General features: G+C 37.0%; 8 protein-coding genes and 1 long non-coding RNA gene across 9 annotated transcripts in view; 5 read left to right on the top strand and 4 right to left on the bottom strand.

The window, feature by feature from the left end:
• Positions 1-2359, top strand: part of LOC134794367 (kelch-like protein 5) — an 8701-nt gene extending 6342 nt beyond the window's left edge. The window contains exons 9-11 of the mRNA XM_063766167.1: positions 1-97; positions 885-1074; positions 2127-2359. The exon at positions 1-97 is cut by the window's left edge and continues 111 nt beyond it. Coding sequence (XP_063622237.1) covers positions 1-97; positions 885-1074; positions 2127-2266 — 427 coding nt within the window. The 3' untranslated portion in view covers positions 2267-2359. The remainder of the gene's footprint in view (positions 98-884; positions 1075-2126) is intronic.
• Positions 2360-10115: 7756 nt separating this feature from the next.
• LOC134794366 (T-complex protein 1 subunit theta) lies at positions 10116-21905 on the top strand. The gene is made up of 7 exons (XM_063766166.1): positions 10116-10301; positions 10729-10966; positions 13647-13966; positions 14196-14570; positions 15139-15365; positions 20723-20918; positions 21205-21905. The coding sequence occupies exons 1-7, from the start codon at positions 10242-10244 to the stop codon at positions 21424-21426; spliced, it is 1638 nt and encodes a 545-aa protein (XP_063622236.1). The 5' UTR covers positions 10116-10241; the 3' UTR covers positions 21427-21905.
• Positions 21906-30268: 8363 nt separating this feature from the next.
• Positions 30269-31239, top strand: LOC134794602 (c-Myc-binding protein). Its single transcript, XM_063766408.1, has 2 exons — positions 30269-30590; positions 30810-31239. Exons 1-2 carry the CDS (start codon positions 30576-30578, stop codon positions 31056-31058), a joined length of 264 nt encoding a protein of 87 aa, XP_063622478.1. The 5' UTR covers positions 30269-30575; the 3' UTR covers positions 31059-31239.
• A 611-nt stretch (positions 31240-31850) lies between these two features.
• LOC134794365 (ATP synthase subunit O, mitochondrial) lies at positions 31851-33411 on the bottom strand. The gene is made up of 4 exons (XM_063766165.1): positions 33262-33411; positions 32930-33184; positions 32351-32542; positions 31851-32075 (listed from the first exon to the last, which is right to left on the bottom strand). The coding sequence occupies exons 1-4, from the start codon at positions 33286-33288 to the stop codon at positions 31920-31922; spliced, it is 630 nt and encodes a 209-aa protein (XP_063622235.1). The 5' UTR covers positions 33289-33411; the 3' UTR covers positions 31851-31919.
• A 248-nt stretch (positions 33412-33659) lies between these two features.
• LOC134794364 (8-oxo-dGDP phosphatase NUDT18) lies at positions 33660-35632 on the top strand. The gene has a single exon (XM_063766164.1). It carries the CDS (start codon positions 33896-33898, stop codon positions 34889-34891), a length of 996 nt encoding a protein of 331 aa, XP_063622234.1. The 5' UTR covers positions 33660-33895; the 3' UTR covers positions 34892-35632.
• A 1335-nt stretch (positions 35633-36967) lies between these two features.
• LOC134794363 (peroxisomal N(1)-acetyl-spermine/spermidine oxidase) lies at positions 36968-44794 on the bottom strand. The gene is made up of 3 exons (XM_063766162.1): positions 43366-44794; positions 42924-43044; positions 36968-42222 (listed from the first exon to the last, which is right to left on the bottom strand). Exons 1-3 carry the CDS (start codon positions 44718-44720, stop codon positions 42031-42033), a joined length of 1668 nt encoding a protein of 555 aa, XP_063622232.1. The 5' UTR covers positions 44721-44794; the 3' UTR covers positions 36968-42030.
• Positions 44795-45190: 396 nt separating this feature from the next.
• On the top strand, positions 45191-59975 carry LOC134794386 (protein CREBRF homolog). The gene is made up of 6 exons (XM_063766191.1): positions 45191-46409; positions 48442-48625; positions 56581-56782; positions 57147-57397; positions 58975-59094; positions 59692-59975. The coding sequence occupies exons 1-6, from the start codon at positions 45678-45680 to the stop codon at positions 59784-59786; spliced, it is 1584 nt and encodes a 527-aa protein (XP_063622261.1). The 5' UTR covers positions 45191-45677; the 3' UTR covers positions 59787-59975.
• On the bottom strand, positions 51469-51964 carry LOC134794403 (uncharacterized). Its single transcript, XR_010144666.1, has 2 exons — positions 51632-51964; positions 51469-51537 (listed from the first exon to the last, which is right to left on the bottom strand). It is a non-coding gene; the product is annotated as an uncharacterized LOC134794403 (long non-coding RNA).
• A 6219-nt stretch (positions 59976-66194) lies between the features above and the next one.
• Positions 66195-67444, bottom strand: LOC134794601 (uncharacterized). Its single transcript, XM_063766407.1, has 3 exons — positions 67286-67444; positions 66795-67210; positions 66195-66394 (listed from the first exon to the last, which is right to left on the bottom strand). Exons 1-3 carry the CDS (start codon positions 67366-67368, stop codon positions 66222-66224), a joined length of 672 nt encoding a protein of 223 aa, XP_063622477.1. The 5' UTR covers positions 67369-67444; the 3' UTR covers positions 66195-66221.
• Positions 67445-71613: the final 4169 nt, after the last annotated feature.

Genomic DNA, 71613 nt, shown 5'->3' with positions numbered 1-71613 from the left:
CGGCGGCGCCTGCCTGCGCTCCGTGGAGTGCTACGACCCGGCCACCAACCACTGGACCAACTGCGCGCCCATGACGCGCCGGCGAGGGGGAGTCAGCGTGAGTTATCTTATCTTAGGGCCAGTTGCACCAACCACAATTGACAGACTGATCAACGTCAGCCGGCGCGTCCCGGCGCTTTACTATGAAACTTTCCATACATACAAATTTAGCGAACTCTTTAACGATACGAACAGTTTGGTGCAACCGACTCTTACTCTTACTGTAACTGGATTTATCTGACTCTTTAGTCCCGAGGCGGGAGGCTGGCCGCGACTGGGCTTTGTGCGCACTAAACTTACATTATGCGCCGCCGCGTTTACTACTGCAAGTGTCAGGCCAATTCCAACAATTAAATGTGATACTGATCTAACATGGATCTGATATCATTCCAATATTTATGAGATGGTTTCAATCTCTTTTAGAGGACCTGCTGAATTGCGCATTATCAGGCGTGGCTCGTCACTCCGCGATTTCGTCGCGTTGCTACAAGTATATGCGGCCACACCAATTTTGGTGTCTAGCAGTAGTAGTTGCCGTGCAGCGGTATGGAACGGACGCCTGCTCGCGCTTGCGCCACCTTGCGGTCATATCTGTCGTAATAGACGCGGATTGTTAGAGAGTGAACCTTCTGTACCTGGTACTATTATTTATTCTGTTGCATTATGTCAACCTTCAACCTTCTCACTTTTGAAACTGACAGCTAGATCAGTGTCAGATCAATATCATAATGGAACGAGATTTAATAACCAAATCTCGAATTTGCCTGTGTATACATGTCCTACGTCTTTAATAATATATCGCATTTCATAGCGCCGAATATAAAACAAAACTTATTATTATGCAGGTGTGCGCAGCGGGCGGATATCTTTACGCACTCGGTGGTCACGAAGCTCCGGCTAACGCTGCGGGCGGCCGACTAGCCTGCGTGGAGCGCTACGATCCTACCACTGACACATGGATACTCCTAGCGCGCCTGAGCTACGGCCGCGACGCCATCGGCTCCTGCCTGCTCGGGGACCGCATCGTTGCCGTGGGTGAGTTCTGAGTTCTATACAACGCTAGACCCTGCCAGTCGTAGCACTAGTAACCCTGCCACTCGTAGCCGATGCTCTAACGCTGCGAGCGGTCGACTAGCCTGCGTGGAGCGCTACGATCCTACCACTGACACATGGATACTCCTAGCGCGCCTGAGCTACGGCCGCGACGCCAACGGCTCCTGCCTGCTCGGGGACCGCATCGTTGCCGTGGGTGAGTTCTGAGTTCTATACAACGCTAGACCCTGCCAGTCGTAGCACTAGTAACCCTGCCACTCGTAGCCGATGCTCTAACGCTGCGAGCGGCCGACTAGCCTGCGTCGAGCGCTACGATCCTACCACTGACACATGGATACTCCTAGCGCGCCTGAGCTACGGCCGCGACGCCATCGGCTCCTGCCTGCTCGGGGACCGCATCGTTGCCGTGGGTGAGTTCTGTACAACGCTAGACCCTGCCAGTCGTAGCGCTTGTAAGCCTGCCACTCGTAGCCGATGCTCTAACGCTGCGAGCGGCCGACTAGCCTGCGTCGAGCGCTACGATCCTACCACTGACACATGGATACTCCTAGCGCGCCTGAGCTACGGCCGCGACGCCATCGGCTCCTGCCTGCTCGGGGAACGCATCGTTGCCGTGGGTGAGTTCTATACAACGCTAGACCCTGCCAGTCGTAGCACTTGTAAGCCTGCCACTCGTAGCCGATGCTCTAATTAATGCTGCGGGCGGCTAATGCCTGCTTTTAGCTTTAAATAGGTACTTAAAATATCGCAGTGTGCGCCGTCGGCAGGGCGTTCATCCTCATACCCTGTAATCTTAATGATCGCGCACTGTGCCGTTTAAGGGGAATTTTCCTCCCGCGGACGGTTCGGCTGTGAAATGAGATCCGAGGTTTTCTCAAAAAATCAGTGTACAGGTTTTTCAAGGATCGGCAACGTCCATGTACCTCACATCCCTGGAGTACTAGGCGTCCATAGGCTACAGTGATCGGTTCCCATCAGGCAGGCCGTATGCTTTTTTGCCACCGACGTGGTATTAATGAATTGTTTGTCACCAGGTGGTTACGACGGCGTGCAGTACCTCTGCGTGGTGGAGGTATACGACCCGGAGGCGGACTGCTGGCGCAAGCTCGCGCCGCTCAGCACCGGCCGCGCCGGCGCCGCCGTGGTGGCCGTGCCGCCGCCCCGGCTCTTCTGATCATCGTCCGTCGTCATCACTATTAGCATGCGGCCCGTAAGCGAGTTAGAGTGAGACGCAGTACGATCATGCCTTTGGTGTAACGTTATACCGTAGCACTCGTAGCATTCGTGAGCATAAAACTACAGCGTAACATTTGTAACGCCGAAAGATTAGCATCGCCTCTCGGCGCATACGTCGCATAGCGCCGCAAAAATATTGGAACGGCGTTAATAATAGCGTAAGCGCCAACCGCCATAAGGTACCTTTACCCGTGGTACCCGTAATATATGTATGCATTTGCTCATTGAAAATCCTCTATTACTGTAAAGAGGTTCGATATCATGTACAATATCGAGCCTCTTAAGGTAATAAACGCATCACTTTGGTGTTCGTGCCCGAATTAGTTCACGTATGATCATTAAACATGTCTCTGTTAGTTAAAGTTAGTTATGTCTGTTTCTGACATAAACTGCTTGTAACTAAAATACGTTTTGTAACTAAAATTTCGAATATGATCTAGTCATTCTATTTCATATTGCCTTATAAATTAGGCAACACGTAGCTGCAATTTAAAAACTGTTTAAAAAAACTATATGTACTATTAATGTAGCATAGGTATCGAATTTATTGATGATTTATTTTAGTTTAATTACCTAGAATTTAAGTTTTATTTTTCGTCCGCGTATGGCGACTATGTTTTTTTTTTATTATAAAGGTATAATTTTTTTTTTCTCAAATTGCACAGGGATATTTGCATTTCTATCCGTTCTAAGCTCATGAAGGAATACCGTAGAGTTTCGTATCTTTGCCTGCGCTACCTATTTTCGCCTAGTTTGACATAAGTTGCCATTAACAAAATGTTTCTAATGTAAGCCTTACATAAAACTGCTAAATACAAAGTATTTTTTACGGGTGTCAACATTCTTCGAACAATCTGCGGCTAACTTCACGCAGTTGACTTTTAGTGAGGTTTTTTCGTGACACCGACCACACGTTTTTTTTAACCAGTGTTTTAACTTCAGTTTTAAACGGTGATTTGGACCCGGTAATTATAAACTTTTTACATGATTATATCCTATAACTATTTCTTTTTCATATGAAACTATTATTTAATGGCTAGCTTACGTTTAGAAGTCACAATTGGATAAAACATTGGTGAGGGTACTTTGCGTCCATCTTGTTGCCAAATTTCGCCTACCCCTAGGGTTGACAAATTTTTTGTACCACATTCATTGGTGGATGACATTACTTGTTTCCAAATTTAAATATTATCTTATGTTTGGTTATTTTAGTTTACGCTTTATGCAAATGTTTATTTCTACTCTTACCGATGTTGAGTAGGTACCAAATAGGTATTTTTATGTCTCACTTTGTGTAAATAAGGTTGATTTGCTGGCACTTACTTACACTTACGATAATAACAACAATTTTGCAACAATTATACAATTTTGTTAAAAATAATATTTTTTTTTAACTTATAAACCATTACTCCCCTTTATTTGGCATGTTGGTTAATTTTTGGCAGCCCTAGCTTCATTATAGAAAATGTATGAAAACAACTTCAGACTGTTACCAAACTTCGCCTACTACCCCGTTTTTTAAAAATATGCCTAGTCTGGTGTAGTTAAGGTTCATAGTATATTAGCACATTCCAAGGAGATATGACTTAACATGTGTAAGTCACAGAAAAGTAAGTATTAGCGGCAAGGCATGCCATAGGCGAAGATTGGGAAAAATACCCAAACATCGCCTATTGCCTTTGGGGCCATTTATGACCAACTTAACCAATGAAATTCTAAGTTTTAGTGGTGTATACTGATAGTTGGGAGTACTAAAAAACATTTCTTCGTCTTAACGGATTAAAATGCTTTCAAATTTGAGAGATTTTTTGGGAAAAGTGTCAAAATCCAGGCGAAGATACGAAACTCTACGTACACAATTCCGAAAATATCTAAACGTTCCTCCCTTATTGGATTTGATCTCAGTGTCAAGGTATGTTATTAATTTTATTATTTAAGAAAACTGCTTAGCTTTAGCAGTAGTAGAATGACTTTAGTTTAAAATGAAACTTACTTTTCCTTATTTTAGATTATTTTTGTATCTTTATTCTATGATTAAGCTTGAGAAGGGTTAAATTTAAAAGTGTTATAAATGATTAACAAATGCAACGAATAAGGTAAATTTTCATGACAGTTTTTCTAAATTATCTTCTATCGAAGGCACACAGTGGTTTTAAGAATTATATGAAGTAATTTGACATGTATTTGATGACATTTTACCAGCACGTTATTATGATTAAAATCGATAGTGTAGTAACCAACGTTTATTTTATGGTTCAACTGTACCTTTGTTTTTAAAAAAATGTCTAAATACTCCAAATAAAATAAATGTTGGGTATTCTGGATTCCACTTTAAGCATTTAAAAATTGTATTACACTGTGATGATGTTTTCTAAGTACTTTGTATGTTCATAGTTTATTCATTTTGAGTATCATCATCATCAAAAATACTAGAACAGTGAATAAAGTACAAACTATTTAGAGAAACGATTAGACTTCAACCTTTCTGCCTAAAGCGAGTTCTCATATTAATATTACCTTACATACTATCATAGTGCTATTTTTTGTATGTTAAAGGCATAATATTACGACAGTATGATTAAGGAATGAAAAAAGGTTTTGTGGGTAAGCATTAGTTAATGGTCCCCTAAAACACCTATAAATTGAGGCTTAAACACTTGCCTTTAAAGAGCTTAACAAAGTACGATTCTTCCATTTCCATCAATATGTATGCTTCATAGAAAACAATGAGAATGAATGAGTCGAAACGAAGCAGATATAGTACGTGTATATCGCGGAGTACGGATTAACGATCATACACAAAACCATCCTCAATTGTTCTTGATTTAATGTAAATCGTTTTTCAGATTAATCAATTTACCACGACAGCCCTCAGAGCAGCCACAGTTATATTATAATGAAATGAAAGTTATAATTGCTCTCTCATTCCATCAGACTGCTGCATCCTTAGGTTTGGCTCAAGATATGTTGAGTGCAATGTTGCTTTTATATATCGCATAACAAAGATAGTAGCATTCCGATCATTTTAAAAATTGCAACGACAAGTTGGTGGAAAAATTGTAACATTTAGAGTCTTTTTATCATCATTGATAATTTGATGGCTCAATATTTTATTTTTATTACTTTATTAAATCAGTATTATTGTAATTATTTTAGATTTGGTTAAAAGCTTTTTGTGGCGAATTTAGGTAAGTTTTTTATTTGATAGGGGACCTTTCCTGTGATGTTAGAGATAGTAAAGCTAGAAAAAGGTTTAGTGATAAATTATAGGTAATTCTTACGACATATTTAGATTTGTTCTGGTGCATTAAAATATTTAGGGTAGGTAGATACCTAACTTGTAACCGTATTTTTATATAACATCTGCAGAAAATGTTTGTATGAATTAATCAAATTAACTACTTACGTAGTAGGCTGTCAAAGACGAATAAATGATAAACACTAATTTATTCTAAAAGAACGCAATATTGAATGGAGATTGCAGCCCATATCATTTAGTCGTCTCTGATATTAATTTTTGTGTCTTAGTTTGAAACCAAGAAAGGTGTTCCGTCTTAAATTAATTTTATAACAATTTTATCCTGATAAGTATATTTACAATGTCGGTACGAGATATATTTCTCAAACCAGAAAGACGTGCCAAAAAGCTCTCGTTCGACAAATTTCTTAGATGAAGTTAATGCTTTCCGTGATTTGTGCCGTTCTGTAGATAAGGTAAAGGTGATTGACGCTTGTGTCCAAAATATTTGTGTTCTTGCATATTTAGTTAATAATGACGTCAGTTTTTAAGGTCCACTTTCCCACAGAACGACGCCATTATTTGATTGTATCATGTGCTTAAAATATATTCAAAGATACTGTAGGGCTAATATGGTCGGCTCTTTATCATTTGTCACCGAGCCTGTCACGTTCTAACAAATATGTAAGTGCGAAAGTGACGCATGGCATGACAGGTGATAAAAATGCGACCGTGATATCGCTAATGTGCCAAACCGAGGGAAACTTTCTAAAATTGCGAAATTTTCCACATTGGAATGTTCCAGAACTATCTCACATTTTTGAATGGACATTGATAATTTCCGAAACATAAAATGGAAAATTCTTATATTTCTGTGAAATTACCAAGAAGCTTTTCTAACTTTATGGAAACTTTCCGCAACTTGCACATCTGTACCCACAGGTATACCTGGTATACAGGGTGATCAATCCAAATGGGTCAGTATGGAGAAGTCAGAAACTATAAGAGATAGCGAAATCTGTTCTTAGGAACCATGGCGTCGATTTTAGATTTAATAATAATGGCATTCATTTTTTTTAAATCTATCATACATAACCGGGATTCGAACCTGGTCAATATTCTTTATGTAATCGCGTGTAGTATTTGTTTGTATGGCAACTTTTAAACGATGCGTGATAGGTGGGGGGTGCTCGACCAAATATCATAGAGGGCGCCGAGACAAAACAAACTACATTAAAAAAAATCAAAATGGCCGACTTTTTTTTTAATTTTTTCAAGTTGGTCCGAGCGCGGTGAGATTTGGCATGCGGCGAGCCTGGGGGCCCAAAATTACCATGTCAAAAAAATTTTTGGAAAAATCCAAAATGGCGGCGGACACGGGCAAAGTCAAATGTCCAAGTAGGTTAAGCGAGCCCGAAGGGCGAGCTTCAGGCCGGGAGGCCGAAGGCCGACTCCGTCGGAGGGCCGAAGTCCCGGAGCCTCCACCCCGACTCCCAAAACGCGACTCCCAATAGGAAAAGTGTTGGGTCGTGTTTAAGCTCCAACTTCCCCCTCTCGTGTGACGCTTCGGGCCTTCGGCCCTACGCGGAGCTCGGCCTTCGGCCTTCGCAAGCCTCGATGCTTCGCCGTTGGGCATTCGGCCCGCCGGCTTCGCTCATCAAGACAGTTGACTTGGTAGAACGCTTGGAAGAACCGCATTCACGCAGCTCGGCCTTCGGCCTCGCGTTTTGGGAGTCGGGGCTCCGGGCCTTCGGCCTTCCGCCGGGGTCGGCCTTCGGTCTCCCGGCCTGAAACTCGCCCTTCGGGCTCGCTTAACCTAATTTGACTTTGCCCGTGTCCGCCGCCATTTTGGATTTTTTCCAAAAAATTTTTTGACATGGTAATCTTGGGCCGCCAGGTTCGCCGCATGCCAAATCTCAGCGCGCTCGGACCAACTTGAAAAAATAAATAAAAAAGTCGGCCATTTTGATTTTTTTTTTAATGTAGTTTGTTTTGTCTCGGGGCCCTTTATGATATTTGGTCGAGCACCCCCCACCTATCACGCATCGTTTAAAAGTTGCCATACAAACAAACAACAAGAATATTGACCAGGTTCGAATCCCGGTTATGTATGATAGATTTAAAAAAAAATTGAATGCCATTATTATTAAATCTAAAATCGAAGCCATGGTTCCTAAGAACAGATTTCGCTATCTCTCATAGTTTCTGACTTCTCCATACTGACCCATTTGGATTGATCACCCTGTATATAACAATACACTCTTACTACAGACGCTACGTAATTTTCCAGAGAACGGTATTGACAAAACTTAGTCGGTCGCACAATTAGAAGTATCTAGTGTACAGTCAACTGTAAAAATATGGGTGTAGCCAACTTATTCAAAAATATGTCCCATAGTTCTTAATTCGCTGACATAAGAGCTATGGCACATATTTTTGAGATGATTTGTGCACCCATATTTTTACAGTTGACTGTACCTACATAATCACATATGTACCTACCATCGCCCACACTGTTAACTGTATATCGGTGGACCTTATGCCTTTTGTAATAAGGTCTACCGATGTTGCTGTTTGTACCCTAAACATAAAAATACGATTTTTCTACTAGTCGACTGTAATTCATGAATTAAGATTTCTTATACCAAACTGCAATTGGGTATTTTTAATGTATGGGCTCCCAACTCAACTATAATATTCATATCGATACAGTTTAGTCAACTATAATGAAATTGACCAATCACAGCTCGCCGCGATCAAGAGGACGAAACAAAACCATAGCTCAAATTCATTAGTTTAGGTTGTATAGTAGAAACAATTGGTTCATAAGTCAGAAACGCGCATGTGACACCCTTAATATAGCAACATCCATAGACTACGAAAACCACTTAGTGTTGCTTGTTAGTCTCCATAGGCTACGGTGGCCAAAATCAAGAAAACAACTGTCTAAAAATTGAATTTAGCGCGGAGCGAGTACCAGGGCCTCGTGAGTTACGAGAAGGTGTCGTTGACCAGCCTGCCGTAGGGCGCGGGGCGCGGCGGCCGGGTCGCGTACCAGTATGAAGGTATCGCGGCTGTTCGCGAATTTAGCTGTATACTTTTGGTTTGGTTTATTTGTATGATTCTACTAGTTTAAAGTAAAATTATTTTGTTGACTAGTAGAAAAAGTATTGTATACAATAGTGATATAATCAATCTTTTCAATCTCGTACCTTACTTAGGCAACTCAGCAAGCTTCGTTGCCTAAACACGGTACTCGACTGAAAAACTCTCTATTATATCACTATTGTATAAAATACTATTAAACATGATTTCATTGTTTAATAACTGTCTGTTTTTACTTTGGATGGAAAATCATCTTTATTATAACTACTATTTGGTACTAATTCGTACTTAATTACTTATTCACAGACTTATTTTTAGTGATATCATAATCGACTGTTAGATTATAACCTGAATGTACGGTATATTTTTATGAATAAATAGTTTGGTATGTCAAATGCGCCTTATCAATAATAATTATAATACCTATACCTCCTTTTAATTCTCCACCATTTCTAAACTAAGAACCCCTACATCCGTTGCAAGTTGCTCGTACCTATCTACAAAACGATTATTGCCCTGAGGTACAGCCAGCAGCAAAAGTTATTAAGTAAAGGAAGTGTTAAAAGTATTAAGACTTCCTAGGGGCTATTCTATTGCATAACTTTCTAATGAATGGAATTGGAAAGAGACTTCCGCTAATATGAATTAATTACAAGTTGTTATGCAATCGGCCCCTAGTCCTTATGTAGTAATTTTGCCTACAAATACTCATGATAATAAAGACTTCACATTGGAATTGCATTGCATTATCTGCCTCTCTATCGCTCTTCAATATTCGAGCGACAGAGAGGCAAATAAAGGTTTTCGATGTTGACGGTAGGATGTCTGGTGTCCCAGGAGCAGGAATCTAGGCAAAAGGGCTCTATAGGTGGACGTGTCGGAAGCCGGTGATGCTCGAAGACAGGTGGATTTAAAACACAACAGAGTAAGATGGAAGTATATTAGAACGAGACAAAAGTTACCAAATTAGTTGCCATAGAAGAAAAATAAGGCAAGAGTCTACGAGAAGCCCTCTAATTATACCCTGGCAATCCAGCTTTCTTAGTACAAGAAAGCGACATATTTGAAAAATGTAGGTGCCGTGCCCACGGATAACATAAACTATAGTTTGTCAAAGAACTGTCTCATTTCAATCATAGACAGAGAGAATCATACTAGTTTTGTCTTACACTAGTACTAGCACCCAAAAGAAAAGGATGAGTAGGTATAGTTTTCCTGGTTCTTACTGACTGACAACTTGGTTTGACCAACTATATTAATTTTGTTTAATATGGGAGGATCAATCTCTCAACAAATTTTGAATTTTGCGTTTTTTTCTATTGACAAAGTTAGCTTGCCATACTAATATTTTTATAGTTTTGTTCATTGAGTTGGCGTTATTGCGTTTATCCAGTACATTGATATGGCCGATTGGTAGCATGCATGTAGATATGATGTAGATTTTATCTTATCTGTGGTTAATGTCGGTGTCGGTCGTGTGATTCATTTTGTTCACTATCTTTTTGTTCGTAACTGAATTGAAATATAGTTGTTGGGTTTTAAGTTGAAGTTGTTTCAATAATCCAAAAAGATGGCTTTACATGTTCCAAGAGCCCCGGGTGTACCCTCAATGATGAAAGATGGAGCACGGGTAAATTATAACCTTACTTCTCTCATGTCATGTGTATCGGAAATTATGGTTTTATTTTTCCTTTTATTTCTTTATGTACATAATATACTGCCCTAATTCATATGTTTAATGCTTTACTGAGTTGCAAATTGTCGAGAACACTACTTGAATTGATTAACTTATTATTATTTTGCAAAATAATTGGATTCTACTGGGTTCGTCGTTACTATGATCAGTATTAATACCTATTTCTTTTTAATTTTAACTGAGAAATGCATTCTTTAAGCATTTACCATGGGAATATGTAGTATGTATGGTTTATAATAACAATGCTTAATTCAATAACATAATTTTTATTTATGTAAACTTGCGGATCAGACGAGCATGTTTAAAGATATATCGACATTAATTTGTAAGTACCGTTCACCATGCTACTTGCGATTTTCAGATGTTTTCTGGTTTAGAAGAAGCTGTATACCGAAACATAACTGCTTGTAAGCAATTTGCACAAAGTGTGCGCTCTGCCTATGGTCCAAATGGCATGAACAAAATGATCATCAACCACATTGACAAGCAGTTCGTGACGAGTGATGCTGGCACCATTATCAGAGAACTGGATGTCGAGCACCCTGCAGCCAAGCTTATGGTCCTGGGCAGTCAGATGCAAGATGCTGAAGTTGGAGATGGTACTTTCTTTTTTAGTGATTTTAAATTACTGATTATTTATTTATTTATTTAATTTATTTAATACAATTATGTTTACACGGCATTACAGTAAAAATACAAATGCGCCGAGAAACGTTTACAAAATATTTCATTACAAGAAAAATATCTATAACACAAGATAGGTACAAGATTGATATGTAACTATACATATTGAGACTACTTTGAAAAAAGCTGGTAGCTGTGGCTAAATGTGGTATCTCGTATCTATGTATGGGATGCATACATAGTTACTGCCGTTTAACATTGAGTAGCAGTGAGAGATACAAGATTTTTTCAACGTAGTGCTGATATCCACTCACTTGCTTTTGGTAACTGTAGCTACCAGCTGTCACCCTTATTTTATTATAATAATAGAGGTCACTGAAAAATATCAAGCATGTGAGTGGATATAGTCTATACAACAATGTTACACAACTCAACCTAGCCCCACAGTAAGCTCAATAAAGCTTATTTTATAGGTATCTTTAAGATGTGACTGGGAAAGCGCTAAGATGAGGAGTATATCTTAACATTAACATAAGTGTCCATGCTCCTCACATTAAGACAGTGTCACTTCAAATTAGGCTTAGGGGTCATCCATTAATTACGTCACACGAATTTCAAGGTTTTTTTACCCCTCCCCCCCTCCTTGCCACACTTGGTCACATTTGGCAAACCCCTGGTGTGACGTCACATTTTTTCAACGAAATCGGCAAATCGAATTAAGTATTATTAATTTTTTGACAAAATATTAGTAAAGGCCATAGTAAGTTGGCCCTTAAACCAATTTGATTCGGGTTTTTTTTGTGAGTACCCCTTATGGTGAAGGATATTTTTGCTGAGTATCAACATCCTACTAGTGACAGTTTTTGACTTATGATTTTTTTTCTTTAATGTATTGTTTATCGGAATGTATTCAAGCGATTTGCTTAATTTTTTTTAATAGTGTTCTTTATTTAGGTATGCATCTATACTCAAAAACGAATACCAGTTGTCATATAAAAAAAAAGGAAAAAAAAGGTTTAAAAAAATAAAACATTTTTTTGTCGTGGTGAAGTAGTGACACCTCTAATTAGGGTTCCGTACCCAAAGGGTAAAACGGGACCCTATTACTAAGACTTCGCTGTCCGTCCGTCCGTCCGTCCGTCCGTCTGTCACCAGGCTGTATCTCACGAACCGTGATAGCTAGACAGTTGAAATTTTCACAGATGATGTATTTCTGTTGCCGCTATAACAACAAATACTAAAAATAGAATAAAATAAAGATTTAAATGGGGCTCCCATACAACAAACGTGATTTTTGACCAAAGTTAAGCAACGTCGGGAGTGGTCAGTACTTGGATGGGTGACCGTTTTTTTTTTGCTTTTTTTTTTGCATTATGGTACGGAACCCTTCGTGCGCGAGTCCGACTCGCACTTGCCCGGTTTTTTTTTCTAGTTGTAGGCCAGACATTGGCCTACTACTTGCCTAAATATCAAAATTTTCCAAACGGTACTTCCTGTCAAAAATTAGCAATGTGTGTGGTAAGTTCTGTACTCAGTCCGTGTTTTTCAATGTAGTATACAAACTCTTTGATTATGTTTCTTATCAGGTTGTCGTATTTAAGAGTAAAATACTAATGACAACTTAATGTTTGTATACTTACTACATTGAAAAACACCGATTGAGTATAGAACTTGACCACACACATTCAAACATTGCTAATTTTTGACAGGAAGTACCATTTGGAAAATTTTGATATTTAAGCAAGTAGTAGGCCAATGTCTGGCCTACGACTAGAAAAAAAAATTAGAGGTGTCACTACTTCACCACGACATAAAAAAATGTTTTATTTTATTTAACTTTTTTTCTCTTTTTCTTTATATGACAACTGGTATTCGTTTTTTGAGTATAGATGCATACCTAAGTAAAGAACACTATTTAGAAAAATTAAGCAAATCGCTTGAATACATCCCGATAAACAATACATTAAAGAAAAAAAATTTAAAAATCATAAGTCAAAAACTGTCACTAGTAGGATGTTGATACTCAGCAAAAATATCCTTCACCATAAGAGGTACAGTCACCTGCATTAATATGTTACTCAACGAAGGCCGCATAAATATCTGACACGATCTTATTTGTAGAGCCATAAAAGCGTGTCACATATTTTTGCGGCCTTCGAAGAGTAACATATTATTGCAGGTGACTGTACCCTCAAAAAATAACCCGAATCAAATTGGTTTAAGGGCCAACTTACTATGGAAAACCGACTATGGCCTTTATAACCCAAAACTGATTATGAAAAAAAATTAAACAAATAAAAACGATTATCGTTCCAAAAACTTGTTTTTGAACTGTACAGGAAATAAAATGATTATAATAAAATTTTGGTTACTGATGAAGTTAAAGTGACGTCACAATGTTTGTGACTCCCCTCTCCACCTTGTCACAACATGTCACATTTTCTTGCCCCCCCCCCCCTAAACGTGTGATGTAATTAATGGATGACCCATTAAATGCATGGACATATTTTTTTTTCTAATAGAATGGGCACTATAGCCCTATGTGGGCAAACACATACAATAAAAGGAGGTCTGTGGGATATAATTATAGGCTGGTGATTTTTCTTTTACTCAATGAAGTAAATGATTTTTTTTAACACCACCTCTGGTTTTTAGGTACCAACTTTGTCATTGTAATATCTGGAGCTCTCCTGGAAGCAGCAGAAGAACTTCTCCGTCTTGGTGTGACCACCAGCGAGATTGCTGAAGGCTATGAAACTGCCCTTGAAAAGTGCCTTGAAATCTTACCTGATCTTGTCTGCCATGAGATCAAGGATATCAAAAACACAGAGGAAGTTATTAAGATTGTGAGGCCAGCTATCATGGCAAAACAATATGGCAACGAAGATTTCATTGCTGGACTTGTTGCTAAGGCATGCATTGCCATCCTGCCAGAGAAAACTACATTCAATGTGGACAATGTCAGAATTTGCAAGGTAACACTTTTTTAAGCCTACTTTGGTGTCCCACTAAACTGTGTGGTGTTTTTATTTTTAATATAGGAAAATTTTGTACAAGGGTTAATCATCATTTGCTAGTGATATCCTAATGATCTCTTTTGTCAGGTTTGAATTCATCACCATCATCATCAAGTTTTAAGGGATTTTACTAGGATCTCTTGGCTTAACAAAAGAAAACAGCTATCAAAATACTTTACAATTCCAGATTCTTGGAGCTGGTCTCCTGCAGTCTGATGTACTCTCGGGAATGGTTTTCAAGCGCGAAGTCGAAGGAGATGTCACATCTGCCAAGAAAGCTAAGATAGCCATATACTCATGCCCCATTGACATTACCCAAACAGAGACCAAAGGAACAGTCCTCATCAAAAGCGCTGATGAACTTCTCAACTTTAGCAGAGGCGAGGAATCTCTTTTGGAGAAACAAATCAAAGATATTGCCGACACTGGTGTAAAGGTTATTGTAGCGGGCGCGAAGTTTGGTGACATGGCACTGCACTTGTTGAACAAATATGGAATAATGGCTGTACGTCTTCCATCAAAATTCGACCTCAGACGTGTTGCTAAAACTGTTAATGCTACTGTAAGTATCGTCGTGTTATGAAATTAAAATTATTAAGGAATTACTAAAAAAATAAGAAAACTCGAAGATGCGGTCCTCCTCAGTATAAGTACAAATAGTATAGTTACAGTTTATACTGTTAATCATGCCATTATTTATATTGGTGGTAGTGTTATAACACTGATAAATTAAATTGTTATTCAGAATGAGACCATGTAAAAATGTTTACAGGCAATTTAATTAATAACATTAAATACAGCATTAAGATCTAAATTATGAATAACATCCCTTAAGCCATACTGCCCTACTAAGCCAAATAGCGCTATTTCAAAAGAACATTCATTGCTATCCTATACTTTAGTTTCTATAGATAATAATTAAATTTTCAAAATAAATTTTGTTATTGAGATAATACTATTTGGTTTAGGATAGGAGGGCAGCATAAGGAAATCTAATTTGTGAATTAATTCATAATTATTCCAACTACCCAAAAATAACGTATGCAGCCTGAATAAAAAGATAAATCAGGAAATGTAAATGGTAAAAATGTCTTTTTCAAAAATTTTATTCATGTTTATTATTTTTTCAGGTACTACCCAGACTGACCACCCCCACATCCCAAGAACTCGGCTACTGCGACATAGTTGCCGTAGACGAAGTGGGTGACACCCGCGTTGTCATATTCCGCATGGAGAGCACAGAGTCTCGCATCTCCACTGTCCTCATCAGAGGCTCCACCGACAACTACATGGACGATATTGAGCGAGCTATCGATGATGGCGTCAACACATTCAAGAACAGTGCTAGAGATGGGCGGTATGTACAGTCAGCTTCAGAGTTATGTGACCCCCCCAAGAATAAGGCATTTCTACGGTTCCTGGTTCAAATCTCATAAAGACCATACTTTTTTTTTTATTAACTGAATTGCATAATTTAAACAAACATTTAAAAATTTTGTATGACAACTATACAAAAAAAAGATGACGATAAAGGTAAGTATTAGAAAGAAATTTAAAAAATCCTTCCTGCCAGTCATACCTAGAACAATAATTTCGTCAGAAAAGCAAACGGCCGTGTGGCTTAACGGTTAGCAGCATTGACTATGAATCGTAAGGTTAGTAGTTCGAACCTTGGCCTGGGGATTTTAATGTTTATTTTTTATTTGATGTTTTATTTTTTTTATGCATAATTATGTTATATTATAACAGTGTTAGTGTTATATTATAACATAATTAAAAAAATATATGTCTTATTATATGTAAATAAAAAATCTATAGATGATGATCATTTTTTATTAATTTATAAAAATATTGTTTACAAAATCAATAGTGCGGGTATCACGCGGGTATAGATCGCTACATCCACGAAGACGCGCAGATTTGTCAAATTTAACCGTTAATAACATGATAATAGGAACCAAGGCGCATGTCTTCGTCAATGGCATGATCTACAATAGTAAATTGGTTTCCTGTGAATTAGAATTTTGAGATAGTTTTATTTTATTAATATGATCTGGCCAGCCAGCAGATGATTACATCACAAAAAACAAGCTTGAAATAACAGTGTAAAAGTGTTATTGTTACACTGTATATCTTATACAATACATATGTAGATAAGCCAACATCTGAAGGGGTTTTAAAGCAATTTGAATTATGTAAAATTAAGAAGTAAATACCTTCAGCTTTTTAATCTTCAAAGTAACAATGTCTCAGCATTTTTTTTGGTGTGTTAAATAAGTAACGTGGTGGTTTACCAAAGTAATTTTGTTTATAATGTATTGATTGTCAGTTGGCACGTTGGTCGTTTACTTTCTAAAGGTGCGACCACACACATTTTTGATCGCATGCAAAAGTATGGAAAAGACATGACGCGAACGGCACGCGTATATTGATTTTCATACATCTGAATTTCCAGACCGTCACCGTTTTTAGGGTTCCGTATTTAAGCAATGTGTGGTTGCACCTTAAATACCAATGTCATGTTTTCTTACACCTATGTAAATATGTGTTGAGTCTTGCAAAAAACGCATAATAATTATTATATATAAACAAATCCGATAACTTCAGTACAGTATAAAAAAAATACTTTCAGTTACAATCTTGTTGACAACAGGAAAACTTGTAGACGTAAATTAGAATCAATTTTAGATTGGACCATATTATATGACAATATACCACAACGTTACTTTTCTTTCTGATTGAAATAATCTAAACGAACTTTGACGTTACAGCGAGAAACCACATGTTATCAAAGATAACAATATTCATCTCCTGTAACCGTCGGCACTTTAAAACAATTATAATACAAGGGCTTTCTCCACTAAATGGGCCGGATTCGATACAGTTCCCTGTTTAGTTAATTTTAAATTGCCGATAAATTAAAATATGTATTTTATAAAAAAAATACTGTTTGCAACCGTAGTTGCTAAATTATATTACTGTCTAAAATGTGACGATACGATTGTGCTTATGTTATTTTAAATTACAGGGAACTGTTTTTGAAACCGTGGGTCTCTTTTTTTGTTTAGAAGACTATTATCGAGGCCTGTTAGTTAGGGAAAAAATAATGAGTTAATATTTGAACAATCTGACTCATCCATAAAGTTAACTGTAGGTATTTAAAAAAAAATGTGATTACTTTCTAATAAGTTTAGTTATTTTAATTTATTTGAATACTTACATAGAGTTACCACGTCATTAAAGTCGAAATATGTCGACCTATTTTCGACCTTATATAATTTCAACATGTCTTATTAATTTGCTTTAACTTATTTACACAATTATTTCGCCAATAGTGGAGAAAGACCCAGAACACAAATGGAAACACAGTAGGTATATTTTTTTCATTAATCAATAGCGAAGAGGGTATCCATCACTTTCTTCGACTTGTTTGAGTCGGCTTTTCATGCTCGCCACCATGTTTGAACAAGTGTTCGAGTTCCTCAACAATTCCCAGGTCCTGTGAACTTCGTCGTCTAGGTTTTTTTTGGATCTGACCTGGGTAGGGTCCCAGTTAAGCACCATTTGACCCCACAAGTTCTCAATTGGGTTCAGGTCAGGACTTTTAGAAGGCCAATCGAAGACTGTAATGTCCGCCTGAGAAGACAACCAGTCTTGAACTATACGCGAACGATGCACGGCACTATTGTCTTGCACTAAATAAATTTGGCCCTCAGGGTAGGCGACGCGAACTGATGGCATCATTACGTCACGCAATACCTCAAGGTATCGCTCACCGTTCATTCGTCCTCCTACTTCTCCTCTTACCTCTACAAGCTCACCAGGGCCCATGGAAGACATCCATCCGTAATACGCTGAAAATAATTTTTGTGATAAATATCATTTACTTATAAATATCTATTCTCATACCCATAACATAAAAAAGTATATATTTTACCTAACGTTATCCTTCCGCTTGTTCTAAGGTCTAGCACATTTTTGGGGTTAAATCTCTCCCCGCTTCTCCGCCACAATATTTTTCGGCCATCTTTGTCGGACTTAAAACATTTTTCGTCCGTAAAAATTACGATTTCATTCTCCCAATCGAAATTTTCGTATTTTTGTGCGAACCCTACACGTTCGTTTCGATGAGCTTCTGTTAACTTTATCTTTTTGGCTGGTTTAAAATGGTGTATGTTAGCAGCATGAAGGTGTCTTCTAACCGTGCTAAGTGACACTTCAAAAGTTTCCGCAGTGGAGCGAGTGCTGGTAAACGGAGCATCAGTATGAATTTGCACTATATTACGATGCCGCTCAGATTGTTCAGTGTAAGCCGAAGGACGAGGGCCTGGTTTCTCACATTCCACGTCTCCCTGTTTTTGGTAACGTCTTACCCACCTACGAACCGTGTCTCTCTGCAAATAAAAATACGTATAAAACAATCTATAGTATGTTTCTAATGCTGTGTAAGAGGAGAACGTTTCATTATAAAAAATATATGAGAGAAATATTTAGTGTATATATTTTATACCGTTTTGATTGAAATTTGTTGAGTCTATCTTGCATATATTGTAACTATACAATTTTACAAGTTTGTTGTTTACATGTTTAAAATAACTGCATTTAAAACCGTCCTAAATATGCAATAAAACATCACATGGACCCCTTTTAAATTTTATAGGTATTAATATTATCTTATGTAACAGAAATATACACTGCGAAGATTTTAACTATAATGTTGCGGTTCATAAGATACAGAAGATGGGACAATTCTTTAAAATAAAGTTAAAACACAATTAAATAGTAAACCGAATTTTTAGCTACGACTAACTTACTTTCACAAAAATACTCCCGATGTGTTTTATTTGTTTGGGATTTCTCTAAACAGCCCCAATTCAAAAAACTCTTTTTATTATATACCCACACACAATATATCTGTTGGTTTATCTTATTAGGTAATACAATATGCTACATTCAAACAGAAAAAAAATCATTAGTCACAATAGTTACTTACCGTAATATTCAACTTTCGTGCTATTTCCTTGATACTTTTGTTATCTTCCCAGAGATTTACGATTTTGGCTTTAAGAAAAACTGTTAATCGCACCATATTGTTGTTCGAAATTAGAATCGGGCGTGGGCTATTAAATTAATTGATTAAGAATTCAAAGACAAAGGTCACTAAATGTAATTGCTTTGACACACGGTAGGAATCACTTAGATCGTAAATTATTACTTGCCCTCAAATTGTATTTTTCTACACGAAATCACAAAACTGAATTACTCCAGATCTTCAACCTTAAATATAATTACTTAAAGTCGTTGTTAGTCGCCTTCGAAAATAATATGAGGGCAGGAAAATATTGATAAACCAAGACAATACTACAGTGAAACCTGGTTAAGTGGGACCTGGATAAGTGAGAAACCTCTATAGCTGGGACTCATGGTGCGGTCCCGACACTTTAGCACTGAATTACCTCTGTTAGTGAGATAAAACGAACCTCTATAACTGAGATTAGTTGTTGTGATTTTATAGTCACATTTACCTCTATAATTGAGACAGAGAGTGTATTTTACCTCTTTTACTGAGACTGTATTTATAAGATTACATTTTCCTAATTGTTTTATTTTAATTTTATACGAATTACCTCTGTATCTGAGATAACGTCAATCTATGACCTCTCTAACTTGGACTTTATTGATCTATTTCCGTATTCTTACTAAATCTTAGTCTATCCACAAATTCCGCATTTGCTTAATTGTGTCTAAACGACTTCAAGTTTCATTTAGTTACTTTATGTAGTTAAAACTATCGAAACGAAAGCTAAAATCTTGATAAGTAACAAGAATAAACAAATTTTCATTTAATATATTTCTAAGACGCAATTAAGTCCGTATAAAATTTAATTGAAAAAATCTATTCATTCAAAATAAATTCAAAGAAATATTTAAAAAGACTTAAGAATATTTAGTGACAAGGATTATTTTACCTAAACATTTAAAGATAATTACAAAATACCGTATTAACCACCTCTATAACTGAGATATATCCTTTATTCTCACCTCTATTAATGGGACCCTCTGTAAATGAGTCAGAAATTTATTTGTACCTGGCTAACTGAGAGCCTGGGTAAGTGGAATACCTCTTTAAGTGAGACAAATCTGCTCGTCCCTTGAAGTCTCACTTATCCAGGTTTCACTGTATATTGTAACACAAGCTTGCTAAACAGGGACGCATATATAATAATAGTTGGAATCATTTGCGTCTACGGCGCCGCCTGCTACTGGTTCAAATTTTCACATCCTTAAGCAAGCGCTCCCGTAGCCCAGTGGAATGAGGGCCGGTCTAAAGTATGGCATAGTAAGGCCAGACATATCGCTGAGGTCCAAGGATCGATTCCCACTAGCGGACGTTGAAAGCATCGGAGAAATACAATTTTTGTAAGAATTGATTGGAATACTGAGTCTCGGCCTGCCGAGCGGCGAGTTAAAGTTTTCGATTCAGGGGGGTCACATATCTCTGCAGCTGACTGTACATTATGCACTTCCCTCCTCAGAACGATTTGGGTATCTTTAATATGCGATAGGGAAAGAGCTAAGATGAGGAGGATATCTTTACATTAATACATTAAAAAAAATTATGACAGGATAACCATTTGACCGTCGCGGACGGTTAGTATAAAACGAAGAGGCGTCGGGAGCCTCGAAAGGTTAATAATTGGGTTCGGCTTACAGGTTCGTGCCCGGCGCCGGAGCGACGGAGATCGCGCTGGCGGCGCGGCTGCTGCAGCACGCGGACACGCTGCCCGGGCTGGCGCAGTACGCCGTGCGCAAGTTCGCGCTCGCGCTCGAGGCCGTGCCGCGCGCGCTCGCCGAGAACACGGGCGCCAACGCCACCGAGGTCATCAACAACATATACAAAGCTCACAAGGTATTAACGGGCTCCTACCCGGACTTAGTACTTAATGTAGTAATCGGAATAAACGCCTAACCTGATCTTTTTTTTCATACCTAATTTTTACCTTACTATAAGAACTTACCGGTTGGTCTTGCCTAAATGTGAAATGTATAAAGACTTCAAATCAAATTCTTCTGTCTCCGTTGAGGTGTGCAACCGAGTAATGGTACAGTTGAGAATTCCAACTGTTTGTAGAAATTAGTTTTGTTAAATTCATGTTATTTTTGATAGATTCATTCGATGTTTTTATAACTCGCAGGAAGGGAACAAGAACGCCGGATACGACATCGAATCGGAAAATAACGGCGTATGTGACGCCAAAGAAAAGGGCATCTTCGACGCCTTCGTACTCAAGCGATGGGGCCTCAAGTACGCCGTGGAGGCGGCCACCACCATCCTCAAGGTGGACCAGATCATCATGGCCAAGCGCGCCGGCGGACCCAAGGCGAGGCAACCGCAAGGCAGTGACGACGAATCTTAATACTTACGCTACTCTATGGCGTGTTTACATTAGGCTCCTAGTCAGCAGCGTGGTGGTTACAACCGGTTACACACATACACAAACACTAATGCATACATTTATACATATGTGAACCAAGCAGTGATTATCGTCAGCCGCAAACTAAGAGCGTAATGTGAACTTGTCTTTATACTAAAACAAGTATTTTACTTTAGCAATACAACTTGCAGTTTATTTTCTTAACTTTACATTAACAATAATTCTCTAAGTTACATATTAGCTTTGAATGTGGTAATTTAATAATTATATTATGCACTAAAGATGATAATGGTGCACCTGAGTTTCATGACCTATGCAACTGAAATGTTTTTCTATCAAGTTATGATACTGAACTAAAATTTAATGATTTCCAGAGCTTAAAACTTTAAAACTATGTATTGGTCTCTATGTCACAAAAATGCGTTTGTGGCACTACAAAAAATACAATTTTACACAAGTGTTGCCGTTGTTTTATTACGAGAATTTTCCTGCCGTCTCTTTCATTTGACATGTCGAGGTATGTAAGGTGTGTCTAGTTTTTTATCCTTATAGAATTTCGATTTTGGCGGTAGTAGGCCAGACAACGTTGGGGGCATAAGCATAGTGTAATTTATCGACCACATACGTGCCAGTATAATTTCAACCTTAGAAATCCACTTTATGGTTCAAATATTAGATTGGGCTTTCGGAAAATGTGACCTTTCTTCCGCGTAAAGCCCGCTCACACTCGTGCTTCGCGCCGCGATACGCGCTCTAGTCCACACCAGTAGGGGGCTTAAAAACTAGTGTCCAACCAAAACATGTCTTTTCGCCGAAACCGAAACTTTTGTATATCTTTTGTAGACTTGTTCAAATCGTTGAAAAAAAAATGTCAGTAAACCGCTTTTATCTTAGAGCATTTAGTAACTGGAGACGCCATGGTTGTCATTTTCTGTACAAAACAGTCTGCCGATTTTTGCGGGGGAGGGTTACGTCAAATGTATGGCTATTTGCACATAATTTGTACGTAACGTAGTCCATACAAAAGATTTCGTTAGAGGCATAGATATATAATACTATAAAGATCAAGACCCCAACGTTATCTGTTCACTTTGACGGCGCAGCAACTAGTATCACTTCTCTCTCCTCGCTCTTTTAAAAATGCCATTTGTCAAAAAAGGACAACCATACTGTTGACAAGGTGGACTTCAAATCAAGTGTTGCCTTTCTTGATGCGCCCAGGCTGTGTATGTGTGCGTAAAAGCGTATATGTGTGCTATTTTAGGGATGTGAAAAGTCGATTTTAATTAATGATTAAACGAACTTACCTGTAAGTGAAGTTCAATCATAATTATACGAAGGGTTTCGTCCGAAGATATTAGTAATTTAAGATTATAGAACACATTGTAGTTACGCGAAAGTGTAACCACTCATCACTTGTTTAGGGGAAAAAAGGTAGCCAATACTGGCATCCCCTTTTTTTTTTTTTTTTTTGTAACGGTTCCGCCGGCCTACCCAGGTCGCCCCTCTTCATTTAGTTTAGAGCTCAAATTATGATATTTCCTAGGGGCCTGGGCGGGCGGCATTGCATTACTAATATCTTCGGACGAAACCCTTCGTATAATTATGATTGAACTTCACTTACAGGTAAGTTCGTTTAATCATTAATTATACTCGTGTTTCGTCCTCGATATTAGTAATTTAAGATTATAGAACACATTGTAGATGTTGAGAGCATGGAAGGAAATATCAGAATTGATAAACTTTAAGTTCATTCATACTGATTTATTACAATTATATATGTCAATAATAACATATTATCTTTTGATTTGTGTCCCTTACACTTAAATATACTGATTTATCAATATTAAATCATACAACTGAAATACTTCAATAGGTGCTTCATTAATTATGACAAACATAAGGATCTAGCAAATGCCGTATTTTCATTGTTAACGTCCACAATAGTTCTGTTATAGAACCTGGCAAAAGTAGTGGAATTGCCACTCCATCCTGCAGCTTTTCTAATAGCGTCCAAACTTACACCCGCTTTGTAAGCAAAAGATGTAGAAGCATGTCTTGTACTATGCGATGAAAAGATGGAGATGTCAATTCCGCTATTTTTCAGAGTTGTCTTAATCCAACGACTAAGTGTTGGAGACTTAACGCAATTATGAGGCTTATTAAGTCCTATAAAAAGCAAGTCGGATTTACGCAAATCTTTAGTTCTGTTGATATAAGCAATCAATGTTCGAGCAGGACATATTTGAGGGCGCTCTTCGAAATAAGGTAAGTAAAAAGTTGGCTGGTTGACACCCACTCTAGATGTTTTTATAATCTCAGATATTTTAATTATGATTTGGTCAGAAAGATGTACTATATTACTGATACAAATTTTTGACAGTGTCTGCACTCTGTGCGCTGTCACAAGAGCAAGTAAAGTTACACATTTCATTGAAAGTTGATTGAATGGTAAACTTTCATTTGGATAAAATGATTCTAAATAATTAAGAACCTTAGATGCATCCCATGTTACGTTATACCGTGGCATAGGCGGTCTAAGCTTTTAGTACGATCTAAGCGTTTAATACGATCATCATCTGTTATTTGTCCTAATATAAGCGACAGAGCGGATCTGTGGCTGTTGATTGTGCCGTATTTTCCGCCTGAATTAAATATTTCTGTTAAGAATTCTATAATCATTGGCACTGAAGGACCGTATACATCAATTTGGTTCTTTAGACAAAAATCAAACCAGCGTTTAAAACAAACATCGTATTGCTTAATTGAGCTGTCCGATAACGATGCCAGCATGATATTCACCGCAGACTGTGGGACGCACCGCTGCAATAGCGACGTGCTGACAAAACCCCGGCAACCAGGGTAACGCTCGCCCGGATGTTCCGGACTTCCGGTTGCTGGAATCAGATATTACTGCGTATTTAGAATTTATCTTTAATAATTTTGACACTAAAAGGCGCTTAAATAAGGGGTACCATGGTTGTGTAGGCCAATCGGGGACTACCATGATACCCTCTGCCTTTTCAGTAACGATTTTTCTCAGAGCTTTTAGTATTACAGACACTGGCGGGAATGCGTAAAAGAAAAATTCATCCCATTCTATGGTAAACGCGTCATATGCATATGCATCTGGGTCTCTGTTCCAAGAAACGTACCTGTCACATTTTTTATTAATGCGACTTGCAAAGAGATCAATACTGGGATACCCAAAATTTTTAATCAATATTTGGTAGCCCGCAAGGGAAAGTTCCCATTCCACATCCGGGTGAAAACGTCTAGATTCTTGGTCCGCAATAACGTTTTCTGATGATTTTATGTAAGACGCCACGACCATAATTTTACGAGCCTCACACCACTGCCACAGATCTTTAGTCACTTTTGTGAGATGGGGGTATTGGATACCTCCCATTCGATTTATATAAGATATAGCTGTAGTGTTGTCGCCTCGTAAAAGTATTTGGCATCTGGAGCGATCTTTGGCAAATATTTTTAGGGCGAAAAATGCAGCCAGCAGTTCCAGTTGATTAATATGCAAGGTGCTTTCCTCTTGGGACCACCGGCCGCTCGCCGTCTGGTCACCGCACGCTGCGCCCCACCCCGTCGTAGAAGCGTCAGAAAAGATTTCGATAGAAAATAGGTCATCTCGGATACGGTGGCTTGAATCGCGAATAGCATTAATCCACCAATCAAAATCTGAATGGAGAGAATCGGGTATAGACATGTACCTATCAAAATCTTCATGACCTCTCAAATTTAAGTATTTAACACGTTCCATTTGTTTCGTGTACAGCCAGCCGCATTCCACGGCTGGACAAGTAGATATTAATAGACCAATCAATTGCGCAAATCTTCTAATTTTGCAATGCTTTATGAGCTTAAAGGATTCTAACTCATATCTTATTCGATTTCTCTTTTCGACAGGCAATCTTACTTGCCATTTCTGGGAATCTATTATATAACCGAGGTATTTACAAGAAGTAGTTGGAATGCGATTACTCTTTTGTTCATTTATAATAAATCCCAGGGACTTTAACAGTGATTCTGTGGTTTGTAAGTTATTTATACATTCCCAATAAGATTCACCTATTAGGTAAAGGTCGTCAAGATAAATCGATGATATGAGCCCGCATGAGCGTAACAATTTTATCACAGGTTTCATCAATTTGGTAAATATGTACGGCGCACTGCATAGCCCGAATGGGAGTACATTAAATTGGTATAATTTTGAATCTAAAATGAACCTTAGATATTTTCTAGAGTCGGGATGAATTTTGATCAAAAAATATGCATCCTTTAAATCCAGTGTGGACATGAAACAGCCTTTAGAAACTAACTTTAAAGCTGTGCGTAAATCTTCAAGTTTAAAATGATCAGTTGAAATGAATTTATTTAACTCTTTTAAATTAAGAATGAATCTCATGCTCCCATTAGGTTTGGGAATTAACCCCTGGAGCGCCCCAGAATTACCGTAGTATGGAACTCCTATACTAGTTACCAGCACACGTGTCTGTTTAGGGCGCTCCACGGGTTAAGAAAACCCTCGATACAAATTGATCAGAGGTAGGCTCACATTCTGAAATTGCTCCTATGGATAAAAGATCATTGATCGATTCGGTAAATTTACACCTTTCAGAATATGAGCCGCTCGAAACAGCTGGACTGTTGGTCTGATATACTGGCTGGTTAAATTGTATTTTATATCCATTTATCCAGGATAATACAGTTTGATCACCTGTAATCAGTGACCACTGCTTATGAAAATCAGCAAGTCTGCCAGCATAACGTACCGGGTCTAGCGCCGTCGATTGTGCTTGGCCCGATGCGACGATCTGTGCGACGAGCTCCCGTGGCCGTAGCGTAGATTGCTCGATGCTGCAGACTGATGTTTCTGTGTCGGACCCTTCGGCTGATTGCGAGCTGAGGGTCCCGTCTGCCAGTTTAAATTTTTTGGAAACTTTGATGGTATATGCTTCGATTTCTGTTGATCCACCTTAATATCTGTACCTGATTTCGATACAGCTTTCGCTGTTTTTAAGGTCTCTGGCAAATCTTCACCAAACAGGTATCTATCTATCTTTGTATTCGCTAATTGATCTCTAAAATCCTTTTTTAGTGAATACAGCGTGAAGTTCCTGCGAGTTGACGATTCACCGTATTGTATATCGCATAGTAAGCGTGCAACATCCATCAGCTGTTTAGAAATATTGTTGCTCTTATCCTTTGACTTTAATTGTGACGTCAGCAAGCGGCCTACGCCTGTAATTGCTGCCGCGATCTGCTTTTGCCTCAGCTCAATAGCTTTATCCCTTTTTACGACAGCTTCAGTTGATGCTGCTTTTATCTCAGCATTTAGCTGCGGAGCGGCAATCTTCATGCAATTGGAAAGTACTAAATATTTATCTAGTAGCTCTTGTCTTGATTGTTTTTCTAAGCCAGATGTGGCTATGTGTTCAAATCTGCTAGCCACTTCTTTGTTAATATCTTCGCCATATTCTTGACTCAGCGATGGATCGGTTCCCAATGTTTCCAATATCTCGGCCTGACAGATATCATCATCTTCAATTTCAATGGGTTCCACAGTCATATTTGCAGGTGGCAGATTGGCATACACAGGCATCGCATGTGATGGACCCGCGATCGGCTCGATTGTGTGTGATGGGTTAGCGATTGGCTCGGTTTCATGTGATGGACCGGCAATCGGCTCGACTTCGCTGCAGCGGCCGGCAACCTGCGCTGGGGGTGGCGGCGGGTGCGCGTCGTCGCAAGCCCGCGCGGTTGCATCTCAGTCTGGAAACATGATATTCGACCCATGACTAATCAAGTAGCAAATGGATGCATTACAACTTGTGCGCACTAACAAAAGCGAAGCATGTGGCGAAACAGTCCCACAGACTGATCTGAGTACATGCCTCTTTACAATGCGGCGAAATGGTCCTATAGACCCCCTGGATGCATTATTTTTGGGCGGCAAAATAGCTTAAACCCTGTGGCGAAACAGTCCCTAAGACTGATCTGGTTACAAGGGTTTTTGTTTTAATGCGGCGGAATAGTCCTATAGACTACCCTGAATGCAATGTAATGCGACGAAATAGTCCTATAGACTACTCTGATTGCATTATATTTGATAAAATTACCAAGTTTATTTTTGTAAAAATAAGTGGGTAGTTTTAAGTACTAACCATTTTGGTAATCCGAATTTATCGACGCGGCCTCCGACGACGATGAACTTGACGACGAACATGTGGAGCACAACGAGGACGAGGAAGAACGTCGGTTACGTTTAAGATCTTTTTTGAGTTTCTTTAGGCGTTTCGCCAACAACTCCAGTTCCTCCTCGTTCCCCAAGTAGCATTGCAAGCTGTATATAAGCTGTATCAAAGTTTATTTGTATACTATAAGCTGTACAGTTAGGCTGTACAAAGGCTGTATAAGCGCTTATACAGCCCTTATAAGTAAAAAAAGGGCCCAAATTATACAGCCTTTGGCGTTATTAGAGCTGTAGAGTAGCTATATAAGCAATACATAAGCTGCATAATAGCTGCATTACAGCTATATTTCGGTGTAACAGGAAACCTTAACACTACAGATAATCTCTTATAAGTACGATATAAGAATATAAGTTTTAAATGAGTTATAAGAAAGAATTACAAGAGAATAATAATCATTTAAGAAACTATAATGTCTTAATCTTGTTCATTCATAATATAGTAATGGCGACAATAAAGTACTTAAGTATAGTGGATGGTAAAAGTAAAAGTAAATATTATACAGGACTTGGATGGAATATTACATTATTGGTAAGTGCGGATTATTATTTATTGTGAACCTGTGTATCTTTTCTGGCAAAATATTTACGCGCCTGCAAAATAACAAAGAGAAACTATAAGGAAAATATCAAAAATCGGTAAAGTTACTGTTTGTTTTTAAGGTTAGAGTATCAAAAATATTTATAAATATTAATTCTAAGGCTAAACAATTTATTTTAGCTGGTAATCATAACACGACGTTAGTCTGCTAAATATTTGCAAGTATTTCTTTAATTATATTTACAAATACGTTTTTTGTTTTATTGTAAAATGGCGACAATTTTTAAACAGCCTACAGGATAGTTGGAGAGCATTATAATCTTAGTAGCTGTGCTGTGTAATAAATGGAGTGTCTTTTACAGCTTTTGTAATTAAAACAGCTTTATAATAGAATATTTGTATTCGTTTGGCTGTATTTCGGTTCCCCGTATATAAGTTATAATTCTCTTTAGAAATCCGTATAACAAATAAAAAACCTGTACTGTAACTGTCATATATTCCTTTAGTTTTATAATACACTTATTTTCAGAAATCATTACACTACTATACTTATACGAGTGTAAAATTACGCCAAAAGATTGTTATAAGCGACTCTATCAGTAATACAGAAAAAGCTGTACTATAGCTGCCATTTATTAATTTGGTTTTATAATACCCTTACAGACAGAAGTTATACAACTACTATTCTTATAGGAGAGTAAGATTACGCCATAAGAAATAGCTTTAAAACGGGGTTGACAGATACATTTGTACAGCTACAAGTGCCAAGTGATACTACAATACAGCCTGTATACAGCTTTTACGATAAAATTAGCTTGTAGTGTTTCACAACACTTAATGTTTTAAAACGGAGTTGACAGATACTTTTGTACAGCTAAAAGTGCCAAGTGTTACTACAATACAGCCTGTATACAGCTTTTACGATAGAATTAGCTTGTAGTCTCTCAAAACACTTTTAGTTTTATAGTAGATTTTTTATATTCTGATAAAGCACCCCATGCTTCCGCAGAAACCTTTATAATGATTTTATACAGCTTGAGCTGTATAATGTCTGTAAAGTACCTTTTATACAGCTTAAATCTTTTCTGACACTCTTATACGTCCCTTAAATCACTCTAAGTTCTCAGTTGGCTGCTATATTGATGTTGCCGACACTTCCATGCTACTTGGGTCTTTCTCTTCGGCATGTCGAAACACGAACTCTTGATACAAGTGGAGTGGTTCAGCACTAAAAAGCGAATGAAGAGGGGCGACCTGGGTAGGCCGGCGGAACCGTTACAAAAAAAAAAAAAAAAAAGGGGATGCCAGTATTGGCTACCTTTTTTCCCCTAAACAAGTGATGAGTGGTTACACTTTCGCGTAACTACAATGTGTTCTATAATCTTAAATTACTAATATCGAGGACGAAACACGAGTATAATCATGTTATATATCGAAAAGCACACATATACGTTTTTACGCACACATGCACAACCTGGTGCTACCTAAAGTAGCTAACACACTACCGCACCGCACCAAGGTCATTGTGGGACGCACCCATAAGTAAGAGGGAGAAAGAGATATCGCTTTCGCGTTATGGGTGCGTCCCACAATGACCTTGGTGCGGTGCGATAGTGTGTAAGCTACTTTAAAAGGGGACACCTTGATTTGAAGTCCATCTTGTCAACAGTATGGTTGTCCTTTTTTGACAAACGGCATTTTTTAAAGAGCAAGGAGAGAGAAATTATACTAGTTGCTGCGCCGTCGAAGAGAACAGACAGCGTTGGGGCCTTGGTTAGAGGGGTAGGCTCTTAAAGGCGCCTCCGGTTATTAAATGCTCTAAGTTCGCACCACCATTTTTTTTGCCGCCCTTTTCTACTGATAAAGTGGCTGTGTCAGAGTATAACTTGGCGTAGTCGGATAAAAAATAAAGATTCTTTTCTACTAAGCTCGTGTAAATCAGGCATTAAGCTATAGCATCGCCGTCTAGATTAGATTTTCTAAGATGTTTCACTAGCCAAAACTTAAATAAATTGCTATTTGAATTATATGTAATAAAATACAGTGTTTTAGAAAAAACGATTTGCAACAATTTTATTATTGGACACATTCTTGATACAGTTATTCATTTGTTTTTTTCGCCGCTATTTCTAAACCGGAAGTAATATTGACATAGACAACATACGTCACTTTACTTCGCCTTTGAAAAATATTGACTATTTTGTTGTTATGTTGTGCGAGATCGCCTTTGCAGCAAATTGAAGAAAGCCTTGATATTTCTTCTAGAGAGGTCTCGTAAAATAATTACAACAGTTCTGCACTCGGAAACTGCAGTAAAATTTTACAATGTCGTCTTATAAGGTGAGCTTTTATTTTATAGATTTTTACTACTAATGGAATATATACTCTTATCTTTTAATTCATACAACATGCCCAATTTCAACAAGGTATATTAATTTTCCTTTAACTAGGTATTCTGAATTAGCAAATTTAATTAAATACGTTATCTGGACACTACCTACCTTCCTTTTCATAAAAAATGTTTCAAAAATAATTCACACCGTTTATATTTTATTGCAGCCAATTGATTCTAAACGCGAAGAGTTCAGAAGATATTTAGAAAGAGCGGGAGTGATGGATGCTCTTACTAAAGTGTTAGTCAGTCTATATGAAGAACCGGACAAGCCTGAGGATGCCTTAGAATATATGAGGAAACATCTAGGCACTGATGGCGGAGAGGACGAGTTGGAGGCTGCTAGAGCTCGTATTGCTGAACTAGAAGCTGAAAACGCGCTTCTAAAAGGAGATGCAGCCCCAACAGAAGGCTAAAAAAATATTATCTTATTAGTAACAATGATCTCGCAGAACCTGATTGTACAATGATCTCAGATGAAAATATTGTTGTTGATCCTAAAGAAATATAACTTGTGTTATAAGGAGAGTATTTTTGTTATGTTTAAGTTTTTTTGATGTGCAGGTTGCACAATAAAATTTTCAGTTTCTTTATTAAGTATTTGCATTTCATTTCCATTCCTAATAATTTGCCTGTTGCAAACTATAACCAACTCGAGAAAAAAGGAAGTCTACATTACCTTCCTTCAGACTTCTCTGGCAAACATTTAGTAGACACTAGACAGTGACTTAAATAATCGAAGCCTAGAAATTCATTTATCTTGCAGATTGGTAATAATTAACTCTTTCCTCATTTAAAGGTTTTGATCTTATGGAACAAACATTAGACTGATACCACATAGAACTTCTGTAATCAGACTCAAAGTTAGGTAGTTTGCTGTAAAGTCAATCTACCTTCTAATAGTACTTATATCAAGCACTGAAAAACTATGAAATTTAAAACTATAATACCCTAAATAATCGAAATATCTTCCATGTTTTACATTATTAACTAGAGTGCCATATATGTCCAGATAGCGAAAAAGATGTGTTGTGTATGTTGTGTCTGACTCTAGTTAATAAAGTAAAACATGGAAGATATTTCGATTAGTTGAAATTACCCCACAGTCGAAATTGCCCCCCCTGTACCTTAGTTTTGTAATGGTTATGCATGTTATATGTCATATGCATGTCATACTAGGTTAAATTACTTATTAAAACAAATACAAATGATTTTCAATTGATTTAATTTAATGTATGCTTTACTAGGTTATGCTTGACAACTATTGTTTACATAATTTAAACAGCGGTGCTGATGAGCTCTGTGTATTTCTTGACTTTGCTGGCAACACTCATGTCCACATATTTGTCGCCAATGGAGACAACCATTCCTCCCACGAGGGAGGGATCAACCTTAGCCGTCAGCTGGAGAGTCTCATTGCCCTTCAGGAATTTCTGGAAATTAATGAACAAATATTGAATCAAGTGTAACAATTAGCAATATTTATTACAATTTAAATTAGTGAGTAGTAAAAAAAACAAATGTATTATAGCTTCACATAAACCAAGCAAGTAAAACAATTTTATTTCTATTAATCGGATACTAGCTTTAGATCTTTATATTTTCTATCTAGGCACACCTGAAGAATCAAACCACTGACCCCCTATCTACTTCATTCCTGAGGCTCCAAATACATTATCTTTAGCAACTTTGAAGCAATCTATAGTACCTTGAGTGCAGCTTCCAAGTTCTGTTTCTGCCCTGCATCCAGGGGTTTGGCAGTGACAACCTCGCAGGTGACCTCCCCACGATGGGCAGCCATCATGATCTTGAAGGCGTTGATGACAGCCTCCAGCTTGCCGAGGCGGCCATTCTCAGCCATTAAGCACAACAAGTTGCCTGTGGCAGGGGACAGGCTGATCTGTGGACAGTGATAAAAAAATATTGCATTAGTAGACACATAATTTCGGTAAATTATATTCATGTCCTTTACCTAACTTTACTTTGACTGTTATGTAGGCAATAACTACAATGAAATAATGTTTGCACGGGCCATAAGATCCAAACCTTAGTTTACATTGTGGGAAGCCTTGGTTAGACAATAGCAAGTTTTTAATAGGTAGGCAAAATTTATTAGATGTGAAGTATAGCCATATAATCTTACCACATATGAATTTTTTATTTTATTATATTTTATTCCTTAAATCAACACTGACAGACAGGCTATACAGTTAATTGTACAGGAGGGAATGAGAGGGTATAATCCAGTTAAAACATGAAAGCTAGTAAAATTTATAAAGCTAAATACCTTGCTGGAAACATGTTTAAGGGCCTCCGCTTTAAGATTCCTTTTCAAGGTCGGATTAATAAGGAACTCCTTCAGTTTTGCGTCAGTCTTCATGTTTTGCTGGAACGAGGAAAGTTCCTTCTCAACAGCATCCAAACACTTGTTCTTGGAGGCCGCCGAGTACAAAGCCGACGCATATCTACCCTCCAAACCAAAGATGTGTACAGGAGGTTTCACGAGCTGAGCAGCAGCGGACGAGGTGCTCAGGGATCGCACCTAGAGAAACATTACGTAAGTGTCAGAAAGGTTATAAACATTATTTAAATTAATTTTAATAAAAAACAGGTACATACCAGCATATGTGTTTTAGTCAAAGACATTGTTTCTGATTGGAATTTGGCGTAATTTGATTTATAATCACCAAATGCACGATGATGGAAAGAAAAGCTGTTCGACCCGCTGGCTGTCAATCGCTTTATTCGGGGCGCTCGAATTCATTCATTCAGATTTTGACATTTCGCTGCTAAACTCGAATGTATAAAACGTGTCTCAAACGATGCGGATATACAGGCCTCGTTTTGATTAAATTATAATTATTAAATATTTTAGGATTTATTTTAATACTGAAATTTAGATTTCATAATCACGCATGTTCAATTTGCGTAGTCAAGGTTGCGTAGGTAGGTCAATTTGCGTTTTCATTCCTCTAGATTTTTTTTTTGCCACACCTCGCATAGCTGTATCTTGTGGAATGTGGGCCAATCTATGGCTGCAGGATACTTGTCAATCAAACGTCATTCGGAAACGGAACAATTATGACGTAAACACAAAAGTGTGCGAAATATTTCTGTTTAAATTCCTAATGCTCGTTAATGGATATTAAAATTGCATAAACAAAACCTGCGAATCCAGTTCGTTACTATTGATCAGTCAAATCATTTGTTAAGTACGCTGTGTCATTTCTTTTAGAATTGAAAGTGGGTAAATATGTCGCGCCAAGTAGATACAAATGTTGCTCGATTACTGGAAGGTTTAGGATTGGAAGACGAAGACTTCTGTGACTTTACCATTGCTGATCAAAATTCTGTTGCGGAATCTCAAGGCATCACACCGACGACGCCGTCTAACTTTAAACCGGTACTCGGAGAAAATGTAACATACGTTGTGGCCTGTGTTATAATCAACGAACGAAATGAAATATTAATGATGCAGGAAGCGAAGGAAAATTGTGCCGGCAAGTGGTACTTGCCCGCAGGGCGCATGGAGAAAGGTGAGACTATAGTGCAGGCCACTATGAGAGAAGTGCTTGAAGAAACAGGATTGCATTGCAACCCCACGACGCTGCTGGTCGTGGAGACCGCCGGCGGCATGTGGTACAGGTTCGTGCTCACCGCTGACGTCACAGGAGGCGAACTCAAGACTCCCGCCAAAGCTGATAAGGAATCATTACAAGCAAAGTGGATTTCTAACTTACAAGAGATAACTTTGAGGTCCAATGACATCTTGCACCTAATTGAAAAGACTCAATTGTACAAACAAAGTCATTCTGGAAAGGGATGGCACAAAGACCTTTTACCTGCTGCTGTTCCACATGTGAAAGATCTGCTAAGGCTGATTGTAGTTATTAAAAGACGTAGTACAAACAGGCTCCATGTGTTGTTGAGTGAAAAAACTGCCATACATTTTCCGGTTTGTGAAATTAACCCAGCTAAGAGTGTGCACTCTACATTGAGGAGGTTTATGGTGGAAATGTTTGGAGCTGATGTCGGGCAACACCGGCCTCTGGGCCTGCTCAATGTGGAGGCAGATCCTTCGAGTGATGGCTGTTGTCTGACCCTGTTGGTAGCATTTAGGCCTCCTATAGAAGAGGTGCCTCTCATTGGTAAATGTGTATGGCATGAGTTATCACAGGAATCAGAACATCAATTGCTCTCTAAAATAACAACAAAAAACTCTACTGTAGAACTGCATGTTGTTCGTTGATCCATGACCATTATGAACAGGAGCATTCCACGGGCTGTCCCGTACAAACGCATTTTGTTTCATGTGTTTGAACTTTTTTTCAGTGTTTAATTCAGATGATTATTTTTCTGTGCATATTTTTGACAATTTGTCACAGAAAAAAAAACTCCTATACCTGTAAATCTTCAGAAAATTTGCATTTGTACAGGATGATGGTAGACAATTTCATGCTCCAACATAATGCATATGATTTATGTATATCAAGAATACTCAACTTACTGTCTTGGGTTGTTTAGATCTATGTTAACCAATTGTACTTTAATAAAATAACAAAAAACTAACATACTAATCTGTTATGAACAACAATAGCATACAAATACATAACATACATATTTTTAATGGCAGAGGGATTGTATGGTACCTATTTAAAAATGTAAAATACAATTGATTATGTTACTTCTACTTACATTTCTATAAGTTCTATACTGACACATTCCATTTTATATTGACTTTTATCCATTATGTGATTATATGATTTGTAAAAAATATCAAATAAAAATAAATATTAATAAAAAGGGTGCCAATGTTGCCCTGGCCTTATATGAATGTGTCACAACATTCTTATATTATGCTGATTAGTTTTATTTTACGTCACAAGACATAATAATTTGTAATCTCAGACTGTTATTGCAGTACTTACCTGAAAATTATATGAAATAATGTAAATCAAAACAATATCATCACATGATATTTGCTTTAAACTGTAACCAAGTATTTTTTTGTACTATTTTTAGTATAAGTTTTTTTTATGTGCTGGGTACTTGTTAATTTTATTATACATATCTATATTTTTACACTACACAATAAAATGTTTAAATAAGTGCTTGTTTCAATATTTCATTGTTGTGATAGACAGGTAAATAATAAGGACGTGTATTGCTAACCATATTGCGAAGTTGCATTCCTCCAAGATTCGTACGTGTATGTGGCGTCAAAGGAGCGGAGTCTTTGTAGGTTTATTTTGTTTGGCGCATTTTTTATCCGGTTATTTATACTGTACTGTATAGTGTATAGACATATCTGAATGAACTCCGCTAAAAGATTTCATCATTCTGAGTTAAATATCAAGAACCTTTAAGAGGGAGCCCCAACGCAAAATTGTAGTTTTTATATAGAATTTTTACATGTTTTAATATCAAGCACTAAATTTTAATCAAGGGCTTGCACATGTCCTTTCTTGAGGTAGCTCTCATGAAATAATCAAGAGCTTAATTCGCCAATTTTAAGAAATACTTATAGTTATTTACGATACAAGTGCGGAAAAGAGGAAATCCGAAACGAGTGGCGATAAATTATAACACGACCGAAGGGAGTGTTTTAAATCGACACGAGTTGCGAATTACCTATTCTATACATATTTTACGCACTAGTGCGGGAAAGTAGGACCATATGTACTGTAAATTTAATTGCATAACTGTCATGTCATGGCGTCATCGGTTAGTGACTCTTTATTCAACCGTTTGCTTTACTACAACAAATGCAAGTAGGTAGTAGTATTTGCAAAGCCCACATTCCTTCATATTTAATTACATTGTAAAACAACAGCATTTCAGACATTTGATAAGTATCATAATTATCATAAAACTGCAAAATGGATAACATCCTCTTCTAATGAAGTTTCTATCCTGGCGCAACAAATACCGTTTTATAAGGGTTCCGTAGCCAAAATGGAAGGGAAAGGGAAAAGTAGATCCACGGTACAGTACACCGCAGAGAGCAGCGCGCCGCCGGACCGTCGTTCAAGCTACGCCAAATCTCTGCTACAAGAAATGTCCGGATTTTTATCAGGACATTTAATTCTTCCATATGGCCTAACCCTAGTGAGGGGTGAGGCGGTCAATATAATCTTCACACGTTTTTACTCCCATGATAATAAAGTGTTGCTCGGATAATTTTGAACACCTCAACATCTACTTAGCAACTTCAGTCGCTGGCTGCTTCATATCACGCGTACAAAAATAATTAAGGTAAATGTTTAGATAGAACATGTTTTGGACAAACTATTAAAGGAAATAGGTAATAAAATTAAACAATACATTTCATGTCATCCTAACTGATTTATTAAAGCGATACAAAAAAACCATCACTGACTAGAAAATTGAATATACACCTATCCGATCGAAAATGCATAACAGAAAATTTTGTTTATTCACCTCTATTAATAATTTGCTATATTTTAAAGAAAATGCATTTTATAAGCAAATTGTGTAATATTATTATATACATACATCGTCATGTCTTACAATATCCTTAATCTCATGAAATATAGCCAGTCAAAAGCAATCAAAAGTAGTACAACTTTTCCTATACATTTTTTTTCTTGGTAGGTAGGTAGGTACCTATAGGTATAGGCATATAGTGTAGGTATAAATAACTAAATATCTACCTATTTTAAATATTAAAAGAATTGAAATGATAAATGCAACAAATCATCAATAGAATTCAAATACAATAAAAACGAAACATTTGGTTTAAGACCAAACTTAAATAAAAATAACATATTAAGTATGTTTTCATTCGTTCGACAAATGAAAATTATTGCAATCGAGCCCATGTTGGAACATAGTTAAGCAGAGGTCAAAGCGATCCAAATCACGATACATTGTGTCATCTGCTGTCTTTGTTTTAAACTTGTCTCTGCTAAACTAATACATCTCTTGAACTAAGTAGGTAAAGTAAAAGTTACAAGCGCGGCCACATTTTGGGTAAGTACCAGACTAAGTACTTTTGAATTATTTTTGGGACGTTAGAAAAGCACAGGTTGTTAGTGTTAATACTGCATGTTGTAATGTTTAAAAAAAGTAGCTGTTACTAAAATAGTTTAATAACAGATTTAATGCGAGACACATTACACATTAGTACCTTTTTAAGGCAAAAGTATTGACATATAATATCTATCATAGCATTTGCACCTACACTCTGAGCAAAGAGAATTCGAAATAGAGAGTTACTGTCATGGTAAATTATGTAGCTACAGTACATTTACTGCCATCTTTCGACAGAAGATTAAACCTGTTAGAACGCCATTTGACTTTGATCATTATTCTTTCACTGATATGTGTTAACTTGTTAAATATTAATATTAACGCCATCTACTCGAGAGTAGGCCAAAGGTGCAATCTTTTCGAGCGATGGCGCCATAACCTTTGGCCTACAGTCGAGTAGATGGCGTTAATTTCAATATTTAACAAATTAACACATATCAGTGAAAGAATAAGGATCAAAGTCAAATGGCGTTCTAACAGGTTTAATCTTCTGTCGAAATACGGCAGTAAATTTACAGTGGCTACATAATTTACTTTGTATACACTCTATTATCTTTGCTCTGAGTCAGCATATCGGAAGCTCAGTTCACGAAAGCTGTAGGTACCTACCTTCTAAAACAAGACGTCACGTACTAAGTCACTTTCCAATGAAAGCAATTAAATTGATTTTCGGTTTAATTCATAGGTAATATTTTTTCTATATTAGAAAGAACTCAGCAGGAACCATGTGCTTCTAAATCAGGCACATAATTGTGATCAAATTCGGAAGTAAATAATAAACAATCGTGCTAGTTGAAATTATTTCATTTTTATGTCGCATGAAGTGCCCGATAAATAAATCTCTTAATTCTGGGAGTAGGATTTAATGTTATTAGAACGAATATATTTTGTGCACTACGATTTTTTTGCACTGTTGTACGCCTCTGTACCTACACCTAATGAATTTCTAAGGCAATCATGGACATGGGTTGAAAGTTGTTTGATAGAATAAAGAGTTAGAGACCCATACAATGCCCATTATTTCAGTGGACAGATATTACAAGTATACGTGTAATACACAATTTTCATACGAAGTTCAGCAGTAAACAACACATATGGAATGAATTCTTAGGTGGGATGTCTAGTTGTGGCAGACTAGTTTAATAATACAGAAACATTTCCATACAAAGTAGTGTTTTTCCAAAGACTTTATGTAGTTAGCGACTCAGGTATAATGACATCAACGTCGTAGAGTAGTAGACCTACGTCAAAGTGCTAAAGTTACGTTATCTAGGATTTTTATTATTTAGGACTACCACAACTTTGTATGAAAATATAAGTTTTATAGTAAGGTGTTAGCTAGATGGCGGTTAGGGTCCTACTGTTTTAATAGTGTCATGCAGATACGCATCTTTATTAAAAAATGCGAGAAAATTCAACAAAGAGTTTACCCTGACTGGCAAAACAGTCAGAATATAGCAGGCTACTTTATCCTATAGTTAAATTTATTTTATACATGATTTTTGCATTATTGGTATTAGGTACTGTAAAACAATGTAAAATAAAATCTTTTGCTAATTTGTATTAAGCAAGCATCGTCGCTGATAATAAGTAGGTAGGTATGTTTACAAAACAAAGAGAAGAGCCTATAACAAGGCTATATTTTAGAAGCCCACCAAGTTTTGTATAATCCATCTACACTTCTACACACATACATTTATACTGTTATTGGTTTAAAATAAAATCGATACATCTCATTTGGAATAAAATAAAACGTACATTGATGAGTTTTAATACAAAAAAAAACATTAAGCGAAAAAAATAGTTTTGGTAGTAGCACTTTGCTATAAAAAAGGTATGGTAGGTATATATGTAAATAATCGTGGTCACTCATGTGCGAGTACGATATAATAATACATAGGTACATACATAATGTGTAAGCTTTTCATTAGAGGGATATTTCATTTTCATTCCGCAATATAGCTTCAGCTTTTGTTAAGGGTACAGACAGAATATTGTTATATCTTCTGATTGCTACTTATTTCTACATAAATTATAACTAAAATAAATACGATGTAAACAACCCTTCTGACTGCACCAGTTTGATAATATTCTTTTAAGGCAAAGGTAACTTCATTGTATCATTTTTAGAGTAGCTAATGTGTTCCGTTTAATAAGATTTGTTTCCAATTTTTGCGGCATTTTGTCTTGGCTTGTGATATTTTATTATTTTTTACTCTAAAGCTTTAGACAAACCTTAATAAAAGCCTCTTAAATCCAACCATCTAATTATTGATTTGTACAGTTTGTAACAATGCTAGGCGTAAATACAAAACTTGACTTTTACCAGACACGGTTAAATAATAAAGCCTTGAAATGGCCTTAGAAAATTGCAAGCTGATAAATGTTTATCTCGATGGTTTTTACTTGTCGAGGAAATCGGAATTCGGTTGTATTACAACGCCATCTGTTAGAGAGCCCTAAGATAATCGAGTGAACTTTGTAATGCGATAAGCTGTCTTTAATATTTAGGGCGATTGTGCACTACAATGAATTTTACTGTCCGGCAGTCTGAGTTTTCATGGTCCGATATGGCATGAAAAAAACGGATGATTAGCTTGTGCACTTGTCCGTCTTTTTACTCGCAGGTGCGGCGCAGTGGCATGAAAAAAACGGATGATTGGCTTGTGCACTTGTCCGTCTTTTTACTCGCAGGTGCGGCGCAGTGGCATGAAAAAAACGGATGATTGGCTTGTGCACTTGTCCGTCTTTTTACTCCCTTTTTACACACACCCCCCCTAGCCCGCCCCCGCCCGGCCAAGTCATGAATAATACTAATTCCAGACGCAGTGCACAAGCATAAACACGTTTTTCATAGCTGTCATCTCGGACCGTAAAAACACGGTCCGGAATGGGCAAAAGTAAAATGTCGGACGGTAAAATTACGTCTAGTGCACAAGCTACTATATACATTTAATGGCGTGCCATATCGGACCGTAAAAACTCGGACTGCCGGACAGTAAAATTCATTGTAGTGCACAATCGCCCTTAGTCGTCTCTCTAGGAACAATTACTATAGTGTCAATAAAGGCATAAGGGTGAATTGCAAAAAAAATACGTATATGTAGTTAAGGACCAGCAATTAATCCTAAGTTAATTAATTCCAATGTGTTACGAAACGTTACAGTATACGATTACACACTTTCACGCATGTAAATTAAGCACAAACCGCTTAACACTTTCGCAACCAGGCAAAATTTCAAACAATACCCCAGAAACCGACAGTACTCGCTAGTCGGGCAACGACGTGCAACTCAATGCCGCACGCCGCGAACCCGCTAGTCGGGCAAGCGACGGACGCTCAGGGCTGTGAAAATGAAAATTAACACAACACAACAACGTCCGAAGCACGTCACAAACCATTACGGAATGGCTCCGATTGCAATTTTACACCGAGACCGGGTTGAAAAAAAAACCCGGGTCGCAAACTTCAAATAGATAAGGAATGGTAAACAACATCTCCAGGGTTAAGTGTATGATCACAGTAACTACATTCTTTTGTCAAAGAAGTTGCGACTTTATTGTATGTGTACGAACGTACTAATTATCGTAACTATTCAAAGCTACTTGTTACGTTTTGCTTCCACGCAGTTGCAGTGTAGTGCTGTTTTATGATGACTGACCTATTGTCTTTTTCTGAGAACTGCCGCTTAGAAGTTAGAATGTTGAATGTACTTAGTTGAATTTCTTGGTTTATTTTTCTCCGAATTTTGTTTCACAAAAATCATCCTATGAGTACTCATGAAATAGATGTATATTACCTATACTTACTAAATATTCGTAAACACAAATTAGGTTGTACGATTTACGAAAATTCTAACTCCTATTGATACATACCCGTGTATGCAATTTCACGTAACCAACTAATAAGAATTTTTATTTTGTAATCGCATTAGGTAAAGTAAATACAAAGTGAAGTAATAAAATATAATAATCAACTGTACCAACTTTTCGACCACATAATAATCAGAAGACTTGCATTTTTTTCTGTTAGTGGCAGTGGCAGCCCTGAGGTAGTGAAGATGCAATGCTTGCCCGCCTGTCGGGCACTTCAGCGTCGCGTGTAGGTTTATAGCTCTTGCCCGACTAGCGGGTATGCCGGCATCTGAGTAAAGTTTACGAGTGCCCGAGAGTCGGGTACGCGGTGTCGAATGTGTTAACTGTCGGAACACAATGGAATCAATAAGCTTAAGACTAATTACAGGTCCTTAACCGTGTAAATTTTTTTGTAATCCCTATAACCTCTGTCATTTATCATTTATTTATGCATTTTACATGTTCAGTTTGATACCAGTTTTATCCTAGCTGTATGCCCTCTATCCAGGCGGTGAGGTCGGCCTCGCTGGCGCCGGCGAGCAGGCGCTCGGCGCCGGCGGGCGGCGCGGGCGCGGCCAGGCGGCGCGCGGCGGCCTGCCCCGACAGGTAGGCGCCGTGCACCGTCGAGTAGTAGCTGCTGTGCGTGTGCTCGCCGGCGAACACCAGCGTGGGCTGGAATAGATGATAACTTTCAGTGTTATATCTTCAGTTCGGTCCTCGAGGGGCCTAGCCGAGTGACGATAAATAGAAAACGCCGATCGCAAGTAAAACAATGGCAGGTTTCTATCTGGATTTTATTATACCAGCTTATTAGGCAGCACAGTTAGTAGTATTCTTACTGTGGAGGACAGGAAGTAGATTTGCGTCGGCCAACTGTGTGATATAGGTAAACGCGGGCAAGGTGAGACGAGACGGACGGATTAGCTCGCAAATAAGTCGGACGTCACAAAAGTGACTATGAAATTCTTTTTGAAATCCAAAAACTCCTGCATGTCATATTTCTGATTAGCATAGATAAAGGTTTTAACAGACGAAGTAAATGGCGCTATGCAATAATGAGTCGTAATTAGTTTATCATAAAGTATGACGCCTTGCGACGCCATCTAGTTCAGTCCTCAAGACTACTCAGAACTCCACAACAATCATCCGTCAGGGACCATTAGGGGGGAACAAGGGCGTCGCTCGAAATCTTGTAATGAGGAGGGAGGAATCAAAAATTATAAATCTGAAACACATATATGTAATGAACATCTTATTCCTTTGTGCAGTCAGCTGCAGAGATTTTAATTTTTGAATATGAAGGGGCACTCGGTCATTAGTGATTATCAAAAATAGATATAATCATTTTACCAATATAAATAAAACCAAATCACCTTTTTATCATGAACATTTCTGAATAGTGGCTGTGCTAAACTCTCAATATCTGTCTGACTGGATCCTACAGCCAGAGCCGTATATGAGCCTCGCGTGTAGGGCTGCTTGTTCCAACTTGTACTGTAATAATACAATAAAATAAATGTTAGTAATTCAAATATACATGCAATAGGTTTAACTCACATATTTAAGCCACATTTAGCATGACATGTTTAGCATCTGGCTACAGGCATACAAGTTTAATAATTGTTGGCTTTTTGATCTTATTTGCATTTTTATGGTCACATTTTAGCTCCATCATCATCATCAGATCAGCTAATTGATATTTATATTTCATTGTCATCCAACTTTCATGTGTATATTAAAAAAACTGTTAAAATAAATTCCCTGGGATTAGGGTCAACATAGGTCAATACATTAAATATCTAGAGACATACTGACCATACACATTTCTGCGGCTCTGGTACAAAGGGATCATTCAGGAATTTCCTTAAAATGTTTGTGCAAGCTGTAGCAACTTGATCCATAGTTAATGTCTCCACATATTCCGCCTCTCTCCCCGACACCCAGCCCAGCAACAAGGTCTCTGTAACTTTACTAAATGAGTAAATCTTCTTATACCATGACTCGGCAATGTCTTCAGGTGTCGCCGGACTCTCCCATAACAACATTATTTCAGTAATATCAGGATTTAAGAATGGTCTCTCATATTCCAAAAATATTTTATTTACGGTGCCAAATAGTAGTCTTTCTATTGATTCCATTTTGTACTGAGGCAACGAAGGCTGGAAGAGATCCTTGGCAGTCTCTTTGAGCACACCAAGAGGTATTGTACATATCACATGATTAGCAAAAAAAGTCTCTCCATTCTCACAGGTAACTTCAACATAATGTCCATTTTTTTTCTTTGGTTTGTGCGCATTTTCAGACATTAAACTTCCTTCACTAGGGTTAACCATAGACTCAGAGGCAGAGGTCTTAGTAATATCTTCTATCACTGTCTGGTCTGAGTCTTCGGACTCCTCTCCCAAATCTTCAGGCCGTGTACTGTGCTGGTTGGAATCCCAAATGATTTTTTTTACTGGGTGATTGGATATTATTTTTTCATGTGGAATATTTTTTAACATAGGTTGTAATATAGAGCTGTAACCTTTAGGGATCATGATGTTGCCACCTTGGAGTTCTGTGTAGCTGCCTAATTCTAAAAGATCTATTTCATCCATGCTGTTGCAACCTGATATACACGTTTCCCGTTTTAATAAGCAGTCAAATATAAGCCGGCGGAGTTTTTTCTCTTCAGAGTCAGGAAGACGCTCAAGGTATATGGTGGCCTCCAGGTTAATATGCTCTCCAACACTATGAATATCTGGTGGGGGCAGGTACTGGCACAGGAAGTACTCCTCACAGCGCCGCAAGAACACCACGTACGCCTCATGGATCTCGTGCAGCACACCAAACGGCACCTGTTTGCCGTCCTCAGTCGCCGCTATCACTTTGTGTGGCTTAGGTATATTTATTATGTTTACTAGACCATTAGCCATAGCTATATCGAATATCGGGTTACCGAGAACTCCATGAATCCAGTTCGCCCCTAACTCCACTTCGTGGTTTTTTAGTGGAATAGAAATAATCCTACCACCGATTCGTTTCCTTGCTTCTAATATTCTAAAGTCGTCCATACCATTTTTTATAAGTTCATTGGCGGCAGCCAGACCGGCCATGCCGCCGCCAATTATTAAAACATTACACTTATTTGTATCACATTTTTTACTGGAATTTGAATTGTCGTCACCCATAATAATATTAAATTTAAATAATATTATTTAGCACTACGCTTTTAATTTGACGTTCAGCTGGTTGGTTACGACATCTATGAAAATATTTTTTTTAAACCATCAATTTAAAAAGTTACCGTAAGGTAGTTATACATCAAAAGGAAGCAATTCCTAAAAAAAATTAATATTCATATACATATCGAAACAATGCGAAATATGTTGCCCACGATGTATAATAAATATAACAGTGTTTTTGTTTATTAGATGATTTATTGGTTCTCATTACAATTTCTTGTTTGTTGTATACCTACCTTTAGAAATACCGGAAAAACGTCATCTCACATTATACATTTCTATATATCACACTATTCTCCCCACCATTCGTTGTCTATCTCTGTCTATCTATTGATTGTGGCATATAAGGTATCTCTTTTTAATGACCTTTGTATTTGCTAAATATATACATCACATATTATAGATATGTACTTACTTTGTTTACTCCTCGACTGTACACGGGCCGAGTGTTTTTGTTATTGTCGTGATAAAAATATTTCCAATTTAAGTGAATCTGAATTCTAGTTGAAAATATCTTGTTTCGTCATTAATTTCGTCCCGAATGTGATGACTTGAAGTGCGAATAAAGTTGCAAGTGATTGTGAAACTATTTTTTGCCGTACTGACAAATTCGATATCAAAAGTCATTGTGAATAATCGCGTCTATGGAATAACCAAGTCCTTACGAATTAATATGCTCTGATATAGTTATGTAACTGATATAGTTATGTTCAGTTCTGTTAACTATGGTAAAACAGTGGTCAGTGTAAATATAGTGTCTGTATAAACAATCTGATGGAATAAATAAACACAAACAGGGACACGTGGGTCTCGCAGCGAATCGATCGATAAAGACGGAAGCGCGCGCCAGTCTCTATCAACGAGACGATTTTAAGTCAAGGTCGCGCTACGCAAACACGTGCAATGTCTGATTCTATTTACACACATGACTTTCTATTAGATGGGGGGGTGGAGATCAAACAGGAGTCCCCTTTCGAGCTCGGGTCGTCGGTGTCGGCCTCCGTGCCGATCCCGCAGCGGCGCACGGACCTCGGCGACTTCGGCACAGACCTGGACCTGTGTCTGCAGGACAGCCTCTCAGGCTCCTATGCCCCCACAATGACGTACAGCAAAATGGCGTTCGACACAGACAATTCTACCAAAACTGAAAACTTTAAAATGGATGATGATGATATATTTCAAGTAGACAAAGCCGATTTAATACTAGGGCCGACTCTAGCCGAATTAAACGCTAACCCAGATACATTGCTAGATGACCTAAATTTTGACGATTTACTTCTGCCTGAGGAGAGTGGCTATTGTATTCAAATAGGTGGAGCCATGAGTGGGTCGCGACGCGCTCCTCACTCTATTCAAGTGCCTAATGTGCCTGCTTCAGAGAGTCCCTGTAGTCCGTACAGTCGAGCACAGCTGGCATTTTCTCCATCTAGTCAACACAGTTCGGCATCATCCAGTTTTGCTCAGCCTATGAACCAGTTGCCAGAGCTGCTGTTACGGCTGGATGGCTACAGTGGGGAGATAGCCCTGGGCCAGTCCGTGCCCGCCTCCACAGTGTTGCCACCGTTCACATCCAGCATTCAGCCACAGCACACACAACTGTCATCATCAGCACCTACTCACCTCACTATGGAACAGGTCTGATTTTTATATTCTTGTAAGTCCCTGCATACTTACATAAGTACAAATTAAATTCGAGCTTAGGACTCTTTATAGAAATAGAAGAAAGTTCCAAATTCAAAAGCTAAATAATTGGTTCTTTCAACTTACAAGGGAGTTAAAACATAAACTAAAAAGAATATTTGGTTATTTAGCAGGTATAGTTGGTCAGATCAATTTGTCAGTCAGTAACAACCAGGAAGACTATACTCATCCTTTTCTTTTGGGTGCTAGTACTAGTGTAACACAAAGATAGTATGATTCTGTCTGTCTATGATTGAAATGAGACAGTCCTTTAACAAACTATACTTGGTAGGATATGAAATGTAACAAACAACTTCTGGAATTCCCAACCTACTGAATAATTTAAGGCATGTTTGTAAACAACTTTGTTTTTGTTCATATTACTGATTCATAGAAGTCATAAATTACTGTTATAGATAATCATAGTCATCATTGTTTGTCTAAATTAAATTATTTAAATAAATACATAGTTAAGTACCTATTAATGATTACATAACAAATAAAACCATTATATGTGGGATCAAGATGTTTTTGCATAACAGCTGCCTCCTAAACAGTTTGACAAAGGGGCAAGCTATGATGGCGCCATCTATTCAAACCTTTGACAGTTGCAAACAGAAAAGTATTTGAAAAACAACATTCACAATCAATATGGATAGACTAAAAACAGCTTTACATTGTAGTAGTTGTATGTTATATCTTATATCTTAATGAAGGCCCTAATCCTTTAGAATGATGATGATAAGCCTTTTTATTCTGAACTTCTCTTTTGTGTGAGGACTAGACATGTTCTTGTTTATTATAATATGTCTCGAAGCTCAGTTTGCCTCTTGGCATAGGCCTCCTCTAACATTTTCCATTGGGACCTGTCACATGCAACCCTTCTCCAGATCCTTTAGAATAAGATGGTATAAAGCTAATCACCATTCAACAGACTTTTCAACCAGAATAGGACATCTCCCTCACGCATCTCATCTCATAAGGCCATTCAAGATAACATTATCAATGCCTACTAATTTTATCATATGTATAGTATTCTAATTAGTTCAACAATAACTATACTGCAAAACGTAATTCAAGACCAAAAAAAGTAAGAAAATGTTGCCACTTTTTACTAGCGCGTCTTGTATTTATGTAAAAATAAGTAAATAAAAGTACTTTTTTAAATCGTAGGAGTAAAATTACTAATAAATAAATGATCTTAGCGTGATTATTTATCAAAAGGAATTACTTAATACTATTTTACAAATAAATTAATGCAGTGGCAACATTGTATTACTTTTTTTGGTCTTGAATTACGTTTTGTAGTTTAAGAGTGTTAATGTCTAATAACACTTTTAAGGTTAGAAACTTGTTTACCAAAACTTAAGGAAGACTAGGGAGTGCTCCCGGGTACCGGTACCCCCCCCCCTAAAATCATCCAAAAATCATGCTCCGTTTCCTCCTACGTCATGCTACCATCATCCGATGTCCAGACCTCCCCCCCCCCCCCCTAATTTGAAATGACGTAATTCATGAATAGCCTTTTCTATACAAATACAGAACCGGAACCGGGAATTCCCGGTTCTCGCCATACAAACTCAGTACCGGGAGCAATCCCTAGTGAAGACACAGGAATTGAACTTTTTTAACAAAACTTAGTAAAGACACAGGAGTGGAAGAAAACACAAAATTTAATTGTACTTTTTATTTCCATACCAACATACAGGATAATATAGATAAGGATAATTAAGACTAAAAATTAATTCCTGCAATTTTTTTATTGAGCTAAGAATCTTTATTATGTATTAATAACAGTAAGTAAGCAGTAAGTAATAATAGTGACACCTTTTCTGGTTATAAAAATGTGACTTTATCTCATAAGATGAGGCTCCAGTATAGATACAACGACGCGCACAGTATGGCGTAAGCACCATCTATAATAAGGTCCCGTGTCATAGATAATGCCACAAATATGCATTCACTTATACAAAATTTCCCTTACCAGATATGGCAAAGGCGCGAACCCCGCAAGCATCTACTGTCAACCAGTTCCTTGGCTGAAGCTGGCTCAGTGTCCTCGCTATCTGGAGGACTCCTGAGCCCCAGCACGGCTGACTTCTCACAGGACGAGGATGACAGGGATGAGACGGATGAAGATAGTGATAGATATGAGGATTTATCATCAGATGGTATGTTTTTTATATTTCTTGGATCTAGACACGCGGCAGCGTGTCAAGCCAAGTTCAAGCAAAGGAACTGGCTAGCCAGCGCCGAGTGTAATATTACACGAACCACTTGGTGCCACTTTTGACCCTTCTATAACTCAAAACCTCTTTAACGTAAACACATAAAACTACGTGTGTTTAATTATATCCATAAGGACATCTAGAAGCCCAAATTTCATGAAGTTAGCTCAAACGGTTATAAAGATATGAAGGTCAAAAAGTCGTAAATTTTAGCACTGACTGACTGACATATAGTACCTAAACCTAACCTACTTCCAGATGACCTAGAAGGATGAAATTTGGAATCCAGCTCGGTTATTGTGTGTAAGCGTAGGAAAAAATAAAAAAAAGTTAAAAAATAGGGGGGGTCCCTCGGAGTAAATATCTATGGAGTAGAGACGCGCACTAATTTCTATCTGAAAAATTCTGTCGTTTTTGGCGCGGGGGACGAGGTAACGCACACAAATAATGTTAACACTAATGCATTTTTAGCATGCGTCGCTACACACGCACACGACAAAATTATCAAACACTAGCAAAAACTATATTCACACAAGTACAAGAACAAACACAGACAACCCTGTCCGTGAACGAGATGACGTCAGTTCTAAGTAAACCCAGATAGTGCGAGGGACGCGCCGATAATATTGTCGATATTTTATTGACAATGAATTTTAATTTCTGCTTTTATCAATTATAATAATATTACAATATCAAGTCTTTATACCAGCATTTTACTAACTTTCAATTTTTGTATTGTTTTTAGATGTTGTTCTAATAGTTTGTCAATTTGTTTAGGGCGAATCTTGCAAGCTGATATAGAATGATTTTTTATTATCAGTTCATTAGTTAATATTTTACATGTTGGTTTACTTCTGAAAGCAATGCAATATACTATTGAGCATGCAGATCTGATGACAGAGATGGAACGCGGCCATAGGATGTCATTTAAGGGATATTGAGTAGGGGATAATTAGTATATATATCGGCGGTAGATCGTAAAATCGGGCATATCGAGATATTCCTAGGCATATCATGAAACTCCGCCATTTAATAATCTGCCTTTTGCATTTTTTGCCACTGCTAGTGCTGCATTCTATGTGGCATTTGGAGCAGAATGCGTAGGTGCTAGGTAGGTACACCATTTGAAACACCTACTGACATGACATAAATTTATTAATTTCCGCTACCTAAAGGTTGTCTGGAAGAGATCGCTTTTTAGCGATAAGACCGCCTGTTGTTTAACCTCTTCTTCCTGTATTATTTGTATTGTTTTCTGTAATGAGGTGTGCAATAAAGAGTATTTGTATTGTATTGTAGGTACTAAAATCATACGCTACCCAAACACGTACTATAAGTAGACTGTCAAGCCATTTCAATGGTTATCATTTGCTAAAATGTAGGACAACCTACTTATTCGATATGCCTAAATGTTGAGGTTTGCACGGTATGGCTGGTGATCACTAGTCAGAACATGACATGCCGGCGTTTCATGATCTGCTTAGGAATATCACACCTTGAAGTTAGCACGATATGGCTGGTGGTCACTAGGCAGATCATAATCTGCCTAGGAATATCACTCCTTGAGGTTTGTACGATATGGCTGGTGTTCGCTAGGCATCATGACCATCTGTATATTATTCATTATGTTTATATCGATTTTACCGATATTGGTTTTTATAGTGTCCCGTCACTAATATTGGTACGGTGATACCAGAGTAATAAATTAAAAGTGCCTATTTATGGAAAGTGACAGCCGTAAATACCTTAAATTAATAAAATATTTGACATGTTAAATAAAAATATATAGCTGGTCAAGCAAATCTTGTCAGTAAAAAAGGCGCGAAATTCAAATTTTCTATGGGACGATATCCCTTCCCGCCTACATTTTTCAAATTTGCCGCCTTTTTCTACTGACAAGATCTGCTTGACCAGCTATATTTAGAAACTAAAGGAAAAATTAATTTTCATAAAATAGTCAATTGTAATTTTACGTTATTTAGGGGTTGTGCACAAATCACGCGAGATGTTTTCGACTACTTTTTGATCCCCCGTCCCCCCTTTCTTTATACTTATAGATCCATTTATTTGATTAAATAGATTAGGTTGATATGAAACTAAGGTGTTATATAAAAATAATGTGATACATAAATTATATAACAAAAAGCAACGCAAATAGGGCGTATTACTGCAATGTTCTGCCGCCAGAGTGTAGCACTAAGCTAGTTAGTAAATTTTCTCTTTTTATCGCTCAAATATGCAATAGTGATAGAGAGGTTAGATAACGAAATTTAATATTTCTTGTTCCGCGGCGGACCCCCAGATTGTGATGGATTGTGGTAGTCGCGCCCCCTACGCAGAGTTTCGCATAATATTTCCTATTAGAAATTCTACTCGTACCTAAATAATATTTAGAAAGTCTTCTTTAGAATTACCCTAAATTAGATCTAATACCATATCACTGGTATCACTGTCAGATTGACAATGTTTTTTAGTTATTTGCAAAGTTAATGCACTATTTGATAATATTTAGATGTAATAGTACCTACATATGATAAGAAACGTGTTCTTTTTGTAGACTAGACGTTTTCGATCTCATTTTGAACGAGAAAACGCTGCAATTCGGCATTTTCGGCTCCTATCATTCCGCTTAGACTGACGTTTGCTGAATGGCGTATGACGTGTGGCAACTAGTTTTATATAACCTCCTTGACCGGCGGCCGCGGACTTTTTGCAGAGGGGAACGCCTGTTAATGGCCGCTCCATAGATAATTACTCCGAGAGGGGTCCCCATGCAAAAAAATAAATAATTGTAGCGTTGGAACCGTTACAAGCAGATATTTGAAACTATCCCAATATATGTATTATTATATTTGCTATATAACAGAAATATAAAAATAAATTTAAGTCAAAAAATAAGTGGTGTCGCCATACAAAAAACTTGTAATACGCGCTAAACAACCGGCCAACACGCAAGAAAAAACATTAAATCTCAATACCTGCCTAGTTTTCTTTACAAAAAGTAATGATATCCCACCAAAAACATAAATGTAAAAAAGGAGAGCCTCAAAGAGTCAGAGAGAGAGTCAAATCTAACCTACTTTATGATCTCACATTTTTTTAAATAACAGCAATTGTTGTAAGTATCATAACGTTATTTTGTTCCTATAAATACATATTTGGATTTTGCATAGAACTTGGCACTCATTTACATCTCCATTCTTTTTGCGGCGAAGCCCACAGCCAAGCATAATTTTTGTATTGAACTTGGCTCTCCTTTTTTGCATTTATGTTTTTGGTGGGATAATAATTGACACGAATTAGGTTCTAAGGAAATGATAAAAATAGCAACCACAATACTCCTGAAAAACTTGCTGTGAAAAGATCTGATAAAAGGTGTACAGATCAACTTAAATCATAGAGATACATTGTACAACAGCAATACTTACAACCAAAAGGCATTGTAGATTCTCAGCAGTGGATGTTTTTTAGCTGATTTGATAATGCCACTTACTAAAGGACCGTCTACGCTAACAACCGACGTACTTCCTAAACCGTTTTTCAATTGGGGGCCATATCCCCCACCATAACGTATGCCACCAAGACGTTAACCGAATTTTAATCATAATTAGGATTGTTCATTTTTTTTAGACCCCCATTTTTATTTTATTTTCTGAAAATATAGGTTAATTTAAGATACCAATTTGAATGATTTATTAATTCACGGCTCGGTTGAATATTTATAATTTATTGAAAATATGAGATACGACTTCTCGTAAATTACATGTAGTGGCTGATTTGATAAAGCACAAGCAATAACAAACATTAAAAAAATAGTTGTAATTGTCAATTGATTGTAATGTCACCTGTCGACAATGTCAGTGTCACGCGTTGCTATAAATAATATCGTCTGGAAAACTCGTTTATTTTGAATCCCTAAATCAATAATTTCAAAATACCTACGCTATAAATTTGTGAAAGCTGATTCCAGAAATCTGCCTAAGTTATATAATATAACTTAGTTTTATTGGAGTATGTATCCATATAGCATCGAACTCCAACCATAACTTGGCTGAAATCAGGGGAGCAAAAATACAAATGTAAGTTACATCATATATTTTTTTAACTGATTCGATTCGTAAGATGATTGGATTCATAAAATCGTTATAAGCGTCCATTGCTAAGGTAGCTTAGCACCCAGTGGGTTCTACCGGCTTGTCACCATTGTTTGGATATTGTACTATATTAGGTACATGCCAATTTTGCTAATTATATCCTATAATTTCAGGTCATCATGTGATTCCTATATAGATACGGCTGTGGGATACGTAATGTACGAAGGAGATTGATTTTGTTAAGGCACTTGGGCCCTGAACAAAGTTGAGCATTTTGTATCGAAACGAACGTCATATTAATCGTCATAATACTTTACGACAGTAAATAATGCCTGGGAACAGAGTAAATAACAAACCATACACTTCTCTTCTGGTTCGTCAACAAGAAGCCATCATTGTCAGCTGCTCGTGCAGAACATGATGAACATACATATATGTATAGTTACTTTTTTTTGGGAAACATATATACATATATTTCCTAAATTAATAAAAATGTAGGTAAACAAAAACATGTTTTATTATTCACAACTATTAACTTAAGTCTTGTCCACCATGATATCAGCAGCTTGAACTGCAACATGTACCTGGAAATTAGAAATTATATCTTTTTAAAGCAGTTTTAGGCTGAATTTTGAGTATGACTATGTATTCTTGTATAGTGTTTCTTTCTAGTAGGCACCATCTCTGTTTAACGGTTTGCCTTTATATACTCTGGCTACATTACCACAGAAAACACATAGGTCCCCGCGACCCTACCTACAAAGTGAGCTTTTAAATAATTATAGTAAAATAATATTAATTTTATACTTACATCGACGTGATCCTCACAGCAATACTGTGTGTAAGTAGGTAGGTATTCCAAGTTCAATTCACGGCACCATGTTTCACGTCGTAGGTCTTCGCGGATTCGAATAATCATTTTTGTGAATCATTCCCACACGTAGGAACAAGGTCTTTGATATATTAAGCAACGAAAACTACTGTTTAGGTATCAATTATAAATCAAATCATAACAAACCAGCGCAGCGGTTTAACTGAAAAATTTCATTATGACAATGATAACTTTGACAATTACGTGAGTGACGGATTGATTTACTATGGTCCGATAACTTTTATTATGCGATGACTTTACATTCAGCCAACGAGAAAGGTCAAACTAAGGTCATAAGGATATTTGTTGAAATATCTTCAATCCTCAATTATTATATCGCAGCAAATGTCGGAAACTGTTTGAAAACCTCATATCTCGAAATGGTTTTCGAAATAGAACATTTAAAAAAAATGAACAATCCTAATTGAGGTTGGTCAGTACCACGTCAGCACCAACCCCAATTATGATTAAAATTCGGATAACGTCTTATTTCGGTCCTCCCATATTTTTCGTTGAACTCTTTTGTCTTATCCGGATCCAAATATCCTGTACCTATTTATTTAGTAAACCAGTACAATGTTATCAACTATTAGTATAGCTACTGCTTTGTTTTCTGAGATTGGGCACAATCTTGATCAATCAAATTCTCGATATTTATTTCCAATGTACAATTTCTTATCATGTATAGGTGAACCAGGATCTATTGAGGGTGCGCCATGTTACGGAAATTTGATGGTACTAATTTCTAGCAATGGCAACAATTTTAATAATAGACAACATCTACCCTCTATGATAGTTGTCAATATTGACAATGTAAACATTGCTTTGTCTAGTTTCGTGTGAATTATTATTAGACTGCAATAATCATGCCGAAAGTTTTAGATTTTACAGAGAAAAAGTTGTAAATAGTGTATATAGTTATTTATTGGAAAAATAACGTGCGGGAGAGAAATTTCTTCCATTAGAAAACATAACGAAATTACCACCTGAATTGACGGGTAAGTTTCAAACTTATGGACAAATGTCACTATAGTCAGGTCGTCACGATTTGGTTGATGTCTTGTAATAATTTGATTTGTGTATTAGGTGTATCGCATGCATCGGTATCACGGATTGCTAGCGAAGGGCGTAAGGGCGGAATTAAACGACCAAACCTAAAAAAAAGAAAACAAAAAAAGAAAATAGATTTGGATGATTTTGATTTATGTGTCATACGTCGTAAAATTCACGAATTTTATAGCGTAAAAACCGAAGAAATATCCAAACATCAAACTTCGCACTTATTAAAGTTGTCGGAATAAAACAAAAATCATCTGCCAATTTCCATTGTCCCCACTATACAAATTGTTGCTATATAAAATTCAAAACGAGCGCCCTCTTGACAATACTCCCAAAGTTCTGGTTTACCTATATTATTTAATCAAACCATACGTACTGTTTTGTACGAGGTTGTATATTATTAAGATGATATTGTAGGTAGCTATTTATATTTATACGCTATTTACAAATGCGTGCTTAAAATTACATTAAAGTAACATTAAATCGTACTTTAAATCCATTTTTTCTACTAGTCGACTGTAATTCTTGAATTAAGATTTCTTATACCAAACTGCAATTGGGTATTTTTAATGTATGGGCTCCCAACTCAACTATAATATTCATTTCGATACAGTTTAGTCAACTATAATGAAATTGTCCAATCACAGCTCGCCGCGATCAAGAGGACGAAACAAAACCATAGCTCAAATTAATTATTTTAGGTTGTATAGTAGAAACAATTGGTTCATAAGTCAGAAACGCGCATGTGACACCCTTAATATAGCAACATCCATAGACTACGAATACCACTTAGTGTTGCTTGTTAGTCTCCATAGGCTACGGTGACCAAAATCGAGAAAACAACCGTCTAAAAATTGAATTTAGCGCGGAGCAAGTACCAGGGCCTCATGAGTTACGAGAAGGTGTCGTTTACCAACCCGCCGTGGGGCGCGGCGGCCGGGTCGCGTACCAGAATGAAGGTATCGAGATTCGAGGCTGCTCGCGAATCTTAGCTCTATACTTTTGGTTTGTTTGTATGATTATACTAGTTTAAAGTATTATTTTTGTTGACTCGTAGAAAAATTATTGTATACAATAGTGATATAATCAAGCTTTTCAATCTCGTACCTTACTTAGGCAACTCAGCAAGCTTCGTTGCCTAAACACGGTACTCGACTGAAAAACTCTCTATTATATCACGATTGTATAAAATACTATTTCCTCGCTTTGTTAAACGTTGTATGAAACACGTGCCAAAAGGCGAACTCAACACGTGTTGTAAAACAATAGTCGGTACTTACCTATTTGCTCGATTTGTCAACAGGCGTCATTCATTTATTACTTAAGACGATTTTTGCCAGTTTTTTCCCCCTCCCGCCCTATGTAATAAGAAAAAATAAAAATATGCTGACCCCTTCCCCCCTGTTTAATATTTATTAAAGAATCGAAAGGAAAAAATTAGGTACACGTTTGTTTTAGACCATTTCTTTACATAAGTTTTTGACTAGTCCGCGCTTTTTCAAAATATACTTGGCTTGCGTAAGAGCTATCAAGACTCCCCACCACCCCCCTTGTAAGAAAAAACTAAACATGGTCGAACCTCCTCCCCTCCTAAATAGTCTTACGTAATAATTAAATTACGTAATAATAAAATGGCACCATATCACTACTTAGGGGCTATTCATAAATAACGTCATTTCAAATTAGGGGGGGAGGGGCTGGACATCGGATGATGGTAGCATGACATAGGAGGAAACGGGGTCATTCGTAGCATGATTTTTGGATGATTTTAGGGGGCGGGGGGTCAAAAATCGTCAAAAATCGATGACGTAATTTATGGACAGCCCCTTATTTGGGATTTCGAATTTGTAGCACAAATATCTATTCTATTTTAGAATCGAATGACGAGTCCGAGAGTAAACAATCACGACTGAATTCAAAAAAGGAGAGATATTTCTGGCAGTACAATGTTCAAGCGAAGGGTCCTAAAGGACAACGGCTGGTCCTGAAAAAGAAGTCTGAGGATCCTCATGTGTTGAACAGTGTCACGGACCCTGTGTTTAGTCCGCAGTGCAGCGTAAGAGGAATCAAACATAGGTAATTATAAAATGATTTCAAGCTATACGGAGTGATAAAGGCTAGTTTTTAAGTAGAGTAGCAATTAATTTAAGCTTAATATGTAACCCATTCTAACATACATTAATAATTTCATTTAATTTAAAGGCTATGTTGTATTTTATATGTTACTTTTCTAAAATTAAGTTTGTTGCTATAAATATTAGCCAGGACAAATTCTGAACTTTAATTACAGCCTAAGTGAACTAGAACTTGGCACTCATATAGATATCTAGATTCTTTTGCCAGCGAAGTCAACAACAACGCATATTCTTAATGTTGAACATGGATCTAATTTCACATTTATGTTTTTTATGGAATTAATAACTATTGTGTTACATTTCAGTGGCAAAGCCAGAAAAGGCGATGGAAACGATTTGACCCCGAATCCTAGAAAATTATACTTAATTGGAAAAGAGCTGGATAATTTGGGGAAAGTAATCAACGATATGATACCCGTGAGCGAGCTACCGTTCAACGTCAGGCCCAAGACGAGGAAAGAGAAGAATAAGCTCGCTTCTCGCGCCTGTCGGCTAAAGAAGAAGGCGCAACATGAGGCCAATAAACTCAAGTTGTATGGGTTACAACAAGAACACAGTAAGTACCTACCACTGGCCACCTCAACTACTAGACGGTACGTCACGGTAGTCTAGGTCACCACATATGCACGTCATAAATTCATCATAGAAGGTAGGATCCTATAGAAGTGGTAGACGCGTGCCTCCGTGAGGGACAAAACATACGCAACGCGACACTATGATTGGTCAAATTTATTTATTGCCCACCATAATCCATACTAAATTTACGGTGTGGAACAAATAAAATGTGAGACTGTGACAAGGACAAACAATAATAGCTCTTTCACTGCTACTCCTACTGAAAGATACATAAGACTGTCCTGTTCGGTCACTTCCCCCCACCTTTCATGCCAGGTCCAGTTATATACTAGATTCATGAAATTAATACAAAATCCATTCGGGATTGTGTATGTTTCTTTTTTTCAACCTAATGATATTTCTAAAACCATTTGGAGCCGCTTCCAATAGAAATGTAACGTTAATAATTATTACGTTATTTATGCTTACATTAAAACTGCTTTGTACATGCTTCGTGCAGTGAGCCTAAAAACGAACAAAATAAAAGTAACAGGATATTTTAGTAAGGACTTGGCACCTGGCACCCGCCTAGCGGGCGCTCAGTGTACACTAGTGTGTTGATCGTTATGAGGCCACTCCAACCCGTCTAACGTACTCTTTAGTTTTTGTAGTCAGTGAATGTGTTACCCATCCAGTAAATAAATAAATAAATCCATTTACCAATAAACGTGGCGACTTGCAGCGCCATCTAGGCACTATTTTTACCATTCATTCACAGTCAATAAATAATCTCTTTGTTTATAACTTATGAATTATGAAACATTGAGATAAAGTTGCGTCATAAGTGTGTTCAATAACTTGTTTCCCTATAAAATTCGCAATTACAATGAATATAGGGATTGTAATTATGAAGATGAATGGTGAATTAATGTAAATCTAGATGTTTAGATTTAACTAAAGTAAGCTGTTTCTTAAAGTCTAGTTTCTTTTAATATGTCTTACCCCTAATTCATAAAACTTAGAACCTCTTACAAACGTCTGTTAAGTTTTGTCTCTTTCTAACAAATGAAATTATCAAAATGACGGATAGGGATAAACGATTATTAACGGTTTCTTAAGATTTGCCAAACGTTTATTAAAAAGGGCCTTAATAGTATCAATTCAATTCAAAACCTTAAATGTCAATAACAACACATCTGTCTGTTATTAACCCTTTATTTTTTATTTCCGTTCATATTATATGTATTTTGAATTTTGCATGAATCGTATTAGCTCGAGGTGCGCGCACCACATCTGCAATTTGTAACTTTTTGGGATACAATAGATATCAGGTTTATTAGAAACATTTTGTATCTCACGGGAAGTAGATACGATTACCATCGTTCAAAAAGTTCATGCATGAAGCTTGTGCGCTGTCGGGCCGCCGATGACGGGTTCCGCGTGCCGCCAGGCTACCAGCACGCGAGCAGCACAAAGGTTGGTAGGTTCCGTCGCCTACAAAGCTAATTGTTCAGCACAATTTATAAAAAATGTCTAGTTGTATATAGGTGTATTTATGTGTGTATTGTTATGTTTCAGGACGGCTGCTGAACGGCATAAGTCAGATAAAGCAAGTGCTGGCGAACAGGGCCACAGGAACTGCCCAGACCAATGTCGACTGGAATGCTCATATTAAGAATGTAGTCAACACAGCAACAGGTATTTAATATTTATTACGTAAGAATCTACTAAAGAATAAATTAATACACGTTTGGTTTATTTTAATTTTTAAAGAAACATGGAAATCGTCTTAACTTTGCGCATTTCTGTGATCTTATGTAAAAATTGTCGAGACTCCCACCGTCTGGCAAGAGAAAATAAGACATGGTGGACCCCCCTCCCCTCCTAGATCGCCTTACGTAATAAAAGACTGGCGCCTCTCTTGATAAATACGATGACAGAATGTTATTGCATCATTCTCGTAATAAAAGTGAACATTAACTAACACAATATAAAATGCAATTTCACTTTGCTCACCGCGCGACGGACGCTCCCCAAAAAGGAATAGTATTTTCACCTCAGCAGCTCGAAGAAGGGTACTTTGCTTCTTAAAAACAGTGAGCAAAATGCGATTTTGCTCACTGAGTGAGACAAAATGACATTCAAGTGACCTTTATAGTCAAACTTTGATCTCTTGTTGTACAAATAACTATTGATCGTTTCTAATCTATGATTCTTCATGACTTTATCAGCCGTGAGGTTTAAACTGTATTTTTTAATTTGGTTTTCTAAATTACGAGTTGCCTTTTTTTTCAGAAATAAAAATTGCTGGTAAAACATCAGAGTATGTAAACAAAATTCTGGACAACGTCAAAAGTGGGCAGGCAAATGGTGGGCTCAAAGACATATAAGGTAAAATCTGTGTGAACTGCAAAACGAAAGGCTGTTTATCGTACCTCCAAAGTTAATTTAGCACTGAAAAATTATGTATATCATTATCATATAAAGGCTTAATTGTCAAAGACAATTTTATTTTTGTATGGTAACAGAGTTATAGAAATAGTCATTAGAAGCTTCTAAAGGCAACTAAGAGGTAGAATTTATTTTTTATTAATTCATGTATAAATCATGCCATAACATAGGTGTCATGTTGGAATAAGCGTAACACAATTTTGGATTCGGATACAGAGTACTATGTGACTACTGACCACCATATGGATTTCTTCCCCCCCCTTTCTGAATCCGCACCTGTGGATTCCAAACTTAAAAATAAAATGAAAGGACGAGACTCCGAAATCCATTCAGAATAATATAAAATTGACCAAGAAAAGTCTGCAGCGATTTTGATAGCCCACGCAGTGCACGTGTTATTTTAAATGTCAAACTTCTATGAAATTATGACGTATAAATAAATAACACTGCGTGGCCTATCAAAATCGCTGCAGACTTTTCTTGGTCTGACTCTACCTACGCATAACATTTGCAAGTTTGTTCTGACCACGTAGTGGACTTTTGCGTACTTTTACGAGTTTCGAATTATAAGTACACTCTACTCTTTTATCTGATTCTTATAATTGAATTATTTACTCCTGTTAGGTATTGTATTTTTAGGAGCCAGAAGATATTTAGATTTCATAAATATGTACATATTATCAAATCAATTGAATTATGCATTTTAATTATAAATGGCTACTATAATTTAGTTTCTAAGGTGCAGTAAAACTGGAAGTGATATAATTTTAAAACTAGATTTGTTAATAATTATTTTTTACGCTTTACATATTAAAGTACGTTCTAAATTAAGATTTTACAGAAATAAACAATTGAATTCTTCTATAAAGCAAACTTGTTAAAAGGTGAAGGCAAAATCTCAGTCGCTGTTACCATCGCCCGCACTCGTTAATGGTTCATCGGTGAACCTTATGCCTTTTGTAATAAGTAGTAGAGATGCACCGGATATCCGGTTACTAAACGGTATCCGGCCTATCCGGCCCCCTTTTTACTATACGGCCGGATACCGGATAATGACCTACTATCCGGCCGGATACCGGAAAGTAATTTTGCTTGATTTTGGAGTTAACAAATTGGATTTAAGAAACAGTGACGGTCATAATCGTACTCGTTTATTATTTTAAAACATTTTAAACATTCCGCTATTGCACGCGCACTCATATTCGAATCTAGAAATGAGTCCACGCGAACTTTCACTACGAAACAGATCAAGGCCTGCACAATGCGCACCTGAAAAACCGAAATGTAGGTATAATTTCTACGGCCGAATATTCGGCGGCCGGATACCGGATAACCGGCCGATGATCAAGCCGAATATTCGGCCGGCGAAATTATAGTAGGTCACTATCCGGTATCCGGCCGTATAGTAAAAGGAGGGCCGGATAGGCCGGATACCGTTTAGTAACCGGATATCCGGTGCATCTCTAGTAATAAGGTCCCCCGATGGACAGTTAAAGAGTGGTGCTGTTTGTACAATAATCGGTGAAACAGCTACACTATGGTTGCCTGCACTCGCCTTCTGGGCGTTATTGTTCTTATTATTCAAAGCCAGTAAATATTAAACTTTGTTCACGGAACACTTATGGGATCACTTCGGTCTTGCAATTTATTATTACTAACTTAACTAATTGCTTGTTTTCTCTTACACATGCTAATATTAAAAAAATATGAAAAGGACTCGTTTACACCAACTCGACTGCCGCACTGGACTGTAGAAAGTTGTAGTCGGCCTAGTGTGAACTCACCTTAAGCTCTGCAGGAACTACATTAAAGCTACTTGAAAGCACAAGATTTATCTTGTTTGTAGTGACATTATGTTTTATATTCATAAATATGAAATTTTAATAAGTCGCCAACCATTATCGAGCCGGACATATTGTGCTACAGAGTGAGTTTTATGCGGAATGCAGTCGATGAGTAATATCAATATCATACATAATGGCGGTAACGGTCTGCGAGCGGGATATCGCTATATACATGCATAGCGCGGTCTCGCTCACACACCGGAGCAGCGAGCTGCGATCAGTGTAATAAGTGATAAACGTATAAAACATGCGTAGTTATCAACGTACGAAAAGAAACAGTGCAATTAGCTACGTTAGGGGTCATCCATTAATTACGTCACACGTTTAGGGGGAGGGAGGGGGTCAAGAAAATGTGACATATTGTGACATGGGGGAGGGGGGAGACACAAACTTTGTGACGTCACTTTAACTTCATCAGTAACCGAAATTTTTTTTTAAATTATTTTATTCGCTGTACATTTAAATAACAAGTTTTTAAAACGATAATCGTTTTTATTCTTATAATTTTCTTTCCTAAGCAGTTTTAGGTTATAAAATTACTAATATTTATATCGTCAAAAATATTTTGATAAAATATTAATAATACTTAGGTACTTACTTAATTCGATTTGGCGATTTCGTAGAAATAATGTGACGTCACACTAGGGGGGAGGGGTTTGCCAAATGTGACCAAATGTGACAAGGGGGGGGGGAGGGGTCAAAAAACCTAGAAATTCGTGTGACGTAATTAATGGATGACCCCTTATTGAAAAATAAATTGAGCCATATTATAATGAAACTATACTATAACACCAGCAGGCTCAGCACGCTGGTATTTGTACCACATCCATGTTTACATGTTTATAGAAAGGAACGATAGGGAAAGGGCCACCCGCTCTAACTTGCTTCCCGTTAGCAAAGAGAAACAAAATTCAAGGTCGTTGTTTGGCTGGCAAATTTAGACCCCTGGGTGTAGAGGGGCTAATCAATTAATCATTCACTCAATGTAGCGGGACTGAAAATTATGTTTTAGTTATTGGCAAATACATACCGAATTTAAAGAATATTCCTTTCGAGCTTGTACCTATACACAATAGTGAAACAAACGCTAGCGTGTTCGGTCTGCCTTAGAGTTTAATATAATGAATAGTTATTTAAGAAAAATATTTTAAAGTCAATTTAAGATAGGTGTAGGGCTTACAAGTCACTTCCATACAATGGGCGAGTTTTTTTTTAATATATATATTGTTCTCTATTTCTCTCTTGCCGAGAAAAAATATGTAACTGCATTGTCCTACGATATTTGTTAAAAAAACATGTTGAGTCAAATATTAGTTTACGAATTTTACGATGAGGAGCTTTTGGGTTAATTCCGGAAATACAATACGAAAGTATAATTTTAAATTATTTTTCGAAATTACTCGGAATTGTCCCAGAGCACTTCATTTTAGTCGTAGCAATATAATAGTGGCGGGTATGGAAGTGCTTTGTTAATTAATAGTAATACAATATCTAATTACGAATATAATGATACGATTGTAATATAATTTTAAACTGATCTGTAATGTTATGTTAATTACGAATGCTATTATTTAAGAACCATTTTGGTTGTATAAAATGGTAGCCAAATTATTTTTTTTATGGGTATAGTTTTATTAAACTTTTATTATCTTTTCTATTTAATGACTGGTTTAAAACTGAAATGACTATAAACTATAATATTTGATAGTTATTAATTATTATTGATATTTTCTGAAAATGTATTTGTTCTTACAAGTTAAGAAGGGTGTAGTGTAGACAAATCGTTTCGACATTATATTTACGGAAATAATATATTGACATGTTAAAACAGAACTGCGTTATCAATTAAATTATATTTAATATTTAGTGCGCGTTCAAAAGTATACAAAAAGTGCCCTTTATGAAACCCTTTCTTGTCGCACCAAGAAGCAGTGGGGAGACACTCCTGACTTCGGTCGAACTCGGCTACGTTCGGCTCAGCATTGCTCCGAGCAATTATTAGGGTTGGCACCACTTGACTTCCTTTTGCGTGCACGACCACAGATAAGATAATCACTTGAATTTTGACAACCCTAAATAGCCGAAAGGGATAGTGCCATATATTAGAAAGGGATAGCATGATTCGACCCTGAATGCTGTCAAACTTCGGGTTTGTAGGAAGTGTCCTTTCTGTACGGTAGTACTATTATTTCTTCTGTGCAAGAAGAGTTAATAATAATTACTGCTAATTCGAAACAAAGTTGCGTTCTTACAAGTGTTTATTTAGATGATGCCACCCAGAGGGCCTAGCCAATATGACAATCGTACATCGACAAACGCCATATGAAAAAAAATGTATCGAGATATGCTATAGTTCGTTTCTCTAGCATTAGAAAGAACTTGAAAGAAGGTAAGCGATCTTGCCATGTCTTTTAATTGAAAAACGCTTTTTAATAATCAGTAACTATTACTTATGAAAGCAGAAGAACATAAATGATCGTATTAGATTCATAATTGTTACATATTTGCCGTAACTTATTTTTAAAGAGTGTTTTTCAATTAAAAGACACATCAAGATTGTTTACCTTATTTCTAATGCTAAAAAAAAACGAACTATACGAAAAGTCATGTGACTATTTGCATACATGATTTAAGTTTCGATTGGCGTATTCTATCAACGATTGTCATCTGAGCTAAGCCACCAGGTCACGTAGAAGAAACATTTTGTAGCGGCCCAACTTTTTGTAGTGATTAGCTGTTTATATTATTAAGCCGTCTCAGGTGCAACAAAATGTTCATTTCCCTTTCCCTACCTGTTGAAACCCGTATTCGATTTTAGCGTAGCTATTTTACTCCAAGAGATAATTAATTCATTAAAATAGTACATGAACTACTCATATCATATATTACGTATTATTGTAAATATTGTTGGTTTTGTTGACTGGTTGAACTTATTTTACATTATGTTTATAATAATAGTAATATGCATTGGACAAAAAAGGTAATTTATATATAAAATGTCAATTGTGGAATTTTCTATAAAATATGGTTTCATTGAAATTCAAATAAGTTCGTTTATTTATGTTTACAATGGTTGAGATGTAAATAATCAATTTTAAGTATTGTTCAATTTTATTCCAAAAAAACTTGAACATGTTGAAGAAAGTACAGTCTGACAAAAAAGAGTAGAAATTAAAAAGTGGCAATACTGTAGTGTTATCCCTTTCAAATCAATCTATATAAAGGCCCCTGTACACAATGGGCCAGCGCCGGCCATTCCAAGGGACGCAGCCATGCGGTAGAATGAGATAGCAATATCACGCTGGGCCATTGTGTACAGGGGCCTTAAGAAAACGAGACGACAATACAGTATTGCCACTTTCTAATTTCTACTTTTTTTTGTCAAACTATACCTAAATAAAATCCTATTTCAAATTGAAAATACAGCAATCACCTAGATAAAAGCTTTGACTGAAGGATTGAATTAATTTAATATCAGTATCTACATTTTTTGTGGTATCACTATCAGTCTATCACAAAGAGCCGTTTAAGCAATACCCTCTGAGTTGCTCTGAGGTAGGTATTGAATAAAGGTTGACATATGAATGCAATAAAACCAACTGTAGCCATAAGGAGGTAATAGTACCTACCTACAGTAATTATTTTGTCAATTATTGTGAAGATATAGAACAATAATGAACCATAATGCTATGCTATAATAACACGGTCGCAATTTCAACAACAATGCTTAGTTTGCTTTGCAAGCTTAGTCACCACTAGAATTGCAACTTCAATTTCATAACATTAAGGTTCATTTTCCAGTGTCGTGCCGTAATAGGCGCAGGTCTTCAAGTTAGCGCATAGTCAACTTATTGCCATATCTGTCAATACATTAAAAATGGTTAAAACTTATCACTTAAATATTAAACATGCATAAAATATGTTTAAATATCATGTTCTTGTTTAGTTGAAAGGACGAGGTCTTGATTTTAGTTTTCAAGGAATTCAGAGTTGAGGCTTTCATATCACTACTGGGTTTGTTTTGTATGATGTATGGAAGCGCATAGTTTTGGTGGAAAAGCAGTCAGTTAACCATCAGTTAGCTGCAAATGAGTAGGATTTTAAAAGAGACTAAATCAGAATTTTGCGTATTTCGTGTTTGCTTTATAATAACCAAACTCAAAACTGGTCTGCGATTCAATAGGCTGTGCTTACTTATACTTTTAGGATTCTGTTGTTTTATTTTCTTTATGAATTGTATTTTATATCATTGTAATTTTATTGTGTTGTATAATTGATGTCTAATAAACCAATTTAAGGTAAAATGAAATGGTTTTATTACAATTTGGTACTGTTTCCACTGAGCCAGAAATGCTTATAAAGGAGTTAGGTTACACTGTCAACCTGACTCCTGTCATGTCATGATTTCAAGTAAGATCTTTATTAGCTAACTTGTAACAATGTTGTTAGCATGTGTGTGACATTTTTGTATATCAAATTTTGGTAATGATACACAATAATATATTGTCTTAAAACTTTTTTATTTTTGAATTAAATATACAAATTGGAATTCAAAAGTGTGCCCGGCATTGCTTTATCACTTTGGTACAAGTTGAATTTCTCCAAAAGTTTTTGAACTTTCTCTATTTGATAGTCTTCTGGGTGTTCAATGTAACACACTATTGCTCTTCCAGTCAGGTCCATGTGCTCTCTCAAGGAAATAGCTGGAAAATAAGAAGGAACACAATGGACTTTTTATAAAACTGGTTGCTATAAAGTGGAAGTGATAGATATTCATTTCCTGCCTGCGAGACACTTGCTGTAGCAGTTATGCAAGTATGGCATATGGCTGTGTCACTTTAATTTGGATATTAACACATTCATTGCTACTAAGTGCTACAGGTTACGCGCGTAGCCACGGTTTCGCCGTATGGAGCATGTAGTTGCTACGAACTGTGTACCCAACAGTCGGGTTCTTGGCCCTGAATGTGCTAAGTAGGAAGATGCAACAAAAAAACTTCAGCAAAAATAGAGCATAGTTTGTTTGCCGGCATCTGCTTAGCTTACTCCTCTAAGTGATGTTTAAAATAAAATAAAAAGTTACAATATTATTAGTATTATTACCTCCTGCTGCTACTCCAGAAATAATATTTGGCTGTTCCAGTTTAGGATATGTAAATCTTGAATTGTTAGGAAGCTTTGATGTGGATACACTCCTGACGACGCAGTCCAGTACTGGTTCAGTAGTGTTGTAGTCAGACAGTGGTTTTGTTTGAACAGCAATCACTTCTCGACTGTGCAACAAATAGTCCTTCAACAATTCTATTATCTTGCTACTTTGAACTATGCTGTAGTCTCTAACTGTACAAATGTATCCATTACAATTATTCAATTTATACAAATTAATGCTGGCTCCAGAGACGGTGTTTACTAAAGAGCATTGACTTTGATGTTTTATGTAGTCTGATAAATATCGCCCTTCAAAAATGATCACATCGTCAATTTCTTTCGGTGCTTCTGAGGAATTCTGCCATTGTAATCTGGAAGAAACATTAAATATATGTTTTATACCATGACTAACAAGCACCAAAAAATTTTTACAAAAGAAAACACACTTGACCAGATCCTGACTGGAATCATCCCAGTCTTCCCAAAGGTTACGGCTACCTGGCTCAGCTATTTCGCCAAAAGTGGTCATGTTTACGTAAGTATATTATATCTATGTGTTTACGTTGATTGATAATTAAATTTAAAAATATTAACATTAAAACGTGACGATACAGTTAAAATGAAATCAAAATTGAGAAATGAGCATGAAATGAGTCGCCAAAAATCAAGCTTAGTTTTTAAATTTGACATTTGTGGTTTTCTTAATTAAACGATCTTTACACTCTCAGATTATCCCATGAAGTTATATTGTTTAAACTGGAGCGAGTTGTCACTTTTTTTGCCATACTAATTTGAACCTTATCACCGAGACAGAATGTTGTTCGTACCAGACTAGAGAAAACGGTCCACATGAGATAGAAAAACCCGAGCCCTGTGTCTCACTCGCACATGTTGCCAATGTTAAAAAGATACCATTGTGGTAAAAATTATATCAATATACTACTGAAATTCATTACCTTCTTATACTATTTTAGTGCTATATTCCAATTACAGTTCTGATATCTTTTAAGTAATTTGCTAATTATTATGATGTTAATATTATTAACTGATTAAGCCAAGTATGTGCGCAACAAAAAAAAACAGTAAATTGAATATGGTAGAAATTGTAGTAACTTTGAATATTAATTGGTATCCCCAACTTGATGACGATTAGGGTGACCATGATGTCGGTACGATTTGGATCGGTCTTACAAAATTGTTATTTCATACTTAATGTAAAAATTACTTTACCTAAATAGTATACTAATAAATAAATAAAGATATACTTATTTCGGCATGTTTAATTATTCGATTCACGTAATGAGAGCTACATAATTGCCAAAAATTAAACCCGAAGTCCTTGGACATTACAGACTCATATTTATACATAATATTTAATTACTGAAACGTTAATTCTAACTATTTATATATATGTAATCGATTCTATATAGGTTGAGCCGACATTTCCGTCAGTATACAAAAGCGGCAAATTTGAAAATTTTGTTTCAATTACAGATCTACGATGACGCTTAAAGAACAGCTAAAGTATGCAAAAGGGAAGTCATCACGTATATGAACACACCATGAGTATGATATTGATAGTGATAGGTATTTTGTTAAATTATGAATTATGAGGAGCATAAATAGTGTAGAATGCCGGTTTACACAGTTAAATGTAAGTTTTTATTTCGTCGTGTGCTAATATTTTATCATTTTAGTCAATAATCAAGATAATTTCGTGTAAAAACATAAATTGTTACGCTTGACAAAATGACTAGTATCGATAACCAGTGGGCATAGTAATAATATAAATTTATTTGCGTTGCAAGTGTTGAAAGTAGGATTTAAATTCGCAACGAGTGGTGATAAATTAAAACACGACCGAAGGCAGCGTTTTTAATCAATACGATTTGCGAATTACCAAGTACAACTACAACGTTTTGATGGTGGAAAGCAGTGATAGAATAATACAAGTGTATTGATGCAATATTAATATGATTTTATTTAGAGAGAAAACATTCTTACGTGTTACACGATTGATAGATATGCATCAAAATAAAAAACATGTCACAAGAACAAATTCAAATATCAATGACAGCGTAGACAGCCAGCACTTTCCAACACCTTCTCCTGATGGATGCTCATGTGGCTGCAGTATGCACTATCCACACATTAGTGTCTTGCAGTGACCAGCGAACTTCACTTTACCTAAAGGCTTTGTCATTATATCCGCTAGCTGTACTTCGGTTGGGCAGTAGTTTATATTGATCAGCCCTTGCACAAAGTGTTCATGTATGAAATGGTATCGCACGTCTATATGCTTAGATCTTTTGTTGCAGAATCCAGATTTTACTAGCTGTATTGAGCTTTGATTGTCAACATGCAGATTAACTTTTGCTTCTATATCTGTTATTTCCTTTAAGAACGATTTTAGGTATAACGCTTCTTTACAGCATTCTGCTGCAGCAATAAATTCAGCTTCTGTAGATGAAAGGGACACTATGGGTTGTCTCTTGGATGCCCATGAAACAGGTCCATTTGCTATCATAAGTACTGAGCCAGATGTGCTTCGTCTCGTCTTCGGATCTCCCGCATAGTCAGAGTCCGAGTAAGCATTTATGATTTCTAACGGGCTATTTCTTTTAAACAGTATACCCTTCTCTTTAGTTCCAACTAGATATCTGAATATCCTCTTCACTTTTTACGACATCTTGTTTAGTCGGATTTTCAACATTTCTGCTAACTAAATTTACAGCCTGTGCGATGTCAGGTCTCGTTCTGGTCGATAGATACAGTAGACTCCCCACTGCCTCTCTATAGGGGTATTCCTTCTCCTGAGGAGTTTCCTGTGTCGACTTGGCATCGTTGCTTCCAGGTGTGTCACAAGATTTAGCATCTTTCATATTATATTTTTCCAAAATATCGTTAATATAGGTCTTCTGCGTCAACCTTATTCCTTCTTTGGAGTTATGAATTTCCATACCCAGGTAAGTATTTGGATTTTCATTTCTTTTCATCTCGAATTTGGTTTCAAGTTTTTTCAAAATGCAGTCTATCTTTTTTCGGTCTTTTCCTATGACAAGTCCATCGTCAACAAACAATCCGATTATTATTGACTTGTCTTCGTTTACGAATACGCATCTTTCGGTTTTGATTGTCTTGAAACCTAAATCAAACATCGCTCGGGTAAAGGTTTTATTCCATGTGAACGGAGCTTGTTTTAATCCGTATAGTGATTTTCGTAATCGACAAACTTTTTCCGTTCCATTACGGCCAATGTCATAGCCAACAGGTAGTTTCATGTAAACTTCATCTGTCAGTTCGCCGTATAAGAAAGCGGTCTTGACATCAAAAGTCATGAAGTAGTAATTTTTAGATGCGGCAACGGCTAATAATGTCTTTAGAGCAGATTGACTTACAACTGGGCTATAAATTTCTTCAAAATCCAGGTTACCTTTCTGCTCGCAGCCACGTACGACTAATCTCGCCTTGTACGTACCGTCATCTTTTATTCTAAATACCCATTTGTTGGACAGAATCTTGTGTCCTTTGGCTTCTGACTTGTCAACTATTACCCACGTGTTGTTCTTTTCGAGTGAATCCTTCTCAGATTGAATTGCCTTCTCCCAATTTCGCTTGTCCGTGCTTGTCACAGCTTCTTCATAAGTAAGTAGCGAGCAGTCAGTTTTATTTTCAGACGTAGACATAGTAACACAACTGCTTAGCTCGTAATCTCGTGTCCATTCTGGCGGCCTCACTACTCTCTGTGGTCTTGCACTTGGAGCAGGTTCAGGTATCTCAAATGGCTCTGAAATTTCTGGATCAGCAACAGCAGGTTGGAAAGAAGACTCTGAATCAGAAGAAAATTGATTAGGTTCCTGAAAAGGCAAGTAATTATTAGTTTTACAAGGTTCTAATTCAATTTCAATTTCTTCTTTTTTAGATTCTGAACGTTCCCGTTGAATATTTTCATATTGTTCATCAGTATTCATTTTGAAATGCATCTTCTCCATTATTCGTACATCTCTGCTGATAACAATGTCATTTTTCGCCGGTATGTATATTCTGAAACCTTTTGCGTTTCTCGCATATCCTATAAACACTCCTTCAATAGCTTTCGCAGTCAATTTTCCTCTGCGATTTTTATTCAAAACAAACGCTCTGTTACCGAATACATGTAGGTGATTTCCTGATGGTATTCTTCCTGTCCACTTCTCGTAGGGCGAGCTTCCTTTCAGAGCTCTTGCTGGGCTCCTGTTTATCAGGTAATTAGCAGTATTCACTGCCTCTGCCCATAAATATGGAGGGACGTTGGAGTCAAGCATTAGACATCTTGTTTTTTCCATCAGAGATCTGTTTTTTCTCTCGCTACACCCGTTCGATTGAGGTGTGTAGGGAGTAGTCAGTCTTCTGTTTATACCGTACTCTTTGAGGAGGTTGTCGAAAGCTTTTGATCGGTACTCACCACCATTGTCTGTATGGAGGTTCTGTATCTTGGTTTTATGGAATAGTTCGACGTTCTTCTTATACTCCTTGAATTTTTCGATAACTTCACTTTTTTGTGACATGAAGTATACACAGCAATATCTTGTGAAGTCGTCTATGAACGTGACGTAATACTTCGAACCGCCCATTGATTGATGCTCAAAAGGACCGCATACATCACTGTATATTATCTGTAGAGGCTCAGTAGAGAATATTTCACCATAGCTTTGAAATGGTAGAGTTGACATTTTACCTTTGATGCAGGTTTCACACGGTTCAAGAGATTTTTCTTTGAAATCAAGTCCTCTTA

Source organism: Cydia splendana, chromosome 10 (assembly GCF_910591565.1).
Source record: "Cydia splendana chromosome 10, ilCydSple1.2, whole genome shotgun sequence".
Lineage (NCBI taxonomy): Eukaryota > Metazoa > Arthropoda > Insecta > Lepidoptera > Tortricidae > Cydia > Cydia splendana.
Note: the sequence above shows the minus strand (reverse complement) of the source record. Positions and strands in the feature narration are given on the sequence as shown.

Bases quoted from the DNA above. Each gene is read 5' to 3' on its own strand.
- LOC134794366 (XM_063766166.1), top strand. From the start codon at position 10,242: ATGGCTTTACATGTTCCAAGAGCCCCGGGTGTACCCTCAATGATGAAA. The intron at 10,967-13,646 runs GTACTTTCTTTT...TCTGGTTTTTAG, and splicing joins AGATGCTGAAGTTGGAGATG to GTACCAACTTTGTCATTGTA. The intron at 14,571-15,138 runs GTAAGTATCGTC...TTATTTTTTCAG, and splicing joins CTAAAACTGTTAATGCTACT to GTACTACCCAGACTGACCAC.
- LOC134794365 (XM_063766165.1), bottom strand. From the start codon at position 33,288: ATGTCTTTGACTAAAACACATATGCTG. The intron at 33,185-33,261 runs GTATGTACCTGT...ATGTTTCTCTAG, and splicing joins TGACTAAAACACATATGCTG to GTGCGATCCCTGAGCACCTC. The intron at 32,543-32,929 runs GTATTTAGCTTT...CACTGTCCACAG, and splicing joins TTAAACATGTTTCCAGCAAG to ATCAGCCTGTCCCCTGCCAC.
- LOC134794364 (XM_063766164.1), top strand. From the start codon at position 33,896: ATGTCGCGCCAAGTAGATACAAATGTTGCTCGATTACTGGAAGGTTTA.
- LOC134794363 (XM_063766162.1), bottom strand. From the start codon at position 44,720: ATGGGTGACGACAATTCAAATTCCAGTAAAAAATGTGATACAAATAAG. The intron at 43,045-43,365 runs GTCAGTATGTCT...GTATTATTACAG, and splicing joins GAGCCGCAGAAATGTGTATG to TACAAGTTGGAACAAGCAGC. The intron at 42,223-42,923 runs GTGATTTGGTTT...CATCTATTCCAG, and splicing joins GAAATGTTCATGATAAAAAG to CCCACGCTGGTGTTCGCCGG.
- LOC134794386 (XM_063766191.1), top strand. From the start codon at position 45,678: ATGTCTGATTCTATTTACACACATGACTTTCTATTAGATGGGGGGGTG. The intron at 56,783-57,146 runs GTAATTATAAAA...GTTACATTTCAG, and splicing joins GTAAGAGGAATCAAACATAG to TGGCAAAGCCAGAAAAGGCG. The intron at 57,398-58,974 runs GTAAGTACCTAC...GTTATGTTTCAG, and splicing joins TGGGTTACAACAAGAACACA to GACGGCTGCTGAACGGCATA.
- LOC134794601 (XM_063766407.1), bottom strand. From the start codon at position 67,368: ATGACCACTTTTGGCGAAATAGCTGAGCCAGGTAGCCGTAACCTTTGG. The intron at 67,211-67,285 runs GTGTGTTTTCTT...TGTTTCTTCCAG, and splicing joins TCCAGTCAGGATCTGGTCAA to ATTACAATGGCAGAATTCCT. The intron at 66,395-66,794 runs GTAATAATACTA...CTTATTTTCCAG, and splicing joins TTCTGGAGTAGCAGCAGGAG to CTATTTCCTTGAGAGAGCAC.